Consider the following 67,741-nt stretch of genomic DNA (forward strand, 5'->3'; position numbering starts at 1 on the left):
AGTCCGTGTGCACGGACCGTTCCAATTACAGAGCGGCAGTCATTATTTCCGCAGCCATGCGATGCTTTCTATGCCGGCACTCGGTGCTGCCTCGCTGACCTCCCGAAATTCACCTATGAAACACTACTCTAATAGAACCTCCCCTGCCTCCCTCGCAGAGCCTTTCCACTGTCAAGAGAGGGGCGTCCTAGTGCACTGCGGTAGATTTTCATTTGTTTGTCGCTTTATATCTTTCCGCTGAATATTGTGAATTATTTGGGCAATTCATGGCGAATTCTTCATAATTCTGCGATAACACTAGTAAAGAATTGGCCGTGTGCATGCATTTGCTACTGACGTGTGGTAGTTTTGTTTGTAAATTATTTACTTATTTACAGATGCCTTAGAATTGATGACGTGCTATATATTATGTAATCATTAGTTATTTATGCAACTGTATCGTAATAAGGGTCCTTAAAACACGAGTGTGATACATAATAGGGTCACATGAGTGACCTGCATTACGAGAACTAGATAGGTATGTCTGCCCCACGAGCTGCGCCCGCTGCGCGCGCGACGAAGTGCTGCTGCTTGTGCGCGCGGCGCGGCGCGCCCTGGTGCTGTCTTGATGTATGAAATTTCATTACAATACAGACATCTGTATCGTAATAACCATTACGATACAGCCGTGTTCATAATAGAATCCAATGTCGTAATGCTGGTCATTATCTATGGTTTTTGAACGCATAATGGAGGATTTACTATATGGGTGTAGATAAACATAGTTTTGACTCATTAGATATTGTGGTGTCGGGTATAATGAGCGAGGCGGCAAACAAAAGAATCACAATGCGAGTCCACATACGCCATTGTTTTATTTTTTTATTGAAACCAATGCTCGTTAAAAAGTTTCGTTATAATGAAACGATTTCGCGCGCATTCGCCTTTCATCGCGAAGCAAACCACGAATTCCCATAATTAATTTTCGTGCTGTATTCAGAAAGGAGTTGGGAGCCGTGAAATAATGTCAATTCAAGAATTTTCCGCGGATATTATCGCAATAAATATCGCCATTTTGCAGGCACAGATTTTTATTGTGATTCTTGTGTTTTATGTTTATTGCAGACCGTTAAACACGAGAGGTCGGGGTAAGTAGACAATCATCGATTTTCTCCTTGAACCTGAAAGCTATTGGCGACACAATGGGTCTCCTCGAACACAAATTACGGGTACTTAATGCAGTGTACCCGGGTACTTTACTTGCCCAGTCAATGTCAAGTATTTCATCAATTACGTAAATTTTGCTCTCGACGTGGAGAATACATTGGGTTGGAATGGATGTGCTAGCTTATCGTGCACGCTTTCGAACTTTACCCGCAGATATATGCAACGAGGAACCAAATTAATGCTTTTCGTAGTATTAATCCTAGAATTCGACAGTACTCTGTCTGAATGGTCAGAGTGCGAATTTCTTGCTAACACGTTCACGGACAATGCAACTGTACGAGTAGCCGTGATATTAACTAACCATGTAGATACTCGTAGGAAGCTATTGTATCTACTTTTATGTCCGTACATGTACATCGTTTAAGTCTTGTATTAGTAAGTTTCAGGTTATGGATATACATATGTAGGTTCTTCGAAAAGTAATATCTAATCAAACTACAAACTATAAAGTTTATTTTTTTGTTTAGTTACTTAACTATGTAGGTATTTTACAAGATGTTGTAAAATTAATCCGTAGTATTTTTAGGGTTCCAGAGCCAAAATGGCAAAAACGGAACCCTTATAGTTTCGCCATGTCTGTCTATGTGTCTGTCTGTCTGTCCGTTCGTCCGCGGCTTTGTTTAGGGACTATCAATGCTATAAAGCTGTAATTTTGCACGGATATACGTGTCTGCCGACAAAATGGTACAATAAAAAATTAAAATTTTTTTTAGGGTACCTCCCATAGGTGTAAAGTGGGGTTTTTTTTCTCACCCAACCCTAGATATAGTGTGGGGTATCGTTGGATAGGTCTTTAGATTAGGCATTAGGGGTTTGCTAAGACAATTCTTCGATTCATTGTTTTTTTTTGCGAAATATACAACTTTAAAGTGCAAATTTTCATTAAAATCGAGCGTCCCCCCCCCCTCTAAAATCTAAACCGGTGGGTATATCAAACTTTCAAGGAAAACTATATCGGCTAAGTTTGCTTGAGAATTATTAGTAGTTTAACAGTAAATAGCAGCCTAAGGTATAGAATATACCTAAACTTGGATGATTCCGTATAAAATACGAAATCCTTAGAAAAATATTACTTAATTTTTTCGTAATGGCTACGGAACCCTATTTTGGGTGTGTCCGACACGCTCTTGGCCGGTTTTAAACAAGAGCTTTGATTAGTTTGACTGATCAACTCAACCCATAATAAATACCTATTCCGGATTCATTTTAAAACCGAATAAGATTCAGAAACATAAAGAGCGACAATGCGAATTTATGTATCAGAGTTTTTGTGGCAAAACCCTACCAAATGTGTTTTAATTAAAAAAATAATTTGGCAATAGCTGGTTCGGTGAGTCCCGCTCGGCCCGTGCCCTACTAATTGGTTTCACTGAGAGATACAAAAAATTGTTTTGTTCTTTGATTAAGTATTTTATATTGGGAAATCAAAGTAACGTCTTGATAATTATCAGCAATTATTATTAGCGCGTTAAGTCCCGAATTTCCGAATGTAATAATAATAACTATGAGTGAGAATCGTGAAATTTTAAACAATAAAAATCAAAGAAATTTGGTGTGTAACGAGTGGTTTAACCACATTTTGATTAATTAATTAAAAAATTAAAAAGATTATACGTTTTTCGTAAAACTAAAATCATAATATTTTAAACACTAGCTCTTTTGTGACAATAGGTACTTTTTATTTATTAATAATAATTATTATTTATTCATCAGACAACATAGATCCTTTTGTTAGTACACAACTAACAAACTTAGTTAGGTCGTAGTCAAAATACCACGCACAGGACTTGTCACGCTAACACACACGAGTAATATTTACGTTAACGTTGCTTGGCAGAATTGACACCCCACACGTCAGTCTACTCGTGACCACGGCCACTGTAATGTTGTTGAAACGTCGAGGTAAATATTACTCGTGTGTGTTAGCGTGATAAGTCCTGTGCGTGGTATTTCAAAATATATGAGTGAAAATCACGAAAGTTTAAGACATTAAGTTAGGTCGGTTCAAAATTTAATTAAAAATTAATACTTATATTCATTGCAAAAATATAAAAATTAAAATAAAATAGCATTAAAATTAAATAAAATTTATTTATTCGAGGGATCTTGACAACGGCTTTAATGATTTTGTTAAAATTGTTTTTGAGGGGTTTTTTGGGGACGCAACAATCTATCTAGTTTGGTCTTATCTTTGGAAAAATATGCGTTTTCTGTCGAATCTAGACCAAGCGGACCTCAGTCACCTCGGTACTATTTGGGCGTTTCCAGAAAAAGTTAGTTAAAGTTAGTTTTGTAGTAGAGCCTTACTGTAACCACTTGCTGGCTGCAGTACGAATGGGCCGACTCGACCGGGTTAGTACCTACCCACTCCCATAGAATACCGGCGTGAAATAGTAGTTTTGCTACTGTGTTTCGTATGGTGAGTGGGGGATCCGGAGGCCCAACTCACCTTAGCTCTTCCCCCCTCCCCCCTTTAGCCCCCATTTTAGGCCGGCAACGCACCCGCAGTCCTAATAATGCGGTAGGTGACAACGGGCGGCGGTGATCACATATCAGGTGAACCGCATGCTCGTTTGCCAGCTATTTGACATAGAAAATAGTTGTACAAATTACTTTTTTTTAGATTTGGATGAAATTTTGTTTTCTTACTCTCAGAATCAGAGTACTTTCGATTGCAATAGTAGAATAAAAGTGTCCCAGGTTTCTTATATATTTTGTGTTATCCATAACACTACCGTCATAGAAACGTTTATGAAAACGGTAACGTAACGGAATAAAAAATCGGGACCCTTTTTTCTCCTATTACAATCGAAAGTGCTTCTGATTCTAAGTAGGAAAACGAAATTTTATCCAAATCTAAAAAAAGTCATTTTAACATTTTTTTCTGAAAACGCCTATTTTACTATGTAGTCTATACAGTATCCCCCCGGACAGATGCCTCACCATCTTTCTGCTACTCGTCTCTCTCAAGAACATGCTTATATGTCACTCGATTTTATGTGTGTCTAAGTCTTTTCTCTACATCGCCTTTTTCGTCTTTTTTCTAACTAAACTTATGTACTGTAATTATATAAATAAAGTAGGTAGTATATGTCTTAAATACTAAAATTTACATTATTTAATGCTACTTGCTTTGTATACCTTATTCTCTTACTCCCAAACCAATTTAATTGCTTCTAAAATGTTTATATTTAATATAGCTTCTTTAAGCCATAGCCGATATCACAAATCGAACAAAAAAAACGAAGTTTACCTTTGACGTTAAATCAAGCCTTTATACATACGCCACAATCGAATGATTACTATTTTTCTTGCCGGTCTATATATATATATCGTTTGCGAACATTCTAGCCCATATCCGATCTCAAATGGATTAAGTGGAGGCGGTCCTTATAAAGTTGATTGACACGCTGTAGCGGAAACAGGAGATTGGATCTTTTTGGACTTAACGTGGATGATTTGTATGATGTAAGACATATAAAAGCATTATTAGGGGCGTTATTATTATTTTTTATTCGACTGGATGGCAAACGAGCAAGTGGGTCTCCTGATGGTAAGAGATCACCACCGCCCATAAACATCTGCAACACCAGGGGTATTGCAGACGCGATGCCAACCTAGAGGCCTAAGATGGGATACCTCACGAGCCAGTAGTTTCACCGGCTGTCTTACTCTCCACGCCGAAACACAACAGTGCAAGCACTGCTGCTTCACGGCACGATTAGCGAGCAAGATGGTGGTAGCAATCCAGGCGGACCTTGCACAAGGTCCTACCACCTGCCACCTGCGTTATTCTAAGTTATAGCTCCTATGTTCTATCTGTGGCTTTGTTCGTGTGAACAATTGGGTACCTTAAGTTTTCTAGGATGGTCCATATTATATTTTTTATCGATAGTAGACTTACAATGTAGCTCACTCCTGTAGATATATATTTTTTTCAGTTTCCGTTTGTTTTGTAAAAATAAATTGAAATTTTATTTTGGCAAACCACACGTACGCGTGTGTGTAGGTGTGTGTATACGTATGTGTCATTGTACGGCGACATTTGACATCTGACAGCTGTCCATACGACCTCTTTTTTTAGATCAAACAGACCAAGGCACAAAACCCCACGAAACGTGTGGTTTACCAAAATAAAGTTTAAATTTATTTTAAAAAAAAACGGTAAGTGAAAAGAATATCTATCTACAGGAGTGAGCTTCATTATGGGTCTACTAACGATAGAAATATTACATGGATCATCCCAGAAAACTTAAGGTACCCAATTAGCGTTTCAAATAATCAAACAAGAAGGTTAGTGCAAGTGCAATCATGCAAGTAAAAATGCAGGCAATAAAATAATGAAATAATCTAAAATAAATGTATAAATATCACGAGACAATTGACACCAATTAGCCGAGTCCCAAACTAAGCAAAGTTTATGTTATGGGTAGTAGGTAATAATTAGGTAATCTATTGACAGTAATTTTTTCTTACAAATATGTATACCAACTTTGAAGTCAATCCAACCAATGGAAATGGATCACAATTAACTTGCAATATTTGAAGCATACAAACAAACAAATACATAAGGTGAAGTTAAATTGAAGCTTGTAAGTAAAAACATCAAAGGTGATATTTAACAAAGTGTGAATTCCGTGGGGTACTAATTAACTAAAAAAGTACATCACCAAATAATACGAGCCTCTTATTGCCAGGCATAGGTGCTATGTCTTACTTGCACCTTGCCATTTGCTGTGCTTGAAAGAGACGACAATAGTACATTGTGTCTTAAGGGCGGTAAATAAGGAATTACGAACGAGAGTCTATTAGAAGCCCGAAGTCGAAGACTGAGGGCTTTAATGAGTCGATGTTCGTAATTCTAGTACCGCCCGTGCGACATACAATGTTTTTCATCACATTTGCAAGTAAAATTTTATATTTGTAAAAGAAAAAATATAATTGTTCCAAATATTGGCGATACCTTAGGCTGTGCTCTTGGCAACGTCGCCCTCAACCTCCCTCGGCATGCGCCGCAACGTGCGTGTGCATGTGGTGGTCCATGTAGCCCTGCAGCAGCGCGCGCAGCGCCATCAGTACGGGCACTGACTCATTTACCGACCTTGGGCTTCATGACAAGAAAATGTGTACGCGCAATGACACATTTACCGACCACGGGTTTCATGACAAGCACATTAAGGTCGAGGGTTTTATTTGGGGGGTTGCAACTAAGGTAGCCTGCATGTTACGACACTGTTTACGAGCAAGTGTGATGAAAAAAATATTCATTCTCACCTCATGCATTTAGTGCAAGAGCGTACAATCAAACAAAGCACGCTCGCTCGGCCGTCACAGTCGATCTTCTTTTGTTTACAGTTGTACAGTGTTGCAGGAAAGTGTTAGGGAGTCCCTCGGTTCGTCAGTGTGGCGAGCTCGTTACGCGACCACAGCCACAGATCGACAGCGAGTTCTTGTCTATGCCAACGCCTCATTAGACCGAACACATGGGAAGTGGATATGCGAATATGTGGATATGTTACTTTACATAAAAGCTAAAAGTCGCTCCGATGCGGTAACGTTTCGTGTGCTCTGCCTACCCCATTTGGGAATACATGCGTGATGTTTGTGTGTGTGTGTGTTTTGTTACTTTACATGATGAAGTTTACATAATATAATTAAATGCAATACTCATCGCATATGGACTTACTCTTTGGTGGTTCCTAAGTAAATGTTCCTTTATTCACTCAAACATTGAGATTGGAAGGGATATGGTATCTTGACATTCGTCAATTTTGTTTATTTTGAACATGAAACTACCGTGAGACTCACTCATACTAAATGATATTGTAACGGATAACTCACGTCTTAAATCGAGTTTAGCTAGACATGTTTCGTGCTATTTCGTAGCCCTTCTTCACAGGAGCACGTGACTCGGCGGCTGCCCCAACACGCGCACTTGAGTTATCCGTTACAACAATTTAATTTGTTTATTTTTGTACAAAGAATGGTTGAAAGTAAACTTTGTAGGTATACCTACATACATTTTTTTGGACGTTATAACCGAATAAAAAGGTCGTGACAGGCGGACGGCCGAACAGATAAATGGATAACAAAGTGATCCTACAATGGTTTCGCTTTCGCTTATTGTGGTACGGAACCCTACAGAAGTTAAACTATTTATTAATGAATCATCCAATATTCTTAGTTCCAAGGGGCCGCAGCAACCCCACGTGTTGGTAATTAGGAGTCAGCGGCCGCCGCACAATGATACTCGTGGCGCCTTCAATACCATATGATGGCAGGTAATTAGTGACTTTATTTTATGTCACTGTTGCTCCTGCAGTGATGAATTTTAGGTACTGAGCTGATGTGCCTTAGATAATGGGTACATAATAAAATGAATTTGTGGATATGCTGATACATAATTTAAGTTTTTTAATTTCCATGCTTTTGGAGATAGCAATTTATCAAACAAATTTTTTAGCAAAGGCATAAGCTGTATACAGAATATCAAAATAAAACCTTTTACCTATACATAGTTATCTCTTATCTTTAGTAGATCAAGAGTTTAGCTTAAAACATAATTACCTGTTTACAACCTTATTGTAATTTTATTGTGTGATAATACATTTAGCTAACTGTACTGACACTGTTTTCCATCTACTTTAAAACACCGAATTAAAAGTCAATCCGACCACGTCAAGTGGGAGCAATTTACGTTGGAAAATTTGACACTAACATACCTGCTAAGTTAAATCTAATAAAATAATAACAAAAACCCTTTTCCAGGCCCCGCTAATTTAGATATGCACTACAAAATGAATCATATTGTTTTATATCGTTTACCTATAAGGCTGTAATTTAAAAACTAATAATATTTTTAATTACCTACTTCAATTGATTTTCTACCATATTATAAATTAAGCAAGGTCGAATATTTGTGTACATTTATGTGGTCGCTATATGCACTATGCCTGAAAAAGGGTTAACTTTAAATCTCAACTTTTTTTTAATCGACTGGATGGCATCGAGCAAGTGGGTCTCCTGATGGTAAGAGATCACCACCGCCCACAGACACCGGCAACACCAGGGGGATTGCAGATGCGTTGCCAACCTAGAGTCCTAAGATGGGATACCTCAAGTGCCAGTAATTTCACCGGCTGTCTTACTCTCCACGCTGAAACACAACAGTGCAAGCACTGCTGCTTCACGGCAGGATTAGCGAGTAAGATGGTGGTAGCAATCCGGGCGGACCTTGCACAAGGTCTTACCACCTGCAATAATTGACAAACAGTTCCCTGAATCGAAAATTGGTTTAGCAATCTGTATTTTTTTTAACAAGCTACATATTAAATTTTTCCAAATTTTATTCTACCATTTTGTCAGCGTGTGTTAGCGTGATTGTTGTGTACAAGGACAGACGAAGGAACGAGACAATATAAAATTTCCGCTCTATGTCATTTCGACTACGTCACCGTAAACTTAGACTTTTAAAACCTAACAACATTATATATAAAATACACTCTAAGACTTAAGTTAAACATGAAAACAGTATAATTCAGTGGTAGCGTTAAATCAGGCACCGTTTTAGTAAATTCTAACTTCAGAGTTTGGGCTCCGCTATTTTGATACATTAAAGCGGGTGCTCGGAAGCGAAGGTTTAATTTGATGTGTTCGGAAGGACTATTAAATTTAATGTTACTAACACTAAACAACAAAGTTGAAATTTGTAGCACATGTTGACTTGCGAAACAAGCAAAGCGTTGATGGGTGAAAAAATCAACTAAGCCCATAGACCATCCATGTGTAATAAAAGGTTTCGTAGTCAATGTAATAGTACATTACTGCAGAGATAAGTAAGTAAGCCATCCTGGACGAATAGATCAGTGATGCGAGGCTAGGATGGCGATTACTGGTCGAAGCTTGTATAGTGCTTTTCTCAAAAATGATGATGATTGTGATAATGAAATGACGGTGATTGTGATGTAATGATGATGATGGTGAGGATGACGATGATGATGATAATGAGAAAAGTGATGATGATTGATGGTGATGATGATGATGATGATGGTTAGTCATGGTGATCATGATGGTCGTTGATGATGATGATGATGATGATGATGATGATGACTCATTTCAAAATACTAGTTAGTCAAAGTCAAAGTCAAAATATCTTTATTCAATTTAGGCTACAACAAGCACTTATGAATGTCAAAAAAAATCTACCACCGGTTCGGAAAAACCTCTGTTGAGAGTTAACTACACTCAATACTGCCACTCGGCCCGTGCGTTGTTTATGACGGGTTCCAAATTTTTAAAGGAACCCGTTACTGTTCAGGACGTAATTTCATACTTACTTCTTGGACAGTTCGAGATTACTTCCTGGATAGTGAGGTGGTTCACGTAGATCGTCCCGCATATTCTCTTATAAATAGATAGAAAAAAAATCTCAGAATCAAATTTTAAAAGATCAAGTCCACATGTTTTAAAAAGTTACCCGTGGCCCTGAGAATTCCAAGTAAAGACAAAAGTTTAGTTTTAACAAAAAGTTTAAAAGGCAATTTAGACACAGAAATTCGACCCTTTCCAAAAGGGCAAGCAATAAAATACAAATAGACATATTCAACTCTTAAGGAACAAGTGTAAACAAAGGCCCTTATGCAATCTTTCGTGGAATAGCAACAAATAATGACTTCCTCTTGTCAAACTATGTTCTAAATTAAATACCTCATTTTGTGAAGAAATAAAAGAAGTGAGACTTTCAGATATGGATCTCCGTACATTTTTTCTTAATTAGGTACTTGGCGGAAGTCCAAATTCGTAACTGAGGAAAAATTATGTTATTAAGTAACTCTAGGTTCTCTATACATTCGGTGCACCTCGTAATGCACAAGAACCGCACGCGCTAACCTAATGTACAATATTTAGTATAATAGGCGCGCGTGACATCGCGTTTTCCATAGTTAACGAAGTCACCCAACGAACGGGCGTAATGACGAAGGCTTTCGGCCTCTAAACACAAGGCTTTTGTTCTTTGCTCATTAAATATTCCAGCAACGCAGCGAAGCAACGCACGCTGAGAAATTGGGCCGGTAGCAGCTTGCAGTCTAAATTTTAAGTAAAAACTAGGACCTGAAATTACGTTTCGTTATAGTTCACCTTTTTTAAGTTTGAGAGAGACCTTATTTCGTAAACTGCATTTTTATATTGATATAATAATTTTTCATTGTGCAACCCACTTACGAAGGATTGTATTACATTTCATGATAATACAACAACACAAACACACAACACACAACTTGATAACTTGATAATTTACGATCATGATTCTATCTTAGCCTGCAAAAGAGATATCAACTTCGCAGTAGAACAGAGACCGTCATTGCTCCTGAATTTTCTGAGGTAATTTTGCGTTATAAAAACAAATGTCATGACCTCTGCAAAGAGCATTTCGACAGCCGGTCTCAATTCAAGGGCATTTGGTATAGGACAATGCAGTCTGAGCCTCCTCGTGTAACTTGGTTTGACTCTGTTAGTCTTTCCAGAGCAAAAGTTATTTGTGTGCATAGACTTCGATCTGACCATGTTCCTTTAAATAAGTTTGCGCATTTAATGAGAAAGGCAGACTCTCCAAATTGTGTATAGTGCGATGTGGTTGAAGGTGTTTACCATCTATTAATGGAGTGTGTCAGGACTCGAGCCAAAAGGAATATGTTTTACACAATTTGGAATGTCAAGTTACCTACACAATTTGGAATGTTAAGATATTATTTTAAATGTTGGTATTTTCCAAGCCATATTGTCGGAGCCTTAAGATATTGTCGGAGATTTAAGGTCCGGAACCCTAATAACTTTATTGGGATGTGCAACTGTTTTCCGAAGAGTATTTTTTTAAGTAAATGGTTGAACATATGTACGAGCGTTACACAAAGCAGTCTTTATACACATCAAGCTTATTGATGACCAAAAGTTATTCAAATGTAAGACAGTGTCAAAGAATTGAAAAAGCAACATAAAAAAAACGAAACGAAAACAAAAACAAACGCCGAAATGTATGTAAGTACATAATAACTTCCGAATGACGGCACCAATTTAGATAATTATTTTTTGTTCTGTTCGTTATTTGTCAGGACAAGGTTTGCACTAAATAAAATTTTAAAAAAGTGGTACGGGGCGAAGCCGCTGGCAATAGATATTATTTTATAAACAGATCGTCACATTTGATATTAGGTTAGGTTAAAATTTCCAATGCCTTTCACGGAACTCACTGGACTTAACAGACTTGTGACTTCCGTCTGTACATAACTATAAAATATTTAATAGAAAATTAACCCAGTTGTGAACGAGACTCAACATTAGAACTCGTGCCTTAAAAATCTAATTAAAAGAAACTTCGCGAAGTCATCTTGTTTGTCATTAAATATCCTGAGCGAAACTTTTTGCATAAAATTAACGCTGCAGTTATCCAATTAGTCGTAATAAGGAAGTTTGTGGAGTGTAGTTAGGAGTGCAGTAGAGTACGGAGCCTGGAGCACCAGGGAGGGCAGAAAGTGCAGCGGAGCGCCGCGGAGTGTGGAGGCCTAGAGTGCGCCTCTGTTCGTACGCAACCCCCACCATGATTATCTCTTTTTCATCTCCCTGGCATTTCGTTACCCTTAATGAAATCCAGTCAAAGGAATGAAAGAATTTAATTTAAGACGAATCAGAAAATATTCAGCTGCTGCTCGCTAGTTATAAATCATTTGAATGCTAATAAATTCGACTAGCCCCCGAGCCCCAGGTGGAAACGGAATTTCTTTTGGCTCCATCTTTGTTTTCAGGGAAAATTGAATAATTTTCTTCTCTTTATTATAAAATTCTTTCATAAAGCCACCGGTGGCTCTGGGGATTTTCTTTAATATCATAATGGATATCATATTATTTTTCATGTGGTTCAAGTTGACTCAAAGAACTGTGTGGCTTTTTTGTATATATTTTTTATCGTTACCTGTTTTATGCGGTACTAAATAAGATATTGACTGCTGGTAAACCCTCGCTGTGTAAAGCAGGCCGGAAATAAATTTCGATTTAACGTTAAAGCTAAACCCGGTTTAATGTATGGCGATCAAAGGCGAGCAAATACGGCATTTTTAAATGGTTTTTGTGTGGAATCCCGGGTCTCAAATGCGGGCGTATTTTACGCTCTGTGTTGTATATACGTTATTTGGTTGTTAATATTTTACAGTCGCAATTTCGAATGCATGAGTAAATTAGACGTTTGGTGCGGTGGGAAAGAATTCAGATGGATGCGTGTACTAGGATTGCATAGGGTGCGCGGCGTTGCAGCGACGCGCTCAGTTATTCACGGGGCTCCAGTCGCGCCGGTCCTCTACGTCGTAGCGCTCTACGCCGCTACGCCGTAGCTGTTACGAACATTGCAAGTTTGAACTTGGTGTTTGTCTGTGCTGAACACGTGTTGAACTTGTGAAGAGCGTAAATAGTTTGCGAATGGATCATTAGAATGGAGAATTGGTAAGTTAATGTTTTTTTTTGAGAAAATTAGTATACCTATTTTTAGATTTGAATAAAATTTAATTTTATTCATACCCACTTCAAATTTGGACGCGAAAAACAGTAGGTAATTAAGTAAAGGTAGTTACATAATGATTAAATAAAAGGTTGAATCGACAACATTAAGTTTGACATTTAAGCAATTTATTAACGAACAATTGGTTTGTAAATTGACATCCTACCAAACATAGCTTTAATGTGTTAAATAACGCTCATAAATTACGGACCTACAAATCTTAAATAATTATAAAATATAGTTGCAATGATATTTTGATATAGAGTCTTGAAATTTTGGACAGTTATTTTTAACACAACCTCAATGAATTATGGGAATTCCGTGGGGAATTTTGTAAAATCCCGGAGTTTCAATTGGAACTACTAGATCGAATAATTTACGCGTGCAAAGCCGCAGGTAAACTCTAGTCTAAAATAAATGGTACGTAAAACAATCTGTAAAATTTTGCTATTACTTATAATTTTATACACCAATCAAAAACATTTCGGAAACCGCTACTAAAGCACTATGTCACAAACACCAACTTCACACACAACTCTTCAACTGATTTTAATTCATTGACAAGGATATTTACAAGTTACGTTGCCGATAAATTTTATCTTTTCATTAACTCGGGCTTTTCTCGACGTTTATTAAATTGTACCTATTTGTTATTTTTGTACAATGAAATTTACACATTTCAATTTTTGCAAAGTCATGGATTATTATCCGGACATCGTATTGTAGCATTTTTAGCGTTCCGTACTCGAAGGAATCCTATATTAAAGTTGCTACACTGTCCGTCCGTCTGTCTGTCCATTACAGGTCTGTGTCTAAAAATCTTTACAAAAAAATTATACAGTCATAATATGTATGTATTTCTATTGCCGCTACAATAATAAATGATTATAAGGGTTACGATTCCCGGCCGGGCAGAAATTTGTATGAATAATACGAATGTTTGTTCTCGGGTCTTGGATGTTTAATATTACATTAATTGGTATCAAGTGTCCCCATGATATGTTTTTTTATTTATTTATTATTTAAATTAAGTCAAAATTATAAAATTAAGAAAAAGAAATAAAAATTAAACCGGGGTCCCATACAAAATGCGTACCTTTTATACAATACAATAAGTATATAGTAAGCGATACATAAAACAGAATTAACAAACACACGCACAGGATTATTTTGTTTTATCTCAATAACGTTATATCTGCATACCGACTTATCGACATCATAATAAAAAAACGGTCAATAGAGAGTCGATCCTAAAAAAACAATTAAATTTTTGAAACAAAATTAAAAATTGAGGCCCTGGCTACAGTTGCATGCGCAAACGGCTTGAACAAAATTGGCGTAAAAAATCCACTTGTGCGGTATACCGTTCCGCCATCTTAACGCACATGATTGCTTGTGCAAATTGAAATTTACGCAAGTATGATTGAGAGTGTATAAATAAGTAATTCCCATACAAAAAAACGAACGATTAATCATACAAACGTCATGCTCGAAATGATGAAAGAGATAAAATATATACTGCATGAAGGTTTCCTGAGAGACAAAATATCGCTAGATGGCGCTAGTACCAAGAGTCCCATTTGGCGTTCCAGTCTTGCGTAGAATTGAACAAATTATCCGCTCCGATATCGGTATCGGACACCGATACGATATCGGGGCAAGTAAAATGTATGTAACATGTACCTGCCTTTCAATGGGTGATTTTCCACCGGCGAGACGAGACGAGAATTGAAATTTGTGTGCATTCTCACGCGCATGCCGCGAGCCGCCGCGTGCCGCCGCGGGCGCTGCCATACAAATTTCAATTCTCGTCTCGCCTCGTCTCGTCTCGCCTCGCCGGTGGAAAAAATAAAGGTTTATTATCCGACTCGATATCGAACTTTTAATCGATCTAACTTCTGCCCACAGTGTTGTCCACATTACTTTCTGTAAATATATACTTGTTTGGTAAGCAAACAGCAGAACTTTTTAAAATTTGAATCCCCATTAAAAATACGTCAGCATGTTTAAACAAATAAGGACGAACTTTCCAAGAACATTTATGCTCAAGCTTGGCTTTGTGGCGGGTTCGGATCCTCAGATGGACTTTGACGGAAAAGTTGGTATACAAGGTGTTAATTAAATAACTGCAAACCGACACCCCCAAAATATTTTTTCATTTACAATACAATATGATACAGATTGCGTGGGATCCGCGTGGGAACTATGGCCCAAGCCCTCTTGTTCTGAGAGGAGGCCTGTGCCCAGCAGTGGGACGTATATAGGCTGGTATGATGATGATGATGATACAGATTGCATTTTATTTTCGAACACTTTCATTACCTACTTCAAAAAATATTCCTGTATATTTTGCTATGGTGCTCCTACACTGGTGTTATAATTATAAAGTGTTGTATAACGTTGTAAAACATTTTTTTTATTACATTGTATAACAAATTATACCAAATGTTATACATTATTACCATATTATATAACATTTAAAATGTTATACAATAAATTAAAACCTCTAATTTGTTCTATGGTGTTATTTCGCCCCCGTGGAATTCGGTAATCGCGCGCTATTCCCTCGGTAACTGTGCATTTTTCCGAGATAAAAAGTAGCCTATGTCACTCTCAGGCCCCTATCTCTATGCCAAAAAATCACGTCGATCCGTCGCAGCGTTTTGACGTACAAACGTACAAACACACAAACATACAAACACACACACACTTTCGCATTTATAATATTAGTATGAATATAACATTTATAACAGCCAATGTAGGAGCACCATATATAATTGAAAAATCTATACACCTGTCTCTTTCTCAAACACTTTTCTCTATGCAGCAAGTATGGCGGTACTGGCGTGTGACGTCACGTGCCAGTATGTCTCTCTCTGTCTAATCTTGAATTTCAAACCTTTATAACTTTGTTATTTGTAAAGGTAGCTTAAAAATTGTTTCTCTATTCGATAACAGGCATTGTGTAGTTTTCATTTATAAAACATATACAAAATAGTCAAATACCGTATTGCGTTTTTTCAGTTGCGCTTCCACGTTTTTAGAAGAAAATCAAACTCACAGCAAAACGGCCTCTATTAAAGAGTAAGCAACCTCGCTAAACCTCGCTAATCGCTAGGACCCAAGGTACAAATGCGAAAACATAGCAAATAACCCTATCAATATCCCAAAAAAATTTGACGGTCCATGTGCTGAACAGCCTGTATATATACTCTCGATACTGAGCAAACTACTTTCTGGTTTTCAGTTATTTAATTGTATAAAGTTGATAGGCCTGGCACATCAGAACGATAAGCATTCACTTTGTAACGCGTAGTAAATAAATAAAAGTCGTAGATTAAATGGACAATTTAAAACCACGATGAAAAACGTCAATTTCCATACAGTAACATTGTTGACTTTCACTAACTGAAGCTATATCAGACTTTTATAACAATATCAATCCTTAATTTCTCAATGTATAGTAAAGTAGGTGTTTTAAAACGAATCCGGAGTATTTTAGCGCCTGCTGGGTTTTCTTCAGAACTTTTGATTCAACATCTACCTAGTTTCGCTTTTGACGCTGTATACTTTGAACACCGACCAATGTATGAAAAGGTTAACGAACTACAATTAAAAATATTGAAAAACTTTACGGGAATATTCTGTTAAGTTTATAAGATAGTAGGTATTACGTATAGATATATATTTTTCGATAATCTTATTCATTCAAAATGTTCTTTTTAATTTTCCAACCGTTTGAAAAATTTCACTAGTCTGGGTCAAATTATTATTTTGATTTTTATCTTCATATTTTATCAATGGTATATAATTTGCTTGATACTTAAATTTTGATAGTCTTATTACTTTTTTTAATTCTATTGCTACAAGTATTATAAAATTATTGAATTTCGCTTTAAAAACTTTTATTACAATATTTATAAAAACGACATGTGGTTTGGATTACGTTCCATTAGAGTATTTATTATTGAAAGTATTTGTGTAATATTGTACCTATACTTAGGTATTAATAAAATCTTATTTTAGATAATGGTAAAAATAAACAGTATTTTCTTTGTCTTTGTAACATGCATACCTATACATTAGAATATTGAAGTGCTAAGCTGCTACGCACGGGTTCGGTCGCGTTTTAAATAAATGACAAGCGAGAATGTACCCTCAAGTGTAAATAATTTATTTAGTATGCGTTTTGCGACGCCCGATGTTTCAAGCTAAAGAAGAATTCCTATTTCCCGTGTGGGCAAAAGTAGAGTTTACTGACGATTGTATAAGGACTTCAGCAAGTGCAATATTCTGGTGGCATTTTTCAGTTTGTCACGAAACGTATGTTTTAACCGTTTTGAAAGGGAAAAAGTTGGTTAAATTCCCTTGGTAGTTATTTTTTTATTTGCACTAACTAGTAAGTTTATTTTGCTCACACTAGAGGTTAAATAAATTTAAATTGTGATTTTTGGTTTCAAACATAAATTCCTTGCAGCAGATTCTTTTTGACAATAATGGTCTTTTCAAAAGGGCTGGTAATATAAACAAAACTAACTAACTAAAACCGCTTCATAAATTACGAATTACTTTGAAACTAGCAGAGGTAGAGAAGTTATTGGTGTTTTTTGTAGCCGCTCGTTTTCCTAGTGTATTTTGAAGAAAGAAAGAGATTTATTCAGCTAAAAAAACATAACCGCAGTACAGTTGTTATGTTATGGAAACACAAAGAATGAAATAACATTTTATATTTTGGTGTACCTTTTACTACGAAATATGAATGTGTAGACAATGATTTGTTTTGGATAAGATACTATTTGTTTTGCAGATGTTAATGGGCGGTGGTGATCTCTTACCATCAGGAGACCCACTTGCTCGTTTGCCATCCAATCGAATAAAAAAAAACTATTATAATGGACAATAGATTGTACATAAATAAGTAACTGTTATCAAGAACAAAAGTAAATTCATATAAGTATGCTTTCATTCAAAGTATTTTATTACAAAAGACCTTTCACCGATGTGAAATTCTAAAGACAATATTAAAATGTACATTCAAAAATGATTATATTATGCGATATCATATTTCAATTATATTGAAATCTGATGATTGGTTTGTATAAACTTTTGAATAACAGTTTCATTAGAACTGAAATAGTCGGGCCTGTTTGCTTTGACAGGCATATTTATCATATTAGGTAAAAACATTATACTGACAATCGTGTTTGGAAATAATGTATTTATACCAAAAAGTCAAAAAGGGGCACCAAACCAAAACCACCAAAATTCAGTTATAAAATTTTCTAAAGTTACGAGTACAATACCTACCAAGCAAACCTATAAATCCTTCCAACTGCAACAATATCTTCAGAGCCCGTACTTTTGGTGCCGATGGATGACATCAATTTGAAAGAAAAAAGACATTTATTCACATTAGAGAAAGAAAGAAGACATTCAATTTGACGTCACGCTGCATATAGGTGATTCCAATTAGTGTTTCATAATTAATAATTTGTCAACCTGTTAAATAATCAGTACAGGACATCTAAGTAATGTTAAAGGGGGAAACTTACAAGTTTTACTGAAAAATCTTATTGGTTTCTCTTCTTGCGTTTTCTTCTTTTCGCGCCGAATCTGCACGTCCACAACTGTCAGTTTTCACTCCACGCGCTAGGGATGTACGTCGCTTCTAGTGATGTACTGTTGTACGAAACAGTCGACGCTTTCATAATAGTAATTTTCGGAAATCCCCACGGGAATTTTACAAAATCCCGGAATTTCAATTCAACTGCTGTATCTAATGACTTACGCGTGCGAAGCCGCGGGTGAACACTAGTATGTAAATAATCCTTTACTAAGTGAGTGTTATATATATCGCACGCGTAAGGCATTAGATACAGCAGTTGAACTGAAATTCCGGGATTTTGCAAAATTCCTGTGGAAATTCCCGAAAAATACTAAGACTTCCTGTACTGATTATTTGACAGGTTGACAAATGATTAATTATGAATATGCAGCGTGACGTCAAATTGATGTCATCGGCATCAAAAGTACGGGCTCTGAATATCGTGTTTGTTTATAGGTTCATTTTGTTACATCAAGCGGACACCATGCCAAACCATCGTTTTCGCAAAGCCTTTAAACTAATATCAACGAAAAAGGTTACCGGTAACCGAATAAAAAGTTGTTGTTGAATATTGAAGGTAACTTCCCGTCCTTTCGCTGCTACATTTCCCTCTGTTGACAGGCATCGAATTTACTCCTGAGACGTGTCTAACATGTCTGAAAGTTACGCGGGAAACGTCAAGATACGCTCGAGTTACGTAAACTTGTAATAAAATAAAGTTGCGCGATGTGCTGGCTGACGCCCCGCATATGGTGCACCCTGCAGAATTCGGCGAAGTTGCAAGCGCAAAAATGCGATTATTCATTTAATGTTCGCATGAGTTTCGCTCGGAAATGTAAATGAGGGGAAGGAAGTAGCTAGGTTGTTTTTTGTTTGTGTTTTATGCTGAATTTAAAGGTTTTTTTTTTAGAAAATCATGCGTATATATCACAGATTACGCAATAGTTTGAGTCGGATGCCTGTCTTTTACTATCATTATTATACTTATATTTAATTACATTTTTGATTATTAATATGTATGTTAGTCTGTAAGGTATTTATTGTATGGGCCAAGTTGTTATTATTATTATTATCAAATATTTTGACTAATAGTTTGATCGAGGCGTTTGTGAAGGTCCATATCAAAGAACAACATGTTTTATTATATAGCTATTTTTGAAACGAATTTCTCCCGTTTCATTGACTTCTTTCAACTAAAAAATAATAAGAAATAAGTCGTAAAACAAAAGGCTAGACCTTTGCCCAGCCGTGGGACACTATTCGATGATGATGCATATTTTTTTCCTTTTAATTTGAGAATCTTAACTAATGGTACTACCTAAGTAATACATAGTTCGCTCGCCAGAACTAAGTAAAGTTTTCGGCAGAATTTAATCCTAACCTTTCATCAATAAATTCAGTGGGTTTCTAATTTAATTTACCCAAAAGAGTGCTCACAGAGGTTGGCTTAAATTACTTTTATTAATTGGTTTTATTCGAGCACTTGCTAGGCAGAGAGCACATATCGTCAGATGTCAAAGGAGAGCAATGGCAGGCCCCGTTGACCTCGCCCCACCGCCGATGCATCACCCGCGACACTTTATTTTATCACCCACTCGTTCACACTTCAACGAACGGTCTGTACGATATTTCAAGATCTAGGAGATACGAAACAGGCACCGATTAAAAAGATTGCAACAATATTTTTACTGCGATCCAGTAAGATAAGGATGTTTAAAGCTTGCCTCTGAGCGCATGTTTTTGTAGGTACGGTCGAGTTCATAAACTTGTGAACAAACATTTGATCAAAAATATCTGAACACGACTATTGTTAACAGCGTAGAAGCGTGTTCAGATAATTTTGTTTCAAATTTTGCTTACAAGTTCAAGTTCAACTCGACTGTATGAGGTTTATTTGTGTTATCGGTTGCTCTACTGAAAAAAAAGAGTGTGCGATGTGGCGTTGTTTAAACAAATGAAAACCAAGCAAAAATAACGGGCCGATCGATAGATTTTTGTTTTCTATTAAACCTGTATTAACTTTCGGCTGAGCTTTTTGTACCCCTTGTCTGAATGTTTTTTTTTGCTATTATAATTTCCGAACAGTTTATTCCACCATCAGCCTCACAATAATAATAATATAAAGTACAATAGTTAATTTCCACATTTGAGATAGTTTTTAACATCGGAGGCATTTCAATGATTGGAGTTGGAACATCATCTTCGTGTTTTTATTTGTGAAAGCTCCCCACTGCCAATGTACCTGTGTAATTAAATAAAAACATTCATACACAAATAGGTAACAGATGCAGTTTATCAAAGCAACAACAGATTTATTTGCAACAAAAGGATAAAACAATTTTAATCTCAACGCAGACATTATTTTGTTTTCGGTATTCATTGCGGTAAACAAACGCTATTAATATTTTGTTTATTACGTAGTAGGTACGTTTGTTTTCCAGTAATAAGTATTTCACCTTTACAGTGGTATTTCGTAGCGTTTTGATAAATTTACCTGAGATGTACATTATGTAGGTACTACACATACTTAATGAAATTAAGTAGGTACATTATTGCGTGATACTCGCTGATATTTTGCTTAACTTAACGAAGTAAATTTTACTTTTTCCATACTGATACATTTTGATCTTAATCTTTCGTACAATACAAAATCTTAAAGAATTATTACATGAGTGTTCAACAGGACTTACCCAATCACTGTCTATTCAGGATTAGGTATTTTATGACATCTTTAACATCCGGAATAAAGAAGGCTTTTATTAGGTGGACTGACGATTTCACAAGAGTTGCAGGCAACCAGAGAATACAAGTGACCGGTTTATTTATTTGTTTTCGGAGGACCAACAACTATAAATTACAGAATAAGCTTATTTAATAGTAACAATGAAGCCAATTAAAATATCTTACAAATAGAAACAAATTATAAAAAATAAAAGTACAATTTTCTCTCTGTGTATCTGTTTTCTGTATCGCTTACTATTTCTGGTGTACAATAAAGAGTCTTTATATTGTATTGTGTTGTAAAACATACGCACATAATCGCAAATATGCACCACGCAAACAAGGATAGAAAGACAATATCAAAACTCATTTCACTTAACAACATATTGAATTTAATTCTACTACCTACTGGTCTGGTTTGTTCATCAGTGGACCTCCTCCAGCGGATGATGATAGTAATTTATTTACATATTCAGATTTCTTTACTCTGTCGTCTGTAAAATCTTCAGATCCACGAGATAAACTCAATACACGTACGCTTGGTGATTAACCTCCTCGCGAATGTACGTAACAGATAAGTTACGCAGCTAGACAATGTAGCTATATCTACCTACATCCTCGATGGTGGGGCGTACGTGAACGATGTGCAAAGTGGCTACAGGAAAAGTTAAGACTACCATACGTTGTTCGATCGAGGTTCAGCACACCTGAGGTGTACTAACTCCTTTACACAACTTTCAAATGCAGCTAGATGGCTTGGCGTAGAATTTGGTATATGTGTTAAGAGAGAGGATTTCTTTGAATACATATAAGTCATTCTAAAAGGTATACAATATATATATATGTAGCTTTAGTACCTTAATTAGCTTAAACGCGCAACTTTTTTCCATGGAAGAATAAGGAATAAGCTAATTGTTTATTCTGTGGTAATTTCGATAATTTCCTTCCTAGTGCACTATTATGTATGATCCTCAAGGACATATTTCTAAACTTAAAGTTTCTAGCTCCAGGGTTAGAGCTGTACGTTTGTTTATTAGTTAATCATATCGAATTATATCAACAAATGCAACGAAGTGATTTAGATTCTTTTACTTTCTGCAATACGTTTACGAACGCCTAGAAGCGTGTTTTAGTGGTATTTTTTAGCGTTTGTTGGATCTGTGCTGTTTAGGGATGGGGATTTGAAAAATATAATAAAAAAGTATAAAAGCTGCGAAAATTTTACTTAAATTAAGGAATGTGAACAGTAAGTTGGTAGCTAGGTATTTTCGAAATTCTCTGACATGTGCATCAATTAGCTAAGAGCGCGCGCTGAGTAGATGATATAAAATTTTGTTTTTCTAGATCTATGCTCGTTTATGTTTTCTTGCATTCTAAGTGAAAATGATAGTTTTCATCTCAAGACTAAAAACTATCCTTTAAACTCCCTCGGGCTTTCTTAGCCGCCATCGCTGGACTTGGGCTGCTAACCATCCCGAGTTTATTAGGGATTTTGGTCCCTCGTTATAAAATATATTACATTGTTTGACAAACTAAGTTGTCACTAAATTTATTTTTCACCTCAGCAACTCAAACAGGCAGGTTTTGCTATGAGAAATCAGTGAGCAAAGTCGCATTTTGCTCACTCCGTGAGACAAAGTAACTTTTTTTTAAATGCTGAGTTAAGTGCGGGGTCTACTCACTGATTTCCAAATATTTGAACTTTACTTTGATCTGTCATTTCACTTCAACACGAAAAAAGCGAGAGATAGGATCAAATGTGTTGATTACAATCTTAAATTAAATTTTTGGTATTAAAAATATATCGATACCTAATAAATTACATGACAACAAAATATTTCCAAAATGTAAATTTTCACGATCGTTTAATAAAGCATGCAACCTCGTTGCACGAAAGCCGCTTCTCTTGTTTTTTTTTTTTATAAAAGAATTCCGTATACTGCCTCTACAGTTGAAATAAATATTTGTTAAATTGAATGATTTTTTAACAAATCTATTTATGTTTATGTAATAGAAATCTTAATAAAATTCATATTTAAAGGTTTAATAACATTTATAATAAATTATACGTTTATTGTTCAACCTTTTTAATGGCCCTAAGATGAGGCTTTTTGCAGTATTAAAAAATAAATGTGACATTAGTACGAGAAGTTCTTTCAAATAACAATGCATGTTATGAGTATGAGATTTGTATTGTATCTACTGGACACTTTTTTATGGTTTGAAATGTGATTATTACTTATATTTGTTTCTTAATAATTGGATTCTATTTTTAAAAAAATGTGTTTGTTTTGTAAACAAGTAGGTTTATGTGGTTTTATTCGTATGTTACATTTAAATTATGTTCTCGCTGCTGGGTGAAAAATTGTATGTGTCACACGAGACCAAAGTTTTTTTGCATCTCGTGTATTTGAATCCCTTGCTGCTCTTAGGATTCTAACCTAGAATCACTCGCTAACGCTCGTGATTCAATTATAGAATCCTTCGCTTACTTGGGATTCAAAATCAACACTCGCAACAAAAAACAACTTTGCTCTCTTGTTGCACAAATAACTATTTTCTATAAAGACAACTTCATTCGCCTGTATCTTTTTTATTTCACTATTTTATTTAGTTTCTCCTGTCATGTTGTATGTCTGTCTGTCTGTATTCAAATCTTGAAAGTTACATTCGACCAACTTCCAGTAGTCGGATTGACTTATAATCTGGTAGTGACATTTAGGTAGTCCGGCCAGGATAGTTTGCGCAGGACGGAACTCTTCAACGGTTAATGGTATCGGCTTGAAATTTGGTAAATATGAAAATGTAGTTTGGGTGAAAATGCAAGAAAAGTTGACAAAAAGTACAGCTAGCAAAAATAAATTGTATTAAATATGATTTTTTTACCAATATAAATGGATGATTTTGACGTCCTTCGTTTTATTTTCCAGTTTTGTATCACGTTACAGGTAGAGTCATTCACGATGACGCGTGCCGTGGTTCTTATTACAATGTCATTAACGGATAATTTTGACAAAATCACGCGTCTTCGTGGATGGCACAGGTATAGGTTATTTAAGAGAAAACTTATGTTTCATGCATTTTCATTCTTACTCTCTTGCTCACATTTATCCCAAATCAGCGAGAGGGAAATATAATGTTAGGTTCCGTGTCGTCTACTATAAACAATTTAATCGCTCGCCGCTTCTCCCTTGCACCAGGAAGCGAAGCATGCGCTAGTGTGGCAATTAGTTAGACAGCTTGCCAAACAACGCCCCGCTTGGTTGTTTCCCTGTATCGCTTGCCACAAGGCACGGATCTAGGCGGCTCAGGTGGTTACTTACAACTTTGCCTTAATGGAAACTTAACGGTAACATACTGCGATTGCGTTAATACGGCACACCTTGAGCTTAGAAATTTAGGTGTGTAGGTACGTTCCATTTTAAGTAAATTTATCGCGATAATAACTAGTTCTTGTCCGCCGATTAATCTGCGTTACACGAAAACTTGACACTTTCTTGTCATGTAACTTATGTTAATTAAGAGAAGTGTAGTTTTTCATTTTTATGGTTCCGTACTTCAATTGGTACAAATTGAAGCCTTAGCGGTTCCACCAGAGATGCAACGAAATGTGTTTCTCAAGTTTCTCGTTCAGGACAGCTCTAGTGGAAACAGTTAAGCGGAGCGAGGACAGGTAAATGAAGCGTTTCTATTGGTTCATGAAAACACATTTCTGCATCTCTGGTGGAAACGACATTTTGCTGTCCGTCCGTCTGTCTGTTAAAACCCTCTTTCTCAAACGGAAATTAATATCGAATTATCAGGTCTTCTATCGCTTGGAGCAGTGAAAACATCAAACTTCTAAGTCAACATAATTAAAAGATACAGTTACCACGCTTTTCAATGATGTTAAAGATAACGTTATTAAATAACATACTTTCCGTCCTTCTGTTGAACAAATCCTTTCCTTTTTTGGTCCACTCGCCTATCAAACGCGAGCACCTGCCATCCCGCGTGATGATGTAGATCGTCTTTCCATCTCCACTGTGGTCTGCGTCACCTTCAGTCTTAAACTGAAAAATGTTATAGGTATTTCATTAATCCACGAGATCATCTACGTCAATAGAATCTGACAATCCTGTAGAGGCTTTGTGATGTGACTATTATGATTCCTAGATGATAATTGTAACAACACGACAGTCAAGTGTCGATACTTAAATATGTTTATTCGTACTTTACATAAGTACTAACCAACACACACAAAGTTTCTCTTTATTAAATTAGCATCGATAGAGAAGACTCTTATATTTCGCTGAGTGTACGACTATATTCATCATCATCATCACCAGAAGACGTCAACTGTTGAACAAAAGCCTTCCCTTTAGAACGCCACAAAGAACAACTCACCACTAGCATCCATCCGCCACCAGCCATGCGCCACCCTCGTGATGTTTCCAGTCCCCCTAAGGGAGAATACCAGCGCCTCGACTTCCAGTTCATGGTCACCTCTGGAGAAACTATCTCCCCCAATAGTATCTGTTCTTCGTAAATGTAATCTGTTCTTCAATCCATGGGGCCCGCTCATTGGCACCTCAACTTAGTCAGAATAGAGATTAAAATAACGTAGATAAACTTAATTATATTCCACTGGAAAGACCTTACTCTGAAACAAGTTACATGGCTACTTAATTTGCATCGAAAATACAAACTGAAATATAGATGCACAGAAAAACCAGAAAAATAAGACCAGCGCTGAGAATCGAACCCAGGTCCTCAGCATTCCGTGCCGTGTGCTATACTGCTACACCAACGCTGGACAACGATGCAGACACGAATTTCTCCTATGCACCTCATATCTCAGCTTGTGTTGTTTCTTAGTTAGCCACTTAAGCAGCGACACTAGCGACATCTATGCCGTAGCCCTCATCGAAAAACTTTTCGGCACTCCATCGGAACTAACCGCTCACCCGGACAAGATATATCGTTATTAAGCAATCAAATTAAGATTGTTTTTTTTTGGAATCTTTTTGTACTTATTTTTATTTCAATTCCAAATTTTTTGTTACTTTTACGGTCATCCCGTAAAACCCCCGGTGGTGTAGCGGTACAGCACGCGGCACGGAATGCCGAAGACCTGGGTTCGATTCCCATCGCTTTTTTCTGGTTTTCTGTGCATCTATATTTCAATTTGTATTTTCGATATAGCTTTTACGGGATGACCGTAAAAGTAACAAAAAATTTGGAATTGAAATAAAAAATACAAAAAGATGAAAAATGAAAAAAAAAAACAATCTTACTTAATTTGCAACAAATATTTATAGCCACTTATTTGAATACAACAAAGTAAATTTTATTAGTCAAAGTTAAATATCAAAGTGTCAAATAAAAATAAACGAAAGATAAAAGACAAGGTATTTTAACATCGGTTATGAGATAAGTTCGTAGGATCGAGTCGAGTTTTTATTTTATTAATAGGCAAACGAGAAAGCGGTCATCTGATGGGAAATGATCATCACCGCACCGCCCATGAATATGAACAACTCTAGGAGAGTCACTGATCTGTTGACGGCCAACACTCGAGTATTACGAAACAAATAAATTCACAACAAAATAATTATTCGTTAAAGACTTTTATTTTCTTTAAAAACCGTTTATAAACATAAATTCGTTTTTAAAGAATATAAAAGTCTAAAACGAATAATTATTGGAGTAGACACATTAAATTAGGTATATATTAAGAAGTGTTGTATCAGACAACATTTTTAATTTTTATTCAATTTTTATGGAATAATCGAGAAAAACTAACAAAAATGCAACGTTGCCATCTCAGCAGGTATAAACGCTCTTAAGCACAATGTTTATAGGACAAGTTTCCTTTATAAACTATAACATAATTGAGCATGACGAGACGAAACTTATACGGTTATTCTGCAGGCATAGACGCCATTGCGATGTACTCGTAAACCAGTACAAAGGACAAGCAAAACAAACGCAATGTAAATCTAAATTCAAATCGTATTTCTTTAAATCAGCTAAAAAAGGGGAAGTTCAGACATAATTTCGGGGAGGGGGAATAGATTAGCGCCGAGAACAGACGACGGCGGGCATTTATTGAAAGTCGGGGGGGCAGCGCGCGGGGCCATTAGTCCTCTCGCTGCCTGAAAAAGTGTCGCTTCCTCTGAAACATAGCACCGGGTACGCCATTCAATTGGCGAATGGCGAATGTATTTTATACGGAGCCAATCGATCTCGAGACAACAAAACGCAACGTGAATGGAGTGTCTCACGAGGCGATAAATCCTACACGTCCACAATGCGTTTAATGAAAAGATCTTTTACTTTTATTGCCATTGAGAAAAGTTTGCTTTTATTCTTGGAACGCATTAAGTGCTAGGTGTTTCGATGTTTGTTTTTATTCATGATTTTATATGTGGGTCAGGTTTTTTAGGTCAACTCTTATTTATTTCAACCACGGTCCTTTGTATGAAATTAAAACAAAAGGTATTTTAAACATTGTTCAAACAACTGAGTGGCATTCAAGTGTAGCCTTTGATTATGAATCAATTGAAACCAATTCTTTCATTGTTTCAGAGTCTCATGGTCACCTGAAGTAGCGAAGATGTTCCCAGAGCTTCGATAGGTCGCGATATAAAACGTTCGCGTTTCCAATAAGTATTGGGAAAGTGGTTTTAAAAATGAAGAGGAATCGGTGGGGGCGTCTGAAACGTCGCGAGACGACCACGTGACGTGTGGGCGAGGCTACCTCACACTCGGACGGCATGGCGTCTACTCTGGCTGCTGTTGTGTTATGGCTAGGAGGAAGTAAGTATTTTTTCATTTCTCATGCACTTAAAATGATACTTTAGTCTATGCATATCGGGACTAAAGCTCCTCGTCAATCTCTAGGGATTAAAGTATTTTTTTTAATATACGTTGGAAACCCCTAAACAGCCAATCACGGTGTTTGTGAATGGAGGATTTTTAGGGCGTGGAAATAACCTCAAAATAAAAACTGCAAAAATATCAAATAACACAAAATATCTAATTTCTTTAAACACAATTAATGATTACGAATATGAATCTATTCAATTATATTAAGGAAATGATTACTTAATTTTTTTCACTTCTCATGCTCTATCGCTCTTCTATCGCTCGCTATCGAAATTTGACAGATCGCGTGTAAAAAAATCTGCTACTGGCTACTAACTCTGCCAAAAAAAGTAAGAAACAAAAGAAAAAAAAATGGCGTGAACCTTGCGAATTTTCCGTGGTCATTTTTTGAGAGTGCGAATGTAAACTTACAAAAATGGAATCATCGAGTGCTAGTGACATTTCTTTCCTATTAATTGTTTAGCATAAGTTTTGTTTTCGTCTACTATTCCTGTAATAGTTGAAAGAAAAGCAGATTAAATACTGTATAGATTCAGGCGTTACTTTGCGGAGATCCATGTTAAAATAAATAGAATATCTGTCTTGCTCCTCCGCCAAGTAGTGAGGCCAAATCGTGCAATACATGTTTTTTCATGCAATTTAACTCCACATAAAAAACGTAATTAACCAACGCAAACGTAACTGACCCTATGACGCTTGGTCGAAGAATGAGCTCACTCAGAAAAAACCGGCCAAGAGCGTGTAGGACACGCCCAAAATAGGGTTCCGTAGCCATTAGAAAAAAAATAAGTAATATTTTTCTAAGGATTTCGTATTTTATTTCCAAGTTTAGGTATATTTTATACCTTAATGGTTTTACAAGCCCTATCTAACGATACCCCACACCATAGGGTTGGATGAGAAAAAAAAACACCCCCACTTTACGTCTATGGGAGGTACCCTAAAAATAACATTTTTTGAACTTTTTATTGTACCATTTTTGTCGGCATAGTTTACATATATATCCGTGAAAAAGTACAACTTTCTAGCATTGATAGTCCCAGAGCAAAGCCGCGGACGGACAGACAGACAGACATGGCAAAACTATAAGGGTTCCGTTTTTGCCATTTTGGCTACGTAACCCTAAAAAAGCAGATTATGCATCTCGCATTAAGTAATATATATTGCCCTCGTGCTTTTTAAAGCCCTCGCTCACGCTCGGGCTCCAAATCGGCACTCGGTGCAAAAATAAATAACTTTCTGCTTGGTGCAACAATATACTATTACAATATGATTTCGTTTTGTTTTTATTATTATTTAATTTTATCTACGAATTTAAAAAGTACCTAGCACGTTCAGGAAAGATATTTTGCTGTGCCTGAATATAGTACGGAAATTATTATTTCTCACTAAACTCAGGTAAATTTTCAGCAGGCAACTCGGAAAGGAACTGGAAGCAATCCCGATAAGAAACCTGAAAAAACCCGTTTTAGATATTAAAACAACACGTTTTTAAAAGCAAAGATTCACATCCCGTGCGGCCTATAATATATTACATTATTATTAAGATCGGACCTCTCGTCTCTTAAGATGGAATGAATGTACAGGCTGATGAATTATTAAAATCACTCCGGATACAATCGAGTTTTCGAATCCAATCCCTTAAGTAAAGCTGATTATCGGAATTCCCCGAAGAGCCGGCAGTTCTCGCAAAATTCTGTAAAGTGCCAATCTCTCTCGGCCAGGGTAGCGAGAATTATTGGTGCAGAACACGCAAGACCATTCATTTATTATACATGGCGTAGACGCGTAGACGTGGCGAAGCCGGTGGGCTGCAAAGTTTATCGAGATGCAGGCCGAAAGCTATTATTATTTGGTCGATATTAATAAGATTATTATGATCGCGTCATCTATAACTCTCTTTATAACCGACTTCAAAAAAAGGAGGAGGCTATCGATTCGGTTGTATTTTTTTATTGTTTGTTACCTCAGAATTCCGTCATTTATGAACCGATTTGTTTTTTTTTTTTTTTTGTATAGGAATACCTTCAATTAGGTCCCATAGGCACCAAATTAGGATTTGATGATTGGGTCGTAAGGAAATCGAGGGAAATCTTCAAATATTGTAGGACACCTATGATAATTTGGATATATTTAGTAGTAACTCGTGCGTTTGCTCTTGAAAATATCATTTCGTGAAGTGGAACTGTTGATGAATACCACAGTTGACCACTGGAGTTACTACTCAATAGCAAGTATTTCACGGGTCGAATTTTAATTACTTCAACACAGTTGCTACGCAATTTATGCTCCTCGAAATGCATAATAATATGGTGAAATGGAACGGGTGGTGGAGAACTAGGACTCCTCAATGATGAACCTCTCTGCGTCGGAAAAGCAATCTTTCGTAAAAGAGGACGAGCAGTTGACATTAAACTGTTGTATCTTAGATTATTTTAGATTATAGGTCCACTCCTGCTGGCTCATGCTGTGGCACCGATCTCAGATTGATAGAATATTATTCATGGTTTTTTGTAGATTGTTCAAATTTTTTTTCCTTGAAATGATAAACAATAACGGACAAGTTTAAGTATGTCAAAAAATAAATTTTACTTGCATTGTCATATTCAATATTACATCAATATTACATTTTGATCAACTATATCTGGTCGAATGAGCACCTGCCCAAGCAGGGTCTCCGTTGGCAATCTACTGGCAGAAGACGGCCAGGACGTCCTCGGACCACGTGGAGGCGATCAGTTGAGAAGGAGGCTGGCTCAATTGGTCTCGGCTGGGAAGAGCTGGAAGAAGCCGCGCAAGATCGAGCCAAATGGAAAACTCTTCAACGAGCCCTATGTCCCTAGTGAGGGATAACAGGATCACATCATCATCATCATCATATCTGGTTAACTTAAAAAGCCTACCTAGACGTGATGGTTTTCCTTTTAAAGTTCTATGAATTCTAAAATAACTGAAAGAGACACGTACACGGTGCCTCCCTAAACTATTGTTAAAAAAAATTTCAACTATTAAATTAAACCGCCAAAAGAACTGAAAAGAAAAAAAACCTTTGTTTTATTTAACCTTAATCTAGGTAGGTACCAGTTTGAAGTCGGTGCCTCAGCACGAGCCAGCAGGAGTGGGCCTATAGTCGTCTACCTCACCTACATACTATATATTGGGCTTCAGTCACTCCTGCTGGCTCGTGCTGAGGCACCGACTTCAAACTATGTAGTACCTAGATTAAGGTTAAATAAAACAAAGGTTTATTATTTTTTGCTTTTCAGTTAATCGGCGGTTAAATTTTATTGCTAAAAGTTTTTATTTTATACTTTTTACCCACTGTTGGGGTATTTTTTTTCCAAATTTATATAGTACCATACCAATTTCAAGGTATTGCCTATCTACTAAAATAAAAATTATCAAAATCGGACTACTCTGTAAAAAGTTATGCGTGGTCATACTTATAAAAAATATATATATACGAGTCGACTTGAGAACCTCCTCCGTTTTTTCTTCGTCCGTTAAAAATACTTTTATATCTTTGTACCTTTAACCGCTTCGTAGGTATCAAATTATGTTTTATTATGCTGGGTAATAAATTACCTAGACTCTTTAATGTAGATTTCGTAAGGTTAGTTATTCTTAACTGATATAACCGCTACCGCTGCCGCTACCGCTTTTACCCGTGACTCCGTCTACAAAAAAATATGCCGCGAGAGCTATGAAATTTTCTGGGATAAAAGCTATCCTATGTCCTTCCCATGGTCTCAAACTATCTTCATACCAATTTTTTTTTCTTTTTATTCGACTGGATGGCAAACCAGCTAGTGGATCTCCTGATGGTAAGATATCACCACCGCCCATAAACATCTGCAACACCAGGGGTATTGCAGATGCGTTGCCAACCTAGAGGCCTAAGATGGAATACCTCAAGTGCCAGTAATTTCACCGGCTGTCTTACTCTCCACGCCGAAACACAACAGTGCACAACACTGCTGTTTCACGGTAGGATTAGCGAGCAAGATGGTGGTAGCAATCCGGGCGGACCTTGCACAAGGTCCTACCACCTGCTAAATTTAAATCAGTTCAGCGGTTTATACCTACGTGGAGGAGTAGCAGATACAGAGACGTTCTTTCGCATTTATATTATAAGTAAGGAAATAAGAATATTAGTAAGGATTTTCTTAATGACAAGTAGTTGATAACTTGATACCTCCACGCGTTCCCGAGAAAAAGGTCTTGACAGACAGACGGACAACAAAGTACTCCTTATAGGTCCCTTTTTCCTTTTTTAGGTACGGAATCCTAAAAACAAATGAGAAGTGACAGAGAAGTTATTTCAAAACGCTTATTTTTGCCGTTGAACCTACAAATAAATAATAAGTCAGGAAGCGTAACTCAAAACTTGCTCAGAACAAATTTCACACAAAAAGTGGATACCTATAACCAAAACGACTTATGATTCAAAAACGAATCAAGTTCAAGGTAACAACTAGACGTGCTTGTTGATTGGTTAAAATTCAGAATCAAAGCAGGGATTGGTTAGCTCGCGTAATGCAATGTCAGATTCACAAACTACATAGACAACTGGCGTTCAGACGGATCACTTCTTACATCTAACTCTAACGTTTCAATGACGTGTCATATATTGATAATGACAGCTTGCTTTTTAAACGACTTAAAGGAAAAGAAGGAGGTTATGAATTAGGTTGTATTTTTTGGCTGTTACCTCAGGACTCCGTCATTTATGAACCGATTTGAAAAAAAAAATCGTTTGTATAGGAATACCTCTAATTAAGTCCCATGGGCATAAAATGAGGATCTGATGATTGGATCCGAAGGAAATCGAAGGAACTCTTTAAATATTGTAAGGAAACCTATGGTAATTTGGATATATTTAGTAGTAACACGTGCATTTGCTTTTGAACATCATCATTTGATGAAGTGGAACTAACGATAAAGACAAGTCAAGACCACAGGTTGACCGCCGGAGTTAGGTACTTACTACTCAATAACAAGTATTTCACTGGTTTAATTTTAATTATTTTAACACAGTTGCTAAGCAGTTTATGCTCCTCGTAATGCATAAATGGTGAAATGGAACGGGTGGTGAAGCACCAAGAGTCTTGAATAATGAACGTCTCTGCATCGGAAAAAGCAATCTTTCGTAAAAGGTGATGAGCAGTTGACATTAAACTATTGTATCTTGGATTTATTCACACTAAAAAGCGTGAAAAATACAAAGATTGTTTGTACCTATTGTTTAGGCGATACAGGAAAGAGGAAAGTATGAAGAGGGGTGAGAAAATTGACATTTGCGTTATGTGAGCCATAGACCACAGACTTGATTTTGTATAATACTGACCATCTCAACTGATAATGTATTTGAACATTTTTGAATATAAATCTTATTTTACGACTACTTGGTAGTGGAAAGTGATCCCTGGACATTTTAATTTTGCATTGTTCCTGCACCACTCATAACACACATTGTCATGATAATTTAGAGCTATTCTAAATCAAAAATGCAAAATTTTGACGTGAGCTCACTAAACTTGCAAAATAATTGTTAGTCAAAATTAAATGACGCGCATGCGCACCTTAGCGCAGGACACACCTAGGACACAGTTTCTATTTTTATAACGCAGTTAAAATTAATTCCTGACTTATGATTTGTTCCTAGCGTTGAACTAGATTTCCTACATTTTTTACAGCTCGGGCGTACAATCACAATGGCTCTGTAGTGAGCCGCCGCAACTCTTTAGAAAACTTTCTGTGAATTATTTGTCCCCTGACATTTATGGCTGGCTAAGAGAAATGTGTTTGGAAATTAAGTAACCAGATTATGGAAGAGGTTTTGTTGATGAGACGGGAACTCCGGCCCATAAACCTATTTTTTAGGTAGGATTTATTACTCAAAGGGTCGGAGAAATGAATGGAACGAGAAGTCAAAGTTCGAAACTAAAGTATTAATTAAGTAGGTCATAAAAAGCTCCGCCTGTGGACACATAAAACTTTGTTAGTTAATGTACGACTGCACTCTGCACTCATTAAAGTGAGCTCTGCTATTTAATTAAATAAGTTGTTTTATTATTACACCGTCTTTGGTATCAGTTCTATCAAGCATAGATAGGTACTTAAAAGTCCTATGTTCAACATATTTTATGGAGGCAATTCAATTACTGAGTCCTCAATTTGCAAATATACGACGATTTTCTAATTTCACCGTTGCCTTACATCGCATCACTAATTAATTTCTGATGGTATTTATTAAAGGAAAGCTAATTATTGAAGGACTTTATTAAGTATTATTACGGCGAGGAAGAACATTGGAAAAATGATTCTGATGAAGTATGATGTATGATGTGTCTGATAAGCGGTAATTTTACAAGTATGTACATGTATGTATGTAAACTCCTTATTGTACAAAATAAGTAAACAAATACAATTGACAAACATTGAGATATATGTACAAGTTGTTATTATATAAAAAAGCGCATCAAAATCGGTCCGTACGTTTGAGAGCAAAGATGCAACAGACAGACAAACAGATATTGGCGTCAAACTTATAACACCCCTCTTTTTGCGTCGAGGGTTAAAAAGATAAGTGTAAACATGAAACCGTTTAAAATAAAGTTGGTATAAAAAGACATCGCATGTTCCCTACTCCTTTGGGAGGGTCGTGAAACGCTACATTTCCCATAAACATATTGAAATCAAACAGCGCATTTATTTTATTTGCACATAAAATAGCGATGAAATAAATGCTCGTCATACATCAAAATGGCTCCCGAAATGAAATATGTGATATGATGTGGTCGGTGCCGTAAATCGAATTTGGTTACACTGTAATGAGTTCATGCCGACAGGATTGTGTATTGGGTTGATCTTGAATTCGATCACGTAGCTCTCACTGGATTTATGTATTCCGACCACCTTTGGTACCTCCAGATGAAGGCCAGGATTTGATTACTTACGTGAATTCTGCACGGCGAACCGCTAACGGATCAACAGCGAACTTCCACCTTATTTACAATAATATTTTCTGTTCAAAGCTAAAACAAGGTTCGCTGAGGATTTATTTTGTGCCAAGAACGCTACATGCCTGCAGACTATTCTTATTTTGGACTAGAACGTTCTATGTTAGACTCGCTGTTCCGTTTAAATTTCAGTGTAAACTTACACCAATATTTTCACAAAGGTTTACTCATAGACATTGTTCATTGTAGGTAATCGAATAAATAGATTTTAAGACTTACCGTAGTCTTTACACACGGTTGTGTAAATATCTGTAACACCGTGGGAATCATCATCATCATCATAAATATATTTAAGAGCCTAGCTCTTGTCGGTGGAGTAATTAGTACACGTAAAGTAAGACTAAATAAGACAGTTTGATGGCAAAACATGTACATCAATAAAACTTTGTTTACAACTTTTATCTTGGCACTAAAAAATGAGGATCTGCCGAGTTCTCCCAAAATGTAGGCGTCCTACCCTCTCCCAGGGGGTATGGGCAGGGGCCAACGCTTAACAAATGCAAATTTTACAAACTAGGCAAGTGAGGTATCATTTTCGATGTATTTTTTTGCGCTAAATCGAATGAAACTATACCCATACTCATAGGATCAATATTTTTTAAGATATGAAGGGTGTTTGTTGAAAACATAGAACAGTCTAAAAAATTACATTTGTTAAACGTTGGCCCCTGCCCATACCCCCTGGGAGAGGGTAGGACGCCTAAATTTTGGTAGGACTCGGCAGATCCTTATTTCTAGTGCCAAGATAAAAGTTATAAACAAAGTTTCATTGATGTACATATTTTGCCGTCAAAATATGCCATTTTCCTGTGCTATTAATGAGTAACAAACACAATCAAAAATATTCGCATTTTATTAATGCAATTTTAATCGAGCAACGAACTAATTTACTTCAAAATAAGGACAAAAAATTTGTTGTTGCCACCGAGCCAAAAACGTTTAAATCTATAGCGTTTCGCAGCGCCATTCATATCCCTGACATCAAAACAAACTTTTGCTGACGTCTACGTTTCACTTCCCAAAAGCCGGAACGTTTAGTAAAGTTTAGGGTCCGCGGCGCGTGACGTGCATCGCCGACGATATCTCGTACAGAATGACGCTTGTGATGTACCTTACTCCACGCTATTAACATTTCAATTATACTCTTTGAATAGCAAATATGAACAAATCAACACTTACAGGCGACCCCGTGAATTAAATCGATAAGCCCGACGCTCTCGCGTACGTCATTATTTTGGGATTGGGAAGTTAACGGGATATCTATTTATAAATACTCGGTCGGACCCTTTATTTGAGGAAGGTTCAATACGGTATTTGACAACTTCTGATTTTGCCATATCTTAATATTATTATGAAAATATAGATTAACAGATAGTGTTTAGCGAAGAGAAAATTTAAATCGGTTGAAAATTGGATTTATAGTGATTTTTTGAAAAATTTATATACCTGTCTCTTTCTCAAACGCTATGCAGCAAGTATGGCGGTACTGGCGTGTGACGTCACATGGCAGTATGTCTTTCTCTGTCTAATCTTGAATTTCAAACCTTTATAACTTTGTTATTTGTAAAGGTAGCCTAAAAATTGTTTTTCTATTCGATAACAGGCATTGTGTAGTTTTAATTTATAAAACATATACAAAATAGTCAAATACCGTATTGTCAGAAACGTGGAGTAACAAGTTTTTTGAAACTATATAGTAGGATTTATTTGAGGTGTCCTGACCTCGTTAACAGCCAACCTTTTCGAACAAAGCCATTGTATTTTTGTGCCCTCAACCGCATAATACTCAGTTTAAAATGAACGGCAATATATACAATAAAATATTTCATTGAAATAATGACTATTGTCTAGAGCAGAAACGTTCGCAGATAATACTTTTCTAGTGCTAGCGGTACGCCAAAAAATGCTGCACATAGTGTTAAAAACATAAAAATCGGAACGATTGATCTTTAGGCCATAAGAATCAATTTGACCCGTAGCACGAAAAAAAAAAACAAAAAAGGAGAGGAGTTGTGACGTCATCTTTATGACATCTAATAGCCTCATATCCAACCCCAAGAAAGCAATTTCGAAAATACTTACATTTTAGTCAAGACAACTAAATTAACCTAAACTCCACGGGGCTGCGTCGTTTTATTACAGAGTTCCTATGGCCACCTTCCAGCTCCATGATCAGATCAGATCCATGTCATAATAATATTGCATTGTCATCCAATGTACACATGTATGCAAATTTTCAGCTTCATCGGAAATCAGGAAGTGGGTCAAATTTAACTTGCAAGATTTAACCCACACATGCATACATTAAACATTGCAAGTTAAATAAAATCTTTTAATATAAATATGATTGAAAACTCCTCTCGCATTAGTATTTATCATCCTCAGTGTCTAAAATTGAACTTTTGTACATGTTTCAACTAATTGTGATTTCATCACATTTTGTAATATTAAAAAAATACTAAATGTAAATATTTTCAAAATTCTTGGAGTTGGATATGAGGTTATTACATATCATTTTAGGTATATTTTACAAATAATGATTCAACCGCACCATATCTGGAGGAGCCCAAACTTGGTATATTTTGAAAATGATTTTTATTTTAATTTAAAACAAGGGACTAAAATATAATGATGTGATATATTATTGGAATCGGCTTAGTAGGCCCTTTCATTAGATACCGCACACGATAGGTTTCAGAACAAAAAAAATATTTTTCCCATACTAAAAAAAGATGACGTCATCTCCTCTCCTTTTTTGTTTTTTTTTCGTGCTACGGGTAAAATTGAATTACATGGCCTAAAGATCAATCGTTCCGATTTTTATGCTTTTAACACCTGCTGAGCTGGCAACGTTGCATTTTTGTTAGTTTTCTCGATTATTCCATAAAAATTTAATGAAACTGTTCTTAATATTTAACTTAATGTGTCTACTCCAATAATTATTCATGATAGACTTTTATATTCTGTAAAAACGAACAAATGTTTATTAACGGTTTTTAAAGAAAATAAAAGTCTATCAAGCATAATTATTGGAGTAGACCCATTTACTTATATGGCAAGCTCAGCAGGTTTAAACGCTCTTAAGGAGTCCACGTGTCCTCGGATCCCCCTCATTCAAACACCAGAGCTCTCGTTTGCTTAAGAAAGAAAATGTAGGTAGAGTTGTCCCTGAGTCAGTCAATCAGTCATGTTTTAATTACAAGTATGGTTACCCTTTCGCAGGTGTCCTCTGCCTCCGCGACATCCAACTAAGCGTGCCCGAAGCTATCGGCGTCGGAGCCAGTACGACGCTCGGCTGCCGGTGGACGCTCGACCCTGGGGAACAGCTGTACACCGTCAAATGGTACCACGGTGCACAGGAGTTTTTCCGCTTCGTGCCTAAGGAGCTACCCAACACAAGGGTGTTCTCGCAGACTGGGATTAGTGTTGATGTGAGTGTGTGTTGAACTGTGACAAAGAATATGTAAAATCAACTATATTCTTAAATAGACTTTTGCGCAGCGCATAATTGTGATTTTGAGAAACCTACCCGTATACCAGTTAAAATTTTATTGACAACACATTCTTAGTATTTAGTTATCTGACAGTTCATTATTATTTACATTTTCCAGGCTCATACAAAACATATATTTTTTATACTTCATCATCATCATCTCAGCATCATCATGAGCATTTGAAATGCTGGGACTCGGTATACGGTGCGGCTGATCGAAGCTTGCAGCAAATTAATTCTTGGCTAAGAAGAAACTTACTAACATTAAATATTGAGAAAACTAACTACATCTGCTTCTCAAAAACAAACAGCATACAATCTAGGTAAAATACTCTTAAGATCCACAATTATAACCCCTCTATCAGTTCCCGCTGTGACTGCGACTTCTTGGAAAAAGTAAGCGCAACGAAATACCTGAGTATCCTCATTGATCAGCGTTTTTCATGGCATGGCACCCACATATAGAGTATATTAACAACAGAATTCGTAAACTCATATATATTTTCAAGATTCTAAGGCACATCACGAACTCGTCACTATTAAGTCGAATTTACACTGCACTTGCACAATCAATAATGACCTACCTACTGTATTTCGATATGGGGTGGGGCATCAAAAACCAAAGTTCAGGAGATCGAGAGAGGGCAGAGGTGCCTATTCAAAACTATGTTTTTTAAAGATTTTAGATACCCAACAACTGAGCTGTACAAATGCTGTAAGCTTTTAAGTATGCGGAAACTTTTTATTGCAGCGGCAATTACGAAACATTAAAGTGGCACCTGTTCCCTCTCAAATCTGGCTTTGCTAGCAGGCAGTTTTATATACAATCGCCACACATGTACAACGTTATTAATAAGCAAACACAAATGTACTGCTTGAATCAGTTTGACTGCAAAAAGATACTGCTTAAATATCTGGCTGATCTTACCGACAGTGAAACCGAAGAAATCCTTGTGACAAATGAACGGTAATCTATATTTTATGGATAAAAGACATCCAATAAAACAAAAACTATAAACTGGATACGGTAGTGTATCTATATCATATATTAAATGTATAATAATATATGTATGCACTACCTACGTGTATCTTCACGTATATACATATATACGCACTCACACATACACAATAATTAATTAAAATGGGCAATTAGATAAAAAATAATTAATTATGCTATGTAGACTGTGTGTTGTTCAAATGTATCTATTCTTGGAGGAGCGGGGTCTCCCGACACAGGTGAGGTGTACCTGAGAAATGTACTTCCTCCTAGGTCTCAACCTTAACCCTTCCCCACAGACCTCCAGTCGCTTCGGTTGGCAGCGGCCTGCATCCACCGTGAATCCGCGGTCTCCACTCGAGAACTTTTCGGCCCCAACGGTCATCTATTCTCCGTGCTATATGGCCTGCCCATTGCCACTTCAATGAACTAATTCGCTTGGCTATGTCGGTGACCCTTGTTCTTCTACGTATCTTCTCATTTCTGATTCGATACCGTAGAGAAACGCCAAGCATAGCTCTCTCCATAGCTCGCTAAGCAACTCTGAGCCTATTTATAAGGCCTACAATGAAGCACCACGTCTCGGATCCATATATCAGAAATGGCAACACACTGAGGAGTTTCCCAAACGCTGCCCACCTGAGTTGGATTCTTAACTTAACAGATAATAATTAAGTTTTTGTGTGGGGCGAATTTTTATAAAAGGGTAGAAGCGAGCGTTAATATATGCGAAGCTTTGATTCTAGCTATGTTTGTGTAAACAAAATGGATACCGCGAGCTGTGAGATGCTTCGCAGCGTTCAATAGTTTGTTTTTAATTAAACTTTACTCTGCAATGCCACAAGTTAAAGTTTATTTTAAATGACTATTTAGTTCTGAGGCGAGGCTCAGCTGCGAAATGCTGAAATATAACAACACGATAAATATGATATGTCTGATATATCATGTTGACAATCGGATAGTCACTCCAGAAAACATTGGCCATTGGTTCTTCGAATACCTAATATCCATTAGCACTTAGACAATTCTTCGGCCTGTGTCGCTTACTCCAGTCCTTCTGTGGATTTGCTTATTCCTGAAAAAAACCCACAGAGAAACTCTGAGCGTAGCTCCTTTCATTGCTCCTTGAGCTATGACTGATACATTTTGTCAAAAAGTTCACGGGAACGGTTAAACCATTAGCAAAATCGGTATTCGTAAATCAATTCGCGCGAAGTGTTTTGCAAAGTGCCTGAGTAAACGTGGAACGGCGATAAACTACATCATAGCCGTGATTATATATGGGTCAATGGTTCTGCGACATCTTGCTAGTTCGTTAAACTGCCGGCGGCGAGTGCGCTGCAAAAAATCACTTAAGAATCTCGCGGAGCAGTGGGCACGTTAAACCTTTAGCTGCTGGCACTATGCCACAGCCGAGATATAACATTGTGCCAAAATAATACATTAAAAACCCTTTCGGAGAATAGCGAATAAGTACTTAAACTTTACATCAGAATGGTAACGGGACATGGGGCCATAAACACACGAACGATTTCTGTAGATGGAGTTCTTACATGCATCGATTGCGCTGGGCGCCCGCCGTTTCACTTGCATATTGAGATGTACGGTGTTTGTTGGGTGTAGTCAGGAGTCGGGTAGATTGTGCTATTTGCAGTGTGCATTCATGCGACGCCCAATGTAGACGTCCACTGCTGGCTCAATGTACGCTTAAGGCACATACATGCACAACTTAAGACGTAATGTGACGCAGGCCGACCCTTGAAAATCGGGTCAGAGATCTCGAACGCGGGACGGGCATGATTTAGTTCGGCGGTTGCTCAAAGTGGACCGACTTTCCGTAAGATGGATCGAAGCTTTTAACTCTATTCGACTACCAGCTGCGTGCGCTAAAGTGCACACGGCTTGTTATGGGAGTACCCGCTGACTAGAGTGTAGCCTAGTAGAATAAGTATATGAATTATGGTGATATTTACTCAAAGACATATGCTGTTCTTGAATAGTTAATATGTTGCACATTTTAATTATTATTTTTGCATATATGCTCACTAATGAGTTAAACTACAAGAAAGATACGGGATTTGGGTTTTTCGATTCGAACGTACTTTGGCAATAGTAGGTTAAAAAAGTGAGTGACGTCAATGTCACTACTCGCCATATTGTTGATTTTTACAATAACTTTAACAATAAATTAGTAAAGATATAATTAAGATTTAGAAGCGTGTACGGTACCTTTGGTGTTGAATTCCGATTCGCATTTGACGTTTTATTTAAGTCAATTGTACATTCTGGGTCGTCGAATCACTACTGTACCCCATAGAATTATGACAAATCATGTGCCGCGGTTTATGTCATAGTTTTAAAATAAACAGACCGGAAACAATGTGTCAAACTTAGCGCCTTAGTCAGCTCACCTCTTCCTGTCACCTTCGGTGTCCCGCAGGGCAGCATACTTGGCCCTTCTTTGTTCCTAGCCTACATCAATGACATGATTTCTTTACACATAAATAGGGCTGAAATTATCTGCTATGCAGGTGACACAGCTTTGATCTTTCACGAAGAATCCTGGGAAAAATGCTATGCTACTGTTGAATACGGCTTATCAGAAATCGCTAAGTGGCTTACTAACAATTTGCTGACTCTCAACATATCCAAAACGAAATATCTTTGCTTTCATAAGACTGCGGCATCCGCTCCAAAATCTCGACCGGCCCTACAGATTTATTGTAAACCCGCCAGGAAAAATTCAGCCAATGACTACGTCACTAAGGATCATGGATCAATTTACAACTCTCCTACCATTAAATACCTTGGAATCACACTCGACGAAAAGCTAAACTTTAAAGAGCATTTAATCCTATTATCGGCAAGAGTGCGGAAAATAGTGTATATAATGAAACTTCTACGAAACTCCGCCAGCAAAGACGTACTAAAACTGGTGTACACCTCCCTTTGCGAGTCAATTATTACTTACTGCGTAAGTGTATGAGGTGGCTCATCTGGAGTATCGCTCTTACCCCTCGAAAGAGCGCAACGATTCGTTCTGAAAGTCATGCTTCGTAAACCGATTCTCTTTCCCACGACTGAGCTATACAAGGAAGCAGATGATGTCCTTACTGTGCGCCAGCTCATGATCCTGTGTGTGTCGATTCAGGTGCATGAGGAAACCACTCGCTCTCCGCAATACCTTGCGCTATTGAACAGGCGACTTTTCAAAATGCCAATCCCAATCGTAAAATCTGCTTTCGCTAAACATTTCCCAAAATTTCTACATCCTTACATATATAACAAAACACTGTTCAACAACAAACAAACTGTTCTGCAACATCTCAAAGGACAGGATTCGTCAAGCTAAAAAAAAGCTTAAAAACTAACTATCACGAAACTGAATCACTGCTGAAGGTTGTTTCTTGAGCTCGTTATCTCGTGCTTATCTACCCTTCTCATGCGCCCATTCACGGTTCCATACACTCATAAACAATCACACATGCAGCCACACACACACGCACACACATGCATGCATACGCATACACACGCGCGCACACACACAACGCACACAACTAAACACACAACCTCTGTCTCAACCACAATTGACTTAAATTAGATTATGTTCAAATTGTTTCTGACACAATATTTTCACAGATACATGTAAACATACCGTAATTTAAATAATTAAGTACCGAATCCGGTCACCACGTTACAGGCCCAGCCTAGTGTGGGACCAACAGATATTTGTAACCCTATTGTATGTGTTGTTTCTTGTAATAAACAATATTTTTTTTTTTATTTAAATTAAAAATGACATCCGTTACGTTTGCATTGCATAATTTATATTCGTTCAACGGCAGCCAGAAATAATTTATCCTGCATAAATTAATAACAAAAGACTCGAATTAATAACAAGGTACTCGTACTCAAGCGTTTTGTCCGTTTATCGAATGAAATCGATTTTACTTAATTGACCCTGGTGTTGCCAATTTGAAATGCAGGCCATCTAATGAATTCCAAATCTTACTTAATTGAATCCTTTATTGGCGTTTGCCGACTTAGTGAATAGTTTGCTGAAGCATTTTCCTTCAGTTCGCAGTATTAGTTGGCCGTATTTAAACTATTTAAAAGCTAATAGCTCCCGCTAGACCGGACTTGGATTTTGCTCGTGGTTGCTGGCAACTTGCACTGGCCTAACTTTTGCTAATGCAAAGAACACTGCACTCTCAAAAGGTGTGTTTTTGGAAAAAAATCGTGACAACATAGTGGTTTCACCGTGTTATATAATTAATAAGTACTTACAAGATACGAGTTTTTCAGAAATTACGGGCGATATTTCATTCGAAATTTACAATACCCTAATATTTGTTAAAAGAAAATATCACGAAGAAATCTGCTCACACTGTGACGTAATACAGTGGTATGTGTGAAGTTCTTAACAACAAATCGAGCTTTCTAATTCTGAGAAAAGGCTGCCAAGCATTGGAACGAAGGTATAAAGGCTGGAGATGACTTTGAAGTTTAAGTTTATTTGATATTATTAAGGATAACTACAGCCGGTTCCGCTTTAAAAAGCCAATAATCGCCTATCCATTATTTATTTAATCTTTGTCGTCACAAATACCCGCCAAATATCCACCTTTCACATAAAGTTACAAACGAGTTTTAAGAAAAAGGTAGGTATGTTTTGTCTGTGTCTATCAAAAGCCAATATCAAAGTACAGGTAAAGTAAGACTAAATACAAAAGTTTGGCGGCAAAATATGTATTTAATAATAATAAAAAAAATGTACATAATAAATAAATGAAAAAATGATAAATGATAAATGTTACATAAATAAAAACACACATTTTACTGTATTAAATAATTAAATAAAAACATTTATATTAATTATTAATTATTATATAATTTATTCCTAATTTTTTTTTTTTTCTCCTTTTCGTGATTTTTGACATTTTTTTTTTTTTTTTTTTTTTTATAACTGTTTTTAATATTATTATTGTATTATATAGATTATAAATAATAATTTTAAAATTTTCTTTGACATTGTTTGGTTTCTTTTGATTATTTGTGGTTTGATTAATTTGTTTTTCTATTTAATTTGACATATTTGTTTTTTTAGTCAGGATTTATCTTTAGTTTATTAGGTAATGTGTATAATATAACATTGTAAATTTTCTATTAAATAAATGATTCTTTAAAAATAAAAACATTTAATAATATGAAATTTATTAATCATATCATATCAGGCAAAATATTGTTACTTGCCCATATCCCCTGGGAGGGGGATAGGACACCTAAATTTTGGTAGGACTCGGCAGATCCTTATTTATAGTGCCAAGATAAAGATATAAACAAAGTTTCATTGATGTACATATTTTCCCGCAAAAATATGCCTTTTTTCCTATACTAAAGTAACAGATAAATTCTAACTACTTAGTTTCTTGGGTACTTTTTCTAAGGTAATTTTTACCGAACAACGGCAAAAGTCATTAGACACCTTCTTATTTGACGGATAGACAGGTATATTTAAAAAACCGGCCAAGAGCGTGTCGGACACGCCCAAAATAGGGTTCCGTAGCCATTACGAAAAAATTAAGTATCTTCCAAGTTTAGGTATATTTCATATCTTAGGCTGCTATTTACTCTTAAACTACTAAGTAATAATTCTCAAGCAAACTTAGCCGTTATACTTTTCCTTGAAAGTTTGATATCCTGAATTTTTTCAAATTTTTCCACCCATCGGTTTAGATTTTAGAGGGGGGGGGGCGCTCGATTTTAATGAAAATTTGCACTTTAAAGTTGAATATTTCGCAAAAAAATCAATGAATCGAAAAATCCTCTTAACAAACCCCTAATGGTTTTAAAAGACCTATCCAACTATACCCCATACTATAGGGTTGAATGAGAAAAAAAATCACCCCCACTTTAAGTCTATGGGAGGGAGGTACCCTAAAAAAATTTTTTTTTTAAAAATTTATTGTATCATTTTGTCGGCATAGTTTACATATATATATATATATATATATATATATATATATATATCCGTGCAAAATTACAGCTTTCTAGCATTGATAGTCCCTGAGCAAAGCCGCGGACGGACGGACAGACAGACAGACAGACATGGCGAAACTATAAGGGTTCCGTTTTTGGCATTTTGGCTCCGGAATCCTAAAAACTTACTAAGGTACTTTGTTTACTTACTCATCACAATGTGATTGCGGAAGGCAAATTGACTCGTGTCTTAATTATTTTTTTTTCGTTGAATGCTCTTTCGATGGATTCTCTTTACCCCTATGCATACAAATTACGAGTTCATGACAGGAGATATCTTCACCTTATTTATGCATTAAGTTTGTCGCTTTATGTGGGGGGTATGGTGAGGAAGAGTACAGCACTGTACACATCTATTTATTACTCTTGTCAGAATTCAAATCAACTTCAAATCTGGCAGAATCAAAACCAACAAACAAAAAAACTCACACAAAATATAAAACCTTCACACAAATACGAAAGAAGCACACACTCACGCGCGCAAGCTTGCAAGCACGTACGGAAGCACTCACACCAACACATACACGCTTTGTGGTTGGCAGTTGCTTTGCCAAGTAGGAGCAATTGCAGATTATTTCACGTAGGTACGTAGGTACTTACTTACGCTAATTTCGTAGTATATTATGCGCGGTAAACTTGAACACGGGTGTTTCAAGACACGATCACTTCCAAACTAGCTGCGGCTTCAAAACTACGAATGTTTAATATTTATTAGTAAAGTATGAGTCACTTTATAGTCTTAAACTTGCACCTGCATTAAAATTAATGAATTGTCTTTGCACTTCCGAACCACAACTGAGCAGGTGGCTTCTCCTTGGCACTTACCTACTTAATTTGTATACCTAAAAACTTTCCAGAATATTTTTCTACTCCTGTACTTTTATTTGTCAATTAAAGGTCCACGAACACGAATACAATGATATGCACAATAAGTCCGGGAAAAAGTCTATAGCCGAGTTAAGACTTGCAAGAAAAATCGTGCAAATTGCATTACCTACATTGCGGCGCTCGATTAACCACCAAAAACTCGTTGGCTTTACGGCCTCGCAATGTAATGCAACTTGCACGATTTTTTGACTAGTCTAAACTCGGCTTATGACTCTATGGCTCATAAAAGCACACTTATGGATGCTTTTAAATTCATAATACTTAATATAGTTCAGTGACCTTCCTTTGACAGTTAACTTTTTAAATTTAGGTTTCCTAACATCTATTTTGAATAACTACAGTATTGCCAACATTATCTACATTTAAATTATTTCACAACATTTTGATTCAATAATATCTGCCGTAGTAAAGTAAATGGTCAAGAAATTGGTCCATGTAACCATCGGTGTCAATCACCGCTCTCTAGGAAATCACACCAATTTTCTCAAACATGACATGAAATATTGACGTTGTGTTACAAATAATAGGCCGAGAAGTATCGCGCTGCAGGCGCTGCGGCTCGGCTGCCGGCACGTGGTCACTCTAGCGACCTGCAAAGAGATTTCATACAAATTTCCCGCCCTCGTCCGGCAATGCGACCGTCTTTTGTTTTTAACGAGAGCTGCGGCACGACGCGCGCCCGCCGCCAGTAGCACCGCCTGCAGCCGCCGCGCCAGCAGCCAGCGCGACACGCGCGCACACAACACGGCGAAGAAACAAGCGTCCCGCCAGCTTAATTTCTTGTTTTTTTTTTTTTTATTTCATGTCATATTTGAGAAAACAAGCCGGCAACCCCCTACTTCCCGGCCTCTACAGTAATGAACTATTGTTTTGCTGATAACGATCTAGTGACGTCATTTATCACTGCATTACGACCTCTATTATTATGACTACTCTGCTATATTAGGAAACCTGTACTTTACCTATGCCCACCTTCCATCGCGAGCGGAGTCCGCACGGACTCAGATTAACTTCAAAGAAGTTTGGCAATAAAAGTACAGCTTTTTTGCAATCGATCGTTGTATGTTAAACTGAGTCCGTACGGAGTCTACTCCGCTCGCAGTGAAAGCTGGGCACAAAGGCTGGGCATTAGTATAGGTATATTGCTACCAGAGTTGAGTGAGTCGAACAACTTGTCATGTAATGACAGCGGGATTATGACATTAGTGTTCTTTTTTCGTACACCGACCGACAGCAAGTGCAACAAACTGCAAATAGATGAGATAGACCAAAATTATTTTTTTAATTATTTTGTTATTATCTATAAAAAAAGAAATTGAAACAAAACTGAAAACATAAGTATTTCCTGTTTTTTATACCTATTAAAAATGTATAGTATTTAAAGTGTTTTTATTTAAGTGCATTTACATCCACTCTTTCATTTCATTCATTCGATTTTATTGCAATCAGTACTTCATGTAGCTGTGTGTGTAATCAATTCAACTCTCGTGGCACTACTTATACCTACTGTTTGTTCTGTAGGTGTTTCACTCGGGCGCCCACCAGGTGGTGCTGCGCGGCGCCGCGCGCTCGCTTAACGGACGCTACCGGTGCGAAGTGTCCGCCGACGCGCCTTTCTTTCACACCGTCTACAAAAGCTCGTACATGCGGGTAGTCGGTAAGAATTTTGTTTAGCGTAAACTCAGTGCTGGTTTACATGGTACCATCAGCCAAATAAGTGGTCTATAAATTTTTAGACAAGTTCCTAAATGAATATGTCGCTAAAGTCGAACTTTGAAGTTGACAGACACGTCTATTGGCATTATTGTTTAATGACATGCAAAAGGATTCGATTTGTAGCATTCGAACATGGCGGATGTAGACAATACTTATCTAATTTTGCTATTTCTGTTTCTTTGGCTAGTTGAAGTATAATTTTGATAGTGTTTTATGCGGCGATTTACCTTAACAGTGAACAGTGATCACAAAATTCTATATTTCTCTCGTGTCTGACATTTTTTAATGCACAAGTTGTGTCCACGTGGTTTCTGGAATTTTACTATCAAGTTGCAAAAACTACAACCACCGTACAACGTCCCTCTCAAAGAGAGTATACTTTGACACTGGCGAAATTGTCCTATTAATTAGGACAGAAAAGCCATATTTTAAAAGAGAAGAAGAAGAAGAAGACATGCAAAAGATTATCAACTTTAGGGTGGTAGACCTTATATTTGGCTGATGGTACCAGCAAATTGCACCAGTATTGTGACATTGCAGTGGTCAATTGATTACTTGTAAGTTTGGTGGCTTGGTGGCTTTACTGACACCAAGTAAACCAGCATTATCTACCTTGCTATTCCGTAAACACCTCGCACAATACTATCAATATTTTATTGCAGACAAAAGCTCTTGTCCGCGATTCCGTCCGCGTAGAATTTGTATATCGCTATCCCGCGGGAACCATACTTACAATTTTCCGGGATAAAAACTATCTTATGTCCCGGGGAAGGCCCCGGGACTCAAACAATTTTCATACCGAATTTCATCTAAATCGTTTCAGCGATTTAGACGTGAAAAGGTAACAAACAGACTTACAAACTTCGGTATTTATATTATTAATGGGATTGGAGAATGAGTTCCTTTTTTAGGGACCCGTACCGCAGTTGACAAAAAAGAAATCCTTATTTATTCACTTTGTTGTCCGTCTGTTTATCTGTCCGCCTGTCCGTGAAGACATTTTTCCAGGAACGCGTGGAGCTGTAATTAATATCAAGTATTCAGTACTGCTACCCTTCGGAGCACTGAAAAAACTAAACTTTAAAGTACCTAAATGCAATCAAAAGAATCAAATTCTAGTAAAAACCGTAGTAAAAACCGGAAAGCAAAATTTCCGAGGTTCGATGGTAGAGAACTGATTCCTTTTCCGCTTGCTATAATCTGTATATCTAGATTTATGCAAATTCTCTAAAGTTCAGATATATTCTATTCCAAACTTGAATTTATTGAGCCTGAAAATAGCCAGTCTACAATATTCACGGCTCTAGGGCTTAATTTAATACCTACCCAAGAAGATAACTACGTATAAGCTTAGCCTTCCTCTTTAATTAAGTCAGGACCTCCAAGACTATATAGTTACGATCATCTGGTCCCAATATGTAAGTTGATTGTTGGTTGTGAGTTGGTTGTTGTTGTTGTAAGTTGGTTGTTGTATGTTGTTGATAGATTGATTGATTGATTGATTGGTTAGTACAACTTTGTCACGCAGCTTCGCTGGGAAAATAAATTGGCTATCTCTCTCTCCCATGGGAATTTTGAAAGAATTCACCTTTAGGTATAGCTAACAAGAGCATAAAACGAGCATTTTACCCAAGACGTTCATATAGCCACCCGAGCCGGTAGTGCGAGGGTGGATAGACACGTCGAGGGGAAAATGGGTTTGATGCTCGAGTTTTACACTCTGCTTTTCACTTAGATTGCGAGGAAATGAAATAGCAGTAACAATAACAGTAGAAACAATTATTCACTTTCTATGTACCTTTTATTTTTTATGCATTATTATACGATTCCCTTTTTAAATGTTATTGATTTATTTTGATTGATTTTTAGTTTTATATAAAACAAAAATTATTAAAAAAATATGTAAAATCTTTTTTGTTTGTGGCTGTTGACACCTGATTACCTTGGTCTTAGACGAAGATTTTATTTTATGCATTAGAGCATAAAAAGTCATTTTATGTCGCCTAGATACAGCATAAACACGAACTTTACGAGCATGAGAAGTGAAATAGTACATTGTGTCTTAAGGGCGGTAAATAAGGAATTACGAACGAGAGTCTATTAGAAGCCCGAAGTTGAAGACTGAGGGCTTTAATGAGTCGATGTTCGTAATTCTAGAACCGCCCGTGCGACATACAATGTTTTTCATCACATTTGCGAGTAAAATTGTATATTAGTAAAATAAAACTAATATTTTTTCAAAAATTGCCGATACCGCTGATTGCGCTCTTGGCAGCGCCAGCTTCGCGCCGCCCTCCTCCGCAGCATGTGCCCGACGTGCAGGCGCTGCAGCACACCATGCAGTAACAAACTCATTTACCGACCTTGGGCTTCATGACATGAAAATTAGTACGGCCAATGACTCATTTGCCGACCACGGGTTTCATGAGAAGCACATTAAGGTCGAGGGTTTTATTTGGGGGGTTGCAACCAAGGTAGCCTGCATGTTACGACACTATTTACGAGCAAGTCCTACGAGAAAATCCTTTTTTATTGCGAGCTAAGTCGCTAGAGCGCTAAATAATCCTTTTTTTTCGTGTGTGAGTGTAAAAAGTCAAAGCAACTGAAGTAAATATAAGAGTAGACATAATGAGTGAGAAAGAATGAAGTATATCTAAAAAAATATCTTTTTAAATAATGATTGGTATTCAAAAATAAATGCAATCAACTGACTTAAAATGAAATAATATTTCTGTGTGTCTGAGGTTTTCAGTTATTTAATTAACACCTTGTACCTATGTGTCGCATAGGTGTAGCTGTTGTGCACTTGTTGTAGCAGAGGAGCAAGGTAAAAGGACTATGGTTAGTTAAAACATAATCCAAAGGCTATCAAAAGCTATGCTGCAGTATCGGATATAATTACTTATTCATCACCTCCCAACGCTTCCTTGCATTAACATAATCGTACTGAATCAATGAAGTTTCAGTTTACGTTACATTTATTTTATTGATTAGTTAACTATGCAGTTGGAATTTTAGTTTTAACTAACTCAATTCACATTCAATGGCCACGATGATTGCAATTAGAGCCTTTTGAGCGCATTAGGCTTTTGCATTTCGCGCCCAATTTCAGTAAAATGTTTAAATTATGTTTAAACGCTGTAAATTTGGTAGAGTGGTTTAAATGGGGGTAATGTGGAAAACTAGCGTGGTGTTAAGCTAAGTGCAGCTCGCAGCGTTACGCCCATATGGGTCAAGGGGCTACTACGAAATTCTAAAGTCGAAGTTGGTATCGTATTGTCCCTCTCACTCTCGAATTAAATAATATTAGCGTCAGCGGGACGGCAAGATACGAAGTTCGAATTTTGCACTTCGTAGTATAGGGCCAGATACCTATTTACTACGTTTATTTAGGTTTCGTACCTGAAGGGAAATAAGTTTTTGGTATAAAAATAAAGAAGATGTTCAAATTTTTTCAGAAATAATGTATCAGCAAGTGATCAAGTTGATTCGCCAGAACACCCCAGTAAAGATATTTAAGTTATAGAGAGGTATCTGCCTAACCTAATGTCATAAGTACCAGTTTGTACCGAAATAGTGTTGTGGGAAATGCTCACATGGGCCATGCACGCTTTGAAATCTTGGCGATTATAGGTCATAGCTTCTATACCCATTACCCATAATGTAATATTTTTGAATCGATAGCAGTGGCGTAGCATGAACATTTTCGTAAGGCAAACCAGAGTGAGAGAAACATTAATTAGTGTACTAAACTTTGCCTTCATTTTCATCATCAACCCGGAGTGCATCGAGTTGCTACGGTGTCACGCCACTGATCGGTACATAATTAACTTTACGACAACGGTATACTCGTATTTTTGAGAGCGTAATGTACTGTATGTAAAAGAAAATTGCGTACAATGTGCTGCCACCTACAATGAAGTTGACATAACTATGCTCAGCTGCACTTATTTATGATCAGCGTGTCTCGTTGACATCCAATTTTCCTTTTTCAAAAATATTTGAATAGATAGGTACGATCGTATTATTAATTGCGTAAATGCGTGTTCAGATATTTTAAGCAGCTAGACAGCTCCGTCGTTTATAATAGCGTCTGTACGAGATCGAACCAGTTTACGTTAGGCACAAGTCGATTTATCGAAACTATTGAAACTGATAACGAAGCAAGCACCAGCTTTACATTAGATTTACAGTCTGATTTCACCAGCAGGAAATTAAATTCGCAACAGCGAGCTGTCTAGCGCCAGCTTCTGTTATCGGCCCACTTCAGTATTAAACTGGGCATTAAGTAACTATCGTCAGTATAAATAATACGGACGATCCCGCCGCGGCCCCGTGCAATCCTAAATCGTAAATCAGAACTATTGTTGGGCAATAAATGTGGGGAATCGAACACAAGGGATGTTTGATTAAGGTTTATCTTGGTTAATTTACGGTTATTGTGGAGGCCGAGGTGCGCGGGAGAGTGTGACGGGGCCGTACTGACGCGACATTATTACCCATTTGTCACACAAGTTACAGCGTACGTATAGTGAATAATTAAGTTTCGGAGAAACTCACTTGTGTACGTATTTCTCTTAACGCGATACTAATTGCAATATAACTTTAAATTAGGACGATATGTGACGGAGTGTTCGAGCGCTAAGTATGTTGTTTGCCTTGCGACTGGAACTGAGACTTACTTACTTGATACACTACTTAATTACTTAATTTACTTGTTTGATACAATATATAATATGTCGTCATCATCATTATCATAATCCCAGCCTATGCAGGCTTCCCTTCAGAATGAGGCGGCTAGGGAACTTCACACCCACCGTAGCCAGGTTTGTGCAAGTTTCCTCACGATGTTTTCCTTCACTAACTTGTTATGTCATCTATACTTATTATATAAAAACAAATTAAGTCGGATTCTTATATTAAGTGTTCAATGCGACTATCGATAAAAATTAGGTTTTTTTTAAACGGATACCCTGTATAGGTACCTACCTACCTAGTAATGAATGGCAATAGCAATTGTGAAGATTTCAAGTACAGTCGGCCTATGAAAATGATAAGCAACTTAAAACCATGTCACATTAACATTGACAACCTTTTTCATCACGCGTACCACTCTACCTTGATCTGGTTTAATTTGACAAAGTACTAAAATGGTCAAAATTTTCATGGGCCGACTGTACATGGTATCTACTTATTGGCACCCCGCAAAAATCTCGAAATAAACTTGTTTTTTATATTTTTCACGTTTTTACCTATCACAGTAAAAATTAAACCGCTCTGTAACAAACGGACATACAGCTTCCGCTGGGGAGACTAAGTAATTTAATCTTGCCGCGGGGCAACAAGCTTCGGGTGTAGGATCCTAACTTGTACTTCACTTTTTCACTTAACTAAGCACCGCCTCGAAATGGTAATTATCATTGAATCATCAATTATCATCAAATAAAATAAAAAAACATTTTAAGTTTTTTTCTTGACCGTTGTTTTTGCCGACTCTACTTGCATTATCATCCATAGATTTCCGTACATACTACATACATACATTTCCGTACAAGATACAAAATAAATTTCAGAATAGATTTTTTTTTGGATAGGAATTATTATTATTAAGACACTAGATTTAGAATAACTAAACGCTAACCTTTATTAAGTGCTTACGTATTTCAAATAAGTATTTATATTGCATAAGTAGCACGCCACCGAAGTAAGTAGGCAGGTGCTGTAGCTACTTAAAATTTGCGGTGTCTTAAAATAATAATTCAGTAACCTGTCTTGATTATACAATTAGCAGCGATTGTCTTACTTTCCGTTTAAAGATAATTTAACATTCAAACATCTCCCGAAACAAAACACAATTGTTTGCTTTATAAAGTAAGGAGGCTTCCGTAGAATCTTGATGGATTAAATAAACACTAAAATATACCCACGACGGCCAAATTAAACGAGGTGCTGGGAACTCCCTGCGTTCCCATTAAGTAGAATTGGCAAAAAGCGACAGAACAGGAATGTAAACACTTAAAACTTTGCTCGGCGCCGAGTTCCGCCGCTCCGCTGTAATAGAGGGCGCTGCTGACAAACAAAAGCATGCCGAGTTTTAGTTCGGCCCCCCATTTCTCTGTTCGGCGTTTAAACCGCGCTCTGCAAAATTCTGCGGTAAACTAAAATGGAACGCGTATGAAAAATGAATATGCAACGTCGGCGCCAACCCAACATCGCGCTGAACCTCGTGGACTCCCGCGTAATTTATTACGATCAGTATTTTTCTTTAGTGCCCCACAAGTTTGTTTACACGATCCGGCTCACCGGCACACGAACAATTCTATTCCGCTTGCATGCCGGGCTCGTAATTTAATTAGGCTTTAGTAGTTCCGTAAAGATTAAAGCTTACAGACGGGGCTTGCGGTTTCAGCGCGGCTGTAGCCATTGTGTGTCGGGTAACTTTCGTATTTGTGCGCCAAACTCTCTGGTCGTTTGGAGACTAATCCTTTAAACCGGTCTTTACAATACAGGCTTTACATTGAGGTTTTACTTGATGATTGATATTTTTCCAACAGATTTGCCGGAGTCGGGTCCGCGGGTTCGGGCTCAGAAGAGCTGGTACTCGGCAGGGGATATGCTCCGAGCGAACTGCACAGTATCGCCCGCGGAGCCGCCTGCGAACATCACGTGGCTTCTCAACGGCGTAGAGGTAACATTCAAAATATTTCGTCTAATTCATTAAAAAAATAATAAGAAATAATTTAGTAAATAATATTAATTAAACTTTCGTGAGATACATTTTATAAAATTTGATAAAATTACTAAATTAAACGGTTCAACACACGATTAACGATTAATTAAGGAATGGTCCCAGTAGTTTCGAGGACCATTCTTGGCCTAAATCGTCAGTTTATGTTTAGCAGTATAGGTAGAATATGGCCTCATATTTACTGCTAACATTTCAAACAGCGCAACAGAAACACACAAAAAAACATTCGCTCTCTGTTGAAACAGTAGACCCCGTGGGAACCTCTGTTTCTATGCAAATCGGTCCCACGTGTACAAAGTCACAGCCAAAGATAGTTTTTTTAATGCTACGTGCTCAATTTCCCATTTTATCGCCTGAAAATGCTGTGATTTTTTTTTATTTCCGGCTCTCTGACTATATTGTATAGAAAAACAAATTCCGATCGACATGCAGGTATAGATTTTGCGATGAACGTGACAATTTACTTAGTAAACGTTGTAGGCGTCATCAGAAAAACCTAACTTACGTATTCTGCACCTAGTGCCAACCACGAAGTCGCATGATTTTGTCTAAATTAGACATAAATGACATTGTAATAAGAACCACGGCAAGCGTCAACGTGAATGACTCTACCTATAACTAATGTTATAATTTTAAATTGGCAGGTAAAAGGTCTCGACATCCCACCGTACGACACGACGTACCTGTTACGAAGGACCCCTGTGATAACCGACACGTCGCTAGAGGATGCAAATAGAATTATATTCAGCCCGTGGGATGCAATCTCCGGGTACGAAGAGCCGGTCACCGATAACGTAATAGACATTCCCGGAAACATCGAAGGCATACTGGGCATTCCCCATGGTGATAGCAATCGGAAAAACAAAGAGGAGAGCTCCACCCGCCCCGCGCGGTACGAGCCAATACCCAACAAATTGAACATCACTATTGAAGAAGAGAAATCTAATAAGTCAAGTTCGTTCAGCCAACTCGTTATGAGAGTACAGTCTGCACATTTCTATAAGGTAATTTGGAGCTTTAGAAGAATGAAACTTAGGGTCAACGTTTCCAAGTATCGGTAAAATCGCTCGATGTACTTCTGACAGGAACCGCCTAGTAAATTAAAATCTAAGAGTATAGGCAATTAGCCGTTTTTTTTTTAATTTTTCATGGCTGGAACCTTTTACGCAAGTTTTTACAGTTTTGCGTTGTCTACTATCACTGCAGAAATTACACCTTCATTAGGTTTCGGGAGCATGATAGCTGCAAGACAATCATTAAGGCGTATTTTCACGCTGTTCTAGTAGCACTAGGCTATAACTAGTGAAAGAAATTTTGCTCAGTGGATAAACTTATCTATTTTTTAAGTTTGAGATCAATTTTGTTAGTATTATAAGACTATGAAAACAATCTCATGGTAACACTTAAACGCCATTTTAAAATTATTCGCCAGCAAATTGATGACCACCTGACAAACAAAAACATTCCGAAATTGAATTCCATTTTGTCACTGAAATATTGTGATTTTCAAAGAAAATTAACAACCGGCGTGCCGAGCGTTAATAGACAGCTGTCCGGACGTCGTATAACCAGTGTTTTGTACTTTTAGCGCTCGGTTGTTTTATGCGATAAACGCTGCGTTAAACGCAATGCGTTTGACGCACATCAAATCTAACCAATCACAATCCAAGCAATCTAATTACCAAACATTGTATTAGCCGCTGCGCGTACCACGTAAGACAATGTTTTGTAATTAAATTAAGTATCTGATACAAATTGATGTGCGTTAACGCATTGTGTTTAACGCAGCGTTTATCGCATAAAACAACCGAGTGCTTTAACACTGCATCGTGCCAAAAGGAACTTCATGCTACTTGGTTTAGCCAATATGAACGTTAATTGGGCGTGTCTCTTTAGATGTAGTTTAATTTGGTATTCGAAAAACCGGTTACAGACTTGATTGTTTGTATGCTTGACAAACAGCTTTTAAGTTAAGACATCGCACCTTAGTGAAGTTGCCAGGCACATACACTTTGGAACCTTTTTACAGAAAATGTCGTAGTAGCATCGCATTGCCGGATAAAGAAAGTCTTTATAAACACTTGCTGTGAGAATGTTTTACAGTAGATCATTAAGGTTTCGTGTCGAAACACAGTCGAAAGTCAAAAAGTCGAGAAAAATACCCAGAGCGTTAGCTACTCCGTTGGTCTTAAATTTTTCCAATTTTTGATCACTTAATGACTGCGTTTGCTTTCTAAGGGCTAGTACAGATGGACTGCATTCCAGGTGCAACGTAACTGCCAACTACCGACTGCCCATACAATTCAATTGCAGGCAGAATGCAGCAACGAAAAATGTAGGTATGGGCAGTCGGCAGTTGCGGTTACGTTGCAGTTGGAATGCAGTCCGTCTGTACTACATACATACATACATATAATCACGCCTCTTTCCCGTAGGGGTAGGCAGAGACCACTTCTTTCCACTTGCTACGATCCTTACATACTTGTTTCGCTTCGTCCACTTTCATTATCCCCTTCATACATGCTCTTCGGTTTAGGGTACTCTTGACCTGGCCTTTTTTCAAGACGTCCCTGATTTGGTCTCGAAACGTCCGCCTAGGTCTACCCCTTCCAACACTGTCATTCACACTCGCCTCATACACTTTTTTCGTCAATCGTTCTTCATTCATTCTCTCGACATGGCCAAACCATCTCAGCATACCTTTCTCAATTTTTGACACTACATCTTCTGTACTGGTCCTAAGATTTGTACTTACCTGGCACCTGGAGACATTGACACACACAAGTCGAATTCTTGATAGTATCGTAGTTTAAGAACAATTATTTTCGGTGCAGGGTCGGTTAAACGTGACGTGCGTGGCTCGCGTGCTCTCTGTGTGGGCGGCGAGCGGCGTGCTCCTGCTGGACGAGGAGCGACCGCAAATCGCGCCCGTTATGGGCAGTCGGGATTCCAATTCGGGTGAGTGTATTCGTGGTCGGGTCGGATCAGGTGAACGTGACATGTGGTTCCTGTGGACTGCAGATGGCGCCCGTTGTGGATAGCCAGGACTCCAATTCAGGTGAGTGTTTGTGGTCGGATCGGGCCAGGTGAATGTGAAGTACGTGGCTCGCACACTCTCTATCAGGACGGGGAGCGGCCGCAGATGGCGCCTGTTGTGGGCAGCCATGACGCCAATTTGGGTGAGTGTGCCCGTGTTCGGAATGGGTCAGGTGAACGTGACATACGTTGTTCCTGTGGACTCTGTGTAGACGGCGAGCGACCGCAGATCGCGCCCGTTGTTGGCGCCAGATTCCAATTGGAATGAGTGTGTCCATGGTTGGATCGGGTCAGGTGAACGTGATGTACGTGCTTTCTGTGGGCTCTGTGTCAACGGTGAGCGGCTGCAAATCAAGCCTGTCATCCGTAATCCCAACTCGGGTGATTGCGTGGCTTGCTTACATTGAACAGTACGTATAGTGCTTGCGACTAAATTAAATACTTAAAGAAATAAGTAATAATAAGACTTTGTAAAGAAAGAACTGTTTGTGTATTTAATTTAGAACTTTTAAGGTATTTAGTATAATAAACATTACAATTCATTTTATATATATTTACTGACACTGACATAGTTACTCTTCAATTAATTAAATTACCATCCACGTTTTCCCGGAGCTTTTTGGGTCAAACATTAAATTCAGCGCGTAGACGCAACTCACCAAAAAGCTATAGAATATAAACCAATACTGCACTCAAGTTGCCACACCAGTCTTTAGAGCACACATAAACCCTTCGTCCCTTCCGTTAAAGCTAGTCTGAAATGGATAAAGGTTACCTACAAGCTTGATTTAGAGGTATGCATTTGATATCCGTATTGGTCATATATTCGTCGTCGGGAATAAAATTATTATCGTATTTTGGATTCAATACATACATATATAAATATATATTCACGTTATATATTTTGGCAGAATCATCCGACCACAGAATTTTCGTTGTGATATAGTTACTTCATATAGTTCTCTTAATCTGAATAATATTTTCACATAATATTGGTTGAAATCATATTCAAATATAGGTACAGCAGAATACCTAGTTGTTTCACCGATTATCTTATGGCATAATATTTACTGGGCAAGAAAATATTTTCAGGGCTGTGACAAAAAAATCCTAACATTAGAAGATTTTTCGGAACCCAACCTATCTTATATGCTTATTTTGCATAAAATTTGTTGCTGCATTACTAGTATATTTAAGCTGTATGTAATGTAATACACAATATCACGTTAAAGTTACCTACACCACATGATTGTGATGGTACATAAATTATACTAAATTATAACCAGATGACGGGCACCCGACCCCTGGCTACTACATTCTACGATTCACAAATGGTTTTATTCTCTTATTAATACTGTATAATAGTTTTATTTATTGCTATCTAATATGTACTATAAATATGTTGAATTTAATGCGCTAATGAGTATGAGGAAGTTAAAGAATATAATCTTAGATTAAAATTGTTTAAGAAAAACGCCCGCCTAAAAATCCACCCTTTTGTAAGTCATCCTTTTCCTTTGCCCAGATTTGTTTGAGCCTTCGGGTACGTCTGTCATCTTCTTTTCCTTTTATAATTTAACAACGAAGAAATGTAACATCTCTGTATTTATGCAGCCATCGCCCATGTTTCACAAATAAAACACTTTTGACTTTTTTTTAACATTGTGTGACAAGTATAAAAAAACAATTTATATTTTAATGCTATTCCTTCGTCAGAATCTTTTGTGATGAATTGACCTTTGAGATTATTTTCTGTTGTTCGTAAAAAACGCTTCAGTTTAAACAGTACGCTTGAACGGTTTTTGTAATAAATTAATTTATTTCAGGCCTGAGGCGCTCCACGTCACACGTGGGCATTGTGGCGATGCTCAATTGTTTAATATACAGACACTGGTAAGAAAAAATACTTGATTATTACACACACTTTTAGCAATTATGGTTAAGGTATACCGTAGGCGACAGGCTACTTGCAATTACTAACCTGATTTTTGTTTTGCCATCATCTTAAAGATTTCATTTAAATCGGTTGAAAATGCGGATGTGATTTATAGCGATTTTATTTGAATTTAATCCTATATACCTGTCTCGTTCTCAAACGCTTTTCTCTATGCAGCAAGTATGGCGGTACTGGCGTGTGACGTCACATGCCAGTACCTATGTCTTTCTGTGTCTAATCTTGAATTTCAAACCTTTATAACTTTGTTATTTGTAAAGGTAGCTTAAAAATTGTTTTTCTATTCGATAACAGGCATTGTGTAATTTTAATTTATAAAACATATACAAAATAGTCAAATACCATATTCGACTTACTTTGTTTAAAGTCTCAAAGGCTCAAAGGTTATAATAAAATTTCGTTACCCTAACTACATTTTTCTTCACAGGACTATCCGATGATGCGAAGATCTATCAAATGGATAATACTAGTCTTTATTTTTCCGCTCTAAAATCAGTGTTAGACTATCAAACGTTAAACGTTCAACAGGGCATGTAACGTTAAAAATTCGCAGTTAAAAAGAAAGGAGTTTGTAGTGAATTTTATACTTGTAAATAACTAGTTTTAACGAAATGTCTTCTAAGAAAATAGTGATGTTTTGCTTGACGAACTTTATGTAGGTAAGTAACTGTTGCAACAGCGTAAAATAAACGAAGTGGTTTTTAAATGTCTTTTTTTTTCGACATGCAATGCGACACCCACAACACGATTTATGTATGTCAAAAATGCATAAAACTTGGAATAAACCCGATGTATCAAATAGCTTGTTTTTGTGTTGTCACGTGTTGACTTTTCGGTGAGATATAGTCAAATTGAATCGCAGGAAATCTAGGGGCTGTATTTTCTACTCTACGTATCCTGCCAAAAACGAAACGATACGTTGGAGTTTTCGAATGCAGTTTTTCAAAGGAAATACAATGCAATAGTTTTAGGAATAGAATAACTGGCTTATAATAAAATAAATAACACCATACAAAGTGTGAAATATATACGTACCTATTTTCTATTGTATTTTGATTGGAAATGGAAGTCAAGGTCAGCCTGCTTTTAAGTAGGTATCTATAGGGTAATAATATCTATTTTCGATTCTTAGAAGAAACTACTACTATGTTTACAGTTAATTGATCAACATCTTGTTTAACCTGTCCTCTCCCAGAGGCAAACTTTGTGCCCAAATTCCTTTGATCCTGTTAACCTGGGAGATGACAGATTAAAACAAATTCATAAATGTTTTACCTAGTACCATTACGGGCTAAGTGCAGTGCGGGTAATGTCATTTGCACAGTCCTGGGTTGAAAAATTAAACCATCATACCTATACTGAATTATTTATCAGTTAATGTGGGGTTAAATATTAACTGTGGTCCCCACAAGCCCGCCTTACAGGGTTTGATTTTGTATCAAAGCAAATACATGTTGTGAATTTGAGTTTAGTTTCAATTGTCTAACCACCAAAAAAAAGCATTACAATACAATGACTCTTTATTGTACACCACAATAGTAACTGATACAGAAAAGTAACATAGAGAGAAAATTACAAGGTAGAGCGATCTCTTCCAAGCAACCTTACAAGTACATTTTCAGAAAAATATAAATATTTACATAAAATAAAAAGATACTTCGTAACGTAATCCACAATCTCTGGGCCAGTACAGGTAAAACCATGGTATTTATATTTTATTCTTAAGTTCATAACATGTTCGCGGAAAGCCTGTCTATTCGGATGACAGGGAATTGAATTAAACTACATGTAACTTTACTACTATCTACGACATCAAAGTGACGTCCTGAACAGTGACGTATGTAAATTGCGTGACGTCAAAGTCATACCTTGCTCGTATAAAGCTGAGGCCACACTGAAGATGGCATAGGTCGGGTAGTTTTCATGTTTCAGTGTTTTTTTTTTAGTAAATTGAAGATTATTCAGGGTCGTTACTAAACTAGTGAATTACATATTCTGCACTTACATAACAACTATTGCGATAGAGGTCAAACGTGAGTCAGCTTTAAACAAAAAAAAAACTAAGTATAAATCAGACAATAGGTACAGAACACCTCAGTTCCATGGAATAAGTGGAATTTGCCGCGAAAACTTTCGGTAACGACAATTAAAGCATTACTCACATTTTTTAATTAGGATGTTCATGACTTAAATGTCTTGTTGGTAAGCGAGCATGAGATTGAGAAGTGAACTCGCCCAAAAGATGACTCCATTCTCTAGTTTTAAAGAGATCCAATTTGTCACATCGTTCTCTTTTTATGAAACAAAGGTCAGACGACGAAGAAAGTCACTTGCTGGTAACTCTCTTTGTCCCCCCAGCAGGGCTACGATATTTGAAATACTGATACTTGTACTATTTAATACGAGAGCGAAAGAGACGGTACGATACGAACTTCGGAGTAGGCCCTCAGGGCCTTAAATATAATGCCTTTTGAGCCCGTAATTTCACCAACTACTGTTCCACTCATTAACATATGTGTACATAAAGGCTGACCAGGAATATAAAAAACCTGACGCGAGGGCAGCACTTCTACGTTTTATATTGCAACATTCTTTACCCTTACTATACGATAACTACCAGTCATATTGACAACGGTGTCGGTAATGTTATTTGAAGGAATATTTTCTAATCCCCTGAGCTTTTTCTATGAAAAATACTTTTATACATTGTGAATTATTTTCCTTCCAAAGCTATGGATAATCTTCGGCATTTTAAGGCACAAAAACACAAAATAACACTTTAAAATACCACGCGCAAACAACGTTAAACTTTGACAGCAATAGACAGATGACATTTGAATTTAGTGTTAACAGTGCAAGAAATTAGTTCTATTGGTTTTCCGCAATATGGCGAAGGTTTCTTATAATTCTGGTCAGCCTTTAATTAGGAACAAGTTTTAATTTTCGTTGGTGGGTGGGTTTTTATTAACGACTACTGGGCCTAATCACATAATTAAGCACAAAAGGCTGATAATACAAGTGAACTTCAGTACAAAATCGCTAGGTATTTACTTTTATTATTATGCAATCCAGCTCTGATTATTGTAATGTCATCAAAGCTTTATACATGCATGTAGCTTTCAAGTCAATCACACCATTGGAGGACGGCCAACCGATAGTGTATTTTTCAACCTCGATATTGACGGAATCATCGATGGTAGGTATCAATGAAGCCAAATAATAAAAATGAACTTATGGAAATAGGTGAGTCGCTTAGCGTACTGGCTTGATAGTTCCTTTTAAAATAGATATCACATTAGATGATGGTCACATCACTACGGCGCGGCATCGTAACATGAAATGCAGATACAGGATGCCTAGTACTTGACAGACACCATAATTTGCTTTTATAACGCAATACTTACGCAAAGTTACGACGCCGCACCGTGGTTATGTAGCCAGGCCCTTATGTGTACTCCTATTTGTGTGTATGCGTAGGTATATTTTAAAATATCAAACAAAAAAACTCATGGACTTATTGTATTGTGGTGTGTCATCTACCCTATTGCGTTATATCACATGAAATGACCCTTATATATTTATGCCATTATGCTTATCAAACTGTATGTACTTAATTTTTATACGTACCCAATTTCGCCGTCTCCTGTGGGGACCTCAACTTCACTCACCGATCACACGTTTACCGATTATAACCACCGTGGATTACTCGTGCGAGAAAATGAACGATTATGTATGAGACAGTATGAGTATGAGCTTGTCTCGCTATTTTGCTGATTTTCCTGGCTTAGAATAACAATTATAAACTTGGGCATTAATTTATAACAGGTAGATTATGGTTGTTTAAAACAAGTCATTCGATAACGCTATTCGGAAGTGATGAAGAATTAAATACGGTGAACATATATACATACTCGTACTAACCAAACTATGAAATTTTGTTTCTGAATGGAATTACAACGTGCGCGCATCAATCGAAAGCGATCAAGAGGACTACTACGAGATCGAAAATCGGAGTTCGTATCGTACCGTCCCTCTCACTCTCGTATTAAATAATATTAGCGTCAGCGGAAGGGCAAGATACGAAGTTCGAATATTGCACTCCGTAAATAGTAGAGCCTGATCAGCTTACGTTTGTAAGAGCCTTTTTATTGTATACAATTATTTATCTTAACATACGTAATGTACGTATGATCAATTACTTATTTAACGTAATAAAATTATTTCTTAAGTACCCAGAATAGATTTAGTTCTGTTATTTAGAAAGTTTTTTTTTGCTTTTCTAAGGTTTTCAGGTATAATATGGATACTTCTTACTCGTAATTATTTGCTACCGTATCCTGAAGCCGCGGTCTAATTTCTTCATGCGGTCTCACTGATCGACTGAGTAAATTACGCTTAAGAATTAAGGGAACAAATCGTAAATTCTTATTAGGGTTGATAAGATACTTTAGATCTTAATCCACGACTCACCTACACCACCATGTAATTTGTAAAGGTGCAATTGGTCGGGATCCCGACAGCGGCTCGACCCGCCTTAACCGACATTATGTAAAGATATATATTCTTGTTTGAAACTAGGATAATTTTAAATAAAGTTTGCTACATCTTACGCATGAAAATTATGCGTTAAGGCGGATTTATGACATAAAATCTTGCGTGCGAACAAAAATATGACACTCAAAAATTATGGCATATGATACTAGGGAACTGAAGGTTATGTCCAGTGACCATTATGACAAATGAAATTACTACAAATTAAATTATGGAAATTGAGGGGATATCAAAGGCATTTTACGATAAAATATTATTTAGTTCTGTAAACTGCACTGGGCATAAATAACAACTAAAAACTCATAACAATATAAAACTGTCACTAATGCGAAGCGTCTCAATGATATATTGCTCGGGGGTCCATATTGACTCTCATATAATTCTTATTCCTATTTTTTATTTTACTACCCATTTGTGTTCATAATAATCACTCTTCATAATTTTTTTCCTCATACTTTTTTTGTTCATAATTTTTTATTACTCATAATGTAATTACCTATTAAGAACACATCTCAAACCATAATATTGTTTTTCAGAAATTTTTCCTTCATAACAGACGAATATCATAATTTTCTTACTTATTTATAATTAATATTTATTAATAAGAAAACGTTTGAACTTATAATATTGTTTTTCATAACGGTAACTACCTATTTAAAATAAGATTTACTTATATCGTTAGTTATTTATATTATATTAGTATTAGTTGAAAAATATGCTCGGGCCTGGTGCTTCGCCGGCCGCTGCCGCGGCACGCTCGCTTCGCTCGCTCGGCTCGCGCGATGTAAGGTCACAGTTCTACCTAACACTCCTTCTCGCTTCGCTCGTCGTCGTACCTCATTGCGAATACGTAACTGCCTGTAATTACCTAAGTACATATTTAACTATTATTTACACGTATTAGTCGCCAAGTATTACGTATTTTTTTTATCACAGAAGTTGTAAATGAAGATATACTGGTAGGTAAGTATAAAAATATATATAACAAAAATGCGATAAGAACCACTAAAAGAAATGAAATCAATTTAAAGCAAAGATAGACAGCTAAACGAACAATTAATAAATTGGAATCCCACCAAAAACATTTCTTGTAAAATTGGCGGCCAAGATTCATGAACTCAACGTTTCGCTGTAAAAAAACATCAAATTCCATGAAAAAGCAAGCCCCTTACTTAACAAGCCCTCTACAAGTACAAGGTGGTTTAAAAAGTATGGCTTATCCGCTTCATATATCCGGCATAACATTGAAGACTTGTGACGTAATTCCCTGACATAAATATGTCCATCGGACCGCCAGGCCGATGTTATAAATTAAATTTACGTCTTCAATATTGTGATAATAACGGCTGGACGGTCTGATGGATTTACATTAGGAAATTACGACATAGGTATTCGATTTCAGGACTGGCAATGTCTCCATACTAAATTTCATCACGATTGGTTGAGTAATTCGGGCGTAAAAGCGTAACAAACAAACAATTAATCAGACCTCAGTATACTTGTTTCACCACTCATTGATAAATTTTATGTGACAGATAAATGTTATTGCCGCCTGTTTATTCGTACAAAACAAATAAAACCCTTAAACTAGGATGCTCAACTTTTTTTACTCCGCTCAAATCGCCGTGTAGGCATGCAATGGGAAAGTAAGTATGTTAGTTTTGAGGGGTTCCGTATAAAAGCCTAAAAATCTTAATCACTATAAAATCACTTATTGACTTATGCACGCGTGATCTATAGGTATCTTTGAATTAAAGGTACTGCGAGACACACATCATGACGACGTAGACTATGTCTACATATACATTACAACGCAAAACAAGATGTAACTTTTGGAAATTCCCATGGCGATCCTGGAATTTCTATCCAGATGTCCGTTCTAATGGTAAACGCCTGCGAAACCGCAGGAAAAGACGAGTAAAACAACATAGCAAGATTTTAACATTTATTGTAGTTTTTCCTCTCCAACACGAACATTTAACCGCACGAGGACGAGTAAGTAATTCACAGACTCAAGCTGCAGAAACATGACCTCGTTTCTCAACAACCAACTTGCATTGATCAAGTAATACCGATTATCAGGATCCGATATTTTAGCCGACTCAGAGCACAGATGGATTCGGATTTAAGAGAACCGCTAGTTTGCTGAAATTTTGATTGAAGGATTTAGGATTTTGAATTTCAGAACAATATGCTTCGACTGAACGGGAACGAACGAACAATATTCCTGAATTGACACTTGGATTAGACAATTTATAAGGTAAGTAGGTAGGTACTCAATGCTACTGTCTAGTGTCAGATCCAGGGGGGAGAGGGAGCTAGTAATGGGTTCGTCACTGGGAATGGGGTTGACACTTTGGTATTTTACTGCGCAAATTTTGATTTCGCATCGCAGTATATCGGTATAAAAGTTGGCTCATAGTTCATAGTTAATTAGGATAGATTTTACTTCAAAGAATTAAAATATTATTTTTGTTTTGAAAAAGTAATAAAAATATCAACAATGAAATAAAAAAACTATGCTAGTCTAAAGATACAATTATCTGCGTGTCTGCCAAAATTTATCGAAATTGGTCCAACTGTTTTAGTTCGAAAGAGTTAACAAACACACTTACGAACTTTTAAATTATATATAATACTAGCCTTATCCTTCTTAGCTTAATGCCGTCTTAATTCAACTGTTGTATATTGTTGTATGTTTTTAGAAATATACTACAAAGTATACAACGACAACCGTTTACGTACACGATTCTGGTTACTATGGCAACGCAATAAATAAATGTCTTAGGCCGTCTTGCAGGAAAAATAAATCTAGATTTGTTCGTTAAACCTGGCTTAAGCTTGACAGTTGCATACATTTTGACACTACTAAACTGAGCAAACTCGAGATCTATGTGTTTCCAGCAAGTAGTCATTAGAGTTTAGCTTGAAAAAAAGTTACGGTTACAATTTGAAAGGATAACGTTCGCCCGCACAATGCCATCTATTGATTTCAAACAAAGTTAACACGTTGTCTTCAGAGCCGAGGTACCACGGTTCGTCACCGTTCTTGGACTGCACCCTCTATTCTTGTTTAAACTTAATATATTATCCCACGGGAATGCATTACCGGGATATAAAGTATCTCATGTCTTAATGCAGATCTTTGTTTATCGGTACGCCAAGTTTCATGTAAATCCGTTGAGCTTGTATTGCGTGATTGAGTGACAAACATCTAAACATCCAAACATCCAAACATCGTCACAAACTTTCACATTTATAATATTAAATATATATATTATATAGTAGGATGAATAAGAAGTTCCATTCAGCTAAATGTCACACTTACCTATGTGAGAATAATCTGCAGT

General features: G+C 36.9%; 1 protein-coding gene across 1 annotated transcript; it reads left to right on the forward strand.

Annotated features, from left to right (window-relative positions):
* The first annotated feature begins 12,533 nt into the window (after positions 1–12,533).
* LOC141433411 (uncharacterized) lies at positions 12,534–60,546 on the forward strand. Its single transcript, XM_074095441.1, has 9 exons — positions 12,534–12,696; positions 27,648–27,878; positions 38,192–38,400; positions 47,908–48,043; positions 54,657–54,790; positions 55,495–55,854; positions 57,685–57,808; positions 59,713–59,779; positions 60,268–60,546. The coding sequence occupies exons 2-9, from the start codon at positions 27,836–27,838 to the stop codon at positions 60,278–60,280; spliced, it is 1,086 nt and encodes a 361-aa protein (XP_073951542.1). The 5' UTR covers positions 12,534–12,696; positions 27,648–27,835; the 3' UTR covers positions 60,281–60,546.
* Positions 60,547–67,741: the final 7,195 nt, after the last annotated feature.

Source organism: Choristoneura fumiferana, chromosome 12 (assembly GCF_025370935.1).
Source record: "Choristoneura fumiferana chromosome 12, NRCan_CFum_1, whole genome shotgun sequence".
Classification (NCBI taxonomy): Eukaryota; Metazoa; Arthropoda; class Insecta; order Lepidoptera; family Tortricidae; genus Choristoneura; species Choristoneura fumiferana.

Bases quoted from the DNA above. Each gene is read 5' to 3' on its own strand.
- LOC141433411 (XM_074095441.1), top strand. From the start codon at position 27,836: ATGGCGTCTACTCTGGCTGCTGTTGTGTTATGGCTAGGAGGAA. The intron at 27,879-38,191 runs GTAAGTATTTTT...ACCCTTTCGCAG, and splicing joins TGTGTTATGGCTAGGAGGAA to GTGTCCTCTGCCTCCGCGAC. The intron at 55,855-57,684 runs GTAATTTGGAGC...TTTTCGGTGCAG, and splicing joins AGTCTGCACATTTCTATAAG to GGTCGGTTAAACGTGACGTG.